The sequence below is a fragment of the Sorex fumeus genome, unplaced genomic scaffold (genome assembly GCF_029834395.1).
Source record: "Sorex fumeus unplaced genomic scaffold, SorFum_2.1 ptg000123l, whole genome shotgun sequence".
NCBI classification, from domain to species: Eukaryota; Metazoa; Chordata; class Mammalia; order Eulipotyphla; family Soricidae; genus Sorex; species Sorex fumeus.
In genome coordinates this window covers 1,075,893-1,147,981 of record NW_026606180.1, presented here as the reverse complement: position 1 = coordinate 1,147,981, position 72,089 = coordinate 1,075,893, and positions in this window count along the sequence as shown.

Sequence of the window (72,089 nt, the reverse complement as noted above, 5' to 3'; positions counted from 1 at the left end):
AAGAAATGAGTAGGCTTCAGAAGGAAGAATGACTAATTCCAACCAAGCACTCTCTTTTTCTAAGTCTAGGTAGCAACAGAGAGAGAGGAGCCCATTTATTCATCAGATTGGTCAGTTGCAATAACCAAACTTTAATAACTGAATAAAACATAATTTTTTCCAGAATATGGATCGTGAGCCAAGTTTGCACAAAAAGGCAGTACTGAGATGTGTTCCAGAGGAACTTTTAAAGGCTACAACAGAAAAAAAAATAATAAAAAATAAAGGCTCCAGCAGAGGGATGGTTTAAGTTTTGGACAATTGTTTTGTAACTCTTGAATTGTTCGACTGCAATGAGAGATGGTCTCCAAATTCTTTCCTAATTGCTGGTAAGAAGAGAGCAGGGAATTGCTATTTCTTTATAATCATTGATAAGAAGACATCAGCAGGTTTGGTGATCTTTCAAAGTCACTGATAAGGAGTCAGAGGAGGCAGTCTGCATTAGTAATACATCTAAAGACTTCCCCTGGAAATAAAAGATCTAGCCCAAAAAACAAACAGCACCTCAGGGACTCCTGCAAGCTACGCACTCCCTCTCAATGTCACCAACTGCTTTTGGGTGGTTCCATCACCCTATATGGTTTTGGCAAGTTGGTTTGAAAGCCTGCGTTTCTTCCCTATTAAAACCTGACTTGACCCCGTGCCAGGCTGTCTTCACTAGAGCAACTTGGAGGGGGGAATATTAAGTTTCCTTCCCCTCCCCAGAAGAATTCCAGCAGCCAAAAAACTCCAGAACCCAACTGCAGCCATAGTCTAGGCTGCCCTCCACATGCTTGAATGAGCCTTACCCAAGAGAGCCTACAGAAAAACCCAGGTATGTGGGACCCATAACTGATATCTCTCCAAGCTCACTCAAAGCCATACTGGGCCTCCCGCTGCCCTGCCATCTCCCTAGTTGTCCAGTAGCTGTCAGTCACGCCCACAAACTGCCCTCAGTGCCATAAAATCTCGTCAACAGCCAAGAAGAGAGTGACATAGGCCTTACTCATGAGTGAATCTGCTCTATAATCATGTTCCAAATTTCAGAATTCCTGGAGCATGCGACCACATGCACAGCCACACAACTCATACTCTAGCCCACTGATGTACCAAAAATAGCACACATTGGTTTGGATTTAACATTCATGCTTGTAATCTCTTATACAAGGGCTTAAATGGATCCAGGATGAAATATAACGATCTTCACGCTCTTTCCTCTTATGGTAGTGAAATGGGAAGGTGCATGTTGGCAGGATTGGTATTTGAGTATTAAATGTAATGAATTATTGTGAATAACTTTATAAAAACAAAATAAAATTTTTAAAATAAATAGATGGTATCTTCAAAGATGATGTGACATCTTTAAAGATACCATTAGCTTCAATGTCATGGAGGGTTTTGCCAACTTTGTCTTCAGTGTACCTTATGGTTTCCGGTCTGATGTTGAGGTCTTTAATCCATTTTGATCTTACTTTTGTACATGGTGTTAGGTAGAGATCTGAGCCCATTTTTTGCATGTAGCCATCCAGTTTTGCCAGCACAATTTGTTAAAGAGGCTTTCCTTACTCCACTTCACATTTCTTGCACCTTTATCAAAGATTAGATGATCATATGATTAAGGGGAGATGCCAGTTTATGCAACCTTGTTCCATTGGTCTGCAACTCTGCCTTTGTTCCAGTACCATGCTGTTTTAATTATTACTTCTTTGTAGTAGAGTTTGAAGTTAGGGAGGTTGATTCTTCCCATTTTCTTTTTCCCAAGAATTGCTTTAGCTATTCGTGGGGGCTTATTGTTCCATATGAATTTCAGGAGTGTTTGCTCCATTTCTTTGAAGAATGTCATGGATATCCTTATATGGATTGCATTGAATTTGTACAATGCTTTGGGAAGTATTGCCATTTTGACAGATGCTGGCGCAGATGTGGCGAGAAAGGGACATTCCTTCACTGTTGGTGGGAATGCTGACTGGTTCAGCACTTTTGGAACAGTATGGATGATTTTCAAAAAATTAGAAATTGAGCTCCCATTTGACCCAGCAATACCACTCCTGGGAATATATCCCAGAGAGGCAAAAATTTATAGTTGAAGTGACATCTGCACTTGTTTTTTCATTGCAGCACTCTTTACAATAGCCAGAATCTGGAAAAAACCTAAGTGCCCGAGAACAGATAACTGGTTAAAGAAACTTTGGTACATCTACACAATGGAGTACTATGTAGCTATTAGAAAAGATGAAGTCATGAAATTTACATACAAGTGGTACAACATGGAAAGTATCACGCTAAGTGAAATGAGTCAGAGAGGGATAGACATAAAAAGATCGCATTCATCTGCAGAACATAAAGTAACATAATAGGAGATTAATACCCAAGAATAGCCGAGATCAGTACAGGAGGATTACTCCATGGCTTAGAGGCCAGCCGGGCATTCTAGGGGAAAGGGCAGCTCAGATAGAGAAGGAAGCACCAAATAAAGGGTGTTTGGATGATCCTGCCAGGAGGGGAGATGCATGTTGAAAGTAGACTATGAACTGAACATGATTGCCACTCAATGCCTCTTTTTCAGATCACAACACCCAAAAGGAGAGAGAGAACAAAATGGAATACCCTGCCACAGAGGCAGGGTGGGATGGGGGGATGGGTGTGGGAGGGATACTGGGATCCATGGTGGTGGAAAATGGGCACTGGTGGAGGAATGGTTATTTGATCATTGTATAATCGAAACCCAAGCACAAAAATTTGTAAATCTACAACTGTACCTCATGGTGTTTCACTAATAAAAATTAAAAAAATAAAATAAATAAAATAAAACCTGGATAATTTCAAAAGCACCTTTGTGGTCACTCTGTGGATGAAAGGTGAGGTCGTTGCCCACTTCTGAAATCAGTGGTGGTTCTGTTTTCATTGTATTATATCACTCTATGGGATATATAGAATACATATTCTATCATCATTTCACATCCCACACAGGGATGCATCTGACTTCCTCTGATAGAAAATCTCTCCTTCATTTCTGGATTTACCTGGCCCACTCTATTCTTAGTATAATAGCTTTGCATCTCCATCTCCACAAAGAGATTACTTACCTCAAGTTCCACACTAGTCTCTCTCCAACTGAAAGATTTTCAGTTATAAATTCTTGAAATTTTAGTATTCATCTTTTTAATAGATTTATGAAATATATAGTTGTTCCTGGTGGGAAGAGCTGTCTCTGACACAGGAACTTCTCTCACTTACTAGGAAAGTTCCTATTTTCATAATATTTCCCTCAAAGGGAAATACACATACCAGGGACCATAGTAGAGTAGAGAAAAGTATCCTGAATTAATGAGGCTGGACTTAGGGAAAGCAGTGGGTCTTTGGAGGAAAAAGCAGGTGGGAGCAGGAACCTGCCCATGAGGAATTAAGTTTTTTTTTCTCTTTAGCTAAGAAAAACTGCATTTTTAACACTCCACTTCCTTTCTCCTTTCCAGTGTCCAGCCTCATGCCTGCACATTCATTGCTGCAGGCTGGATCTGCTGCCTGTGCTGTGATCAATGTCACACTCACATTACCACCCCTACCCCCCAGACAATCCACACCTGCAGGGGGCTCTGGTGCCACAGTGCATGCTGTAAGCTGACTACCTTCGTGGGGAAGAGGGGAATGATGATGATGGCAATTACAGTACCCACACATGCTAGACTTTGAAGCAGGCAGGCAAGTATATAGAAAAGGTCCTTCCATGGCAAATAATTACTGGGAAGTAAAGCCAACTAGCCCTAAGACTGCTAAAAACTCACCTTGTGGACACAGGAACTAAGGCCTGACAAGACCTTTACCTTGTGCCATCACAGATCCAGAAAAGAACGACCACCCCATAGAAAAGTTAAAGCAGAAAAAAAGGCTAGAAAAAGCATTTCAATGACATCTGTACCTATGTGTTCATTGCATCACTGTTCACAATAGCCAAAATCTGGAAACAACCCAACTGCCCTAGAACAGGTGACTGGTCAAAGAAGCGTTTGTACATCTACACAGTGGAATACTATGCAGATGTCAGGAGAGATGAAGTCATGAAATTTGCTTATAAGTGGATGAACATAAAGAATGTCATGCTAAGTGAAATGAGTCAGAAAGAGAGGGACAGACATAGAAGGACTGTACTCATTTGTGGAGTATAAAACAACATAACATAAAGCTGAGTCCTAAGGACAGTAGATACATGGGACAGATAGATTGCTCCATAGCTGGAAGCCTGCCTCATGAGCAAAGGGGACAAGGCAGCTGGAACAGAGAAGGGATCACTAAGAAAAAGATGACTGGAGAAATCGGTCAGGATGGGAAATGTGTGCAGAAAGTAGATAAAGGACCAAACATGATAATCTCTCAGGGTCTGTATTGCAAACCATAATGCCCAAAAGTTGAGAGAGATTATGGGGAATCATATCTGCCATGGAGGCAGGGGAAGGGTGGAAAAAGGGGTTATACCAGGAATATTGGTGGTGGGGAATGTGCACTGATGGAGGGATGGGTGTTTGATCATTGTGTGATTGTAACCAAAACATGAAAGCTTGTAACTATCTTCTATTCGATATGCCAGACACAGTAACAACAAAGTCTCCAATGGAGACGTTACTGGGCCCGCTCGAGCAAATGGTGATTCAATAAAATTTAAAAAAAAGATAAAGCTTTTCAAAGAAGATCATCCACTTTTTCCAATTCTACACCCTTGGCAACCACTCTAGCAAGAGACTGTTAACTAGGTAGAAAGCCCCACTTGGAGTAGGTTGGAAAATCCCTACAAAAGCTAACTTTGAACAAAGGAAATGCAGGCTTGCACTGTCCAAGCCCGTGTGCTGCCTGTGCCTATGTATTGCTGCTGAGTCCATGTAGCATCCAAGCATATGTCTAGCATATGTGTTACCCGCATCTCCCCTCTTGAGATGTGGACTTTCTTATTTTCATCTAATGCTGGATGTGTACTGGAGCTTCCTCTCAACTCTGGAGAAGTTCCTCTCTCTTGAGTCTTATTCTCTCTCTCTTTCTCTCTCTGTCTCTCTGCTCCTTCCTCAAAACTTACAAATAAAATATATTATACATACTTCTATGCTCATATCCTCCTGAAATTCTTTTCTTGAGGGAAAGGCAAGAACTCGAAAGGCCTGGGTAAGGTCTAGGGTTGCCCTCCTTTCCTGCAAAGAGTAAGGCTCACAACAGATTCTTATCAGTTCTAGATTTCCTGGGTGACTGAGGTTGATAGAAAGTGGGAGATTCCCTTATCGAGGCTGCCACCTCTCCCTTCCCCACTTCACATTAGTCATCTGGGGACTCCAAGAGCATCAACTTCCACTTCAAGATAGCACACTTTTCTGAAAGCTCCAGTGTCACAGTAGCAGATATGCAACAATTCTGTTCTAAACAGAGATGGGTGATACATTGGGGGTATGTTAGTAGACACATGTCCTTAACCTTAGTTATATTCCCTGGGTGAATATAGAGAATCATCTCCTTCAGACTGGGTAAAAGATAATGCACCCCTTTTATAGCTAATACCTCTGAGACCCAAGGAGATTAAATTCCAAAGCATCTACACTATGGTAGTGAGAATATGCTGGAACATTTCCTCCTGTAACCCACATATGTATGTGTGTGTGTGTGTGTGTGTGTGTGTGTGTGTGGTGTCTCTGTGTCAGGGATTTCATAATCCCTTTTAGGGAGTTTTATGAGCACAGTACCTACTTCCCTAAAATATTTTGTGTTTTGAACTTTTTAAAATGCCCTCCAATATTTTCTTTATCAGAAATCATCATTGTTTTCAGACAATTTCTCCCACATAATGTTTAACTCGTCAATTTTACTCTAACAATCATCAAAAATCAATAACAGCACTTATCATTTATTATAAATAAGTGGGTAAATTGGAAATATTTATTTGTATAGCTCTTAACATTTTTATTAAGATATTTCCGATGTGAAAAAAAATTTTAAATGCAAGAAATATGATTAAAACTATTAGCCCAACTGAAGAAATAAGAACTAAAGTTCTCTTTGTTAACCTGCTTATTACCTTTCCCTCCCTCCGTACCTCCTAGAGATGTTACTTGTGATTTTATTCTTTACAATAAATAAATAAATTATTTTATTCTTTACAATAAATAAATAAAAAATTCAAAGTACTTCTGGGTCAGATAAATGAACACCCAAGGATAGCAAGAAATAATATAATGATGAAGAGGCATGACTTACATGTGGCTGACCTTGATTCAATCCCTAGCATCTGTGGTCCCCCAAGCCATAGCCAGTGGTGACCCTCCAGGCCCCTAGCCTGGTTACTTTCAGGGTAGCCAGGTTAGTCCCTAACACTACAGGTAACACTACAGGACATAAACAGCACTGCATTCCCAGTTGCATTGAACTGTTGATTCAGTTGTATGAGAAATCTGGGTAGAGCCCATGGGTCTCCTGTGACCCCTGTGGGAGCCCCCCACAATAAATAAATTTCAACAACCATTCCTGTAAGCTATAAATTAATTTTAATAGTTGGAAAATGTTTAAAATGTTAATTTATCTAAGTTGTTTAATTTATAGATTTAGAAATATTGATAATAAGTTTTATTTTAAAAAATAAAATCACCTCAGGAGTAGTTAGAACAAAGTGCATGTCTTTGCATATAAACTTACCTTGAGTGATCATCTTCCAACTACATTTTAGTCTCTTTCAATAAAGAGAAGATATCTTTTCTTTTTAAGTTTGAATCAACTTCCAACATTTTATACTTTGAACTTTAAAGTTGTAAAATATATCCAAAAGTTCCTTTAATGTGAGGCATTTTACTGGGTTCAATTCTTCTAGGACAGCTTCATTCTTTTCCACACAACCAATTTCCTTATTAAAATGCCAATAAGTTGTCCTTCATTCAGTTCCTCTGGCTGTGTTGTTCACATTCCCAGAGTCAGCTATTTTTCTATAACTCTGTTGATATTCCCTTTGAATTTCACTTCCAACTTTATCAATTTTTTGCTTCTTTTCTCTACTTTTGTCTTTTGTAGCCCAGTTTCTGTAGGTGAGATAAGCCAGTCTGGCAAAATACCAAGTGAGTTTCTCACCAGGAAACATGAAAGCATCACAGCAACATGCTTTGCTTTCTGTGCATGAACTGAATAGTAGGTGTGACCAGTTGCTGACAGACTATGAAAGACTGATGCTTTAATAGTACTGCTAACTGACCAGGAAGCACTTTGGGTTTTTTTTTCCTTGGGGGGGGGGGCTTTTTGGGTCACACTTGGCGATGCTCAGGGGTTATTCCTGGCTCTACACTCAGGAATTACTCCTGGAAGTGCTCAGGGGACATATGGGATGCTGGGAATCGAACCCATTTGGCTATCGCCCTCCCCCTGTGAAAGCACTTTTATACTTAGGGTGATTTGTGGAATTAAAAAAATATCATCAAAGTTTCTCATTACTTACAATCAATGCTTCTAACTTAAATTATATTGCAGGGTGGCCTCACCATATGGTGCTCAAGGGTTACTACTGGCTGTGTGATTCGGTATCACTCCTGACAAAATTTGGGGGAACGTATGTGGTGGTGCAAGGCAACTACCTTACCCACTGTACGATCTCTCTAGTCCCTTCAATTTTAACTTTGTTGCTTTTCAAGTGTTTGACTAAACCATAATAATAGAAATATTGCTATATGAGAGGGTGTGTAAGGGAAGGAATATAGTATTTGAGACTACATGCATGCATATATGTTTCCCAAAGCAATACATCGGCTTTATATAATGCTTTTAAAATCAATGTAAAGAAGAGTTCCATGATGTTGACTTGGATATGATCCAGCAATTCCATTTCTAGGGATCTACCTGAAGAATATCAATATAATAATTAGAAAGCAGAGAGACACTCCTATGTTTTTGCAGCACTGTTTTCAATAGCTAAGATCCCAAAGCAACACAAGTGCCCAATGAATGAAGATGTGGAATAGAACACTACCCAATTATAAGAATACTCCTCAGCTGTGAGAAACAATTATGTCTTGCCATTTGTAACAACATGGGTTAAAATAATGGAGATCATATTAAATTAACTAAAAGTAAAATAGAAATATCTATAATAATATATATCTAGGAAATATATCTAGGTGATATATCACCTAGATGTGGTATATAACAAGATAAAGCAAGGGAACAAGTCAACTCAAACTAACTTGAATTTGAGATGTCAAAGGAAGAGACATAATAGGGTACAATTTGTGGAGAGGTTCAATAGATGGTGGTGGTGGTGGTGGTGGTGGTGGTGGTGGTGGTGGTGGTGGTGGTGGTGGTGGTGAAAGAATAGGAATTCGTTGGTAGCAGGTGTGATATGACCAGTTACTTAAGAAGAGGTATCCTCAAAAGCATTTACTAATACACACCAATGTTATCTTAATTTAAAACTATTTAAAACAAAGTTCCTATAAATTCTAATTTTAGTGCACAAATATTTATTCTTCTAACTCTATTTTTGTCACTCTTGTTAGCACATTTGTGTGGATTTCCCATAGATAAGGTCAGGCGCTTCCTGAAGCCAAGAGCTCAGCCTCTTTTATTTCCTCATCCTCACTGCCTATTCTCCCACTTACGAGAACTCTCTAGTGAACACTAAGATGGACTTCCCATGCCTCCACTATGAGAAAGATGGATGTGTAAGCCTTTCAAAGTTTGACTAGGATCACACTTGACTGATAGATTCTGGTGTGTGTGGATGCTATCTCACACAGCAAGCCAACAACAAGCGCTTGAGCTACCTCTGCAGGCTTCACCGTCTACAACATTCCTGCCCTTTACAGAAAAATCAAGTTTAATGACATGCAATTTTTTCAAGTGCTAGAAAGAGAGACAAGTTACAAAGATACTATTATTACTTTTTCTTCTGAATTCCAAGATGGACATTAAAAAGTCATTTTATTTGACATTTGGCCTCTGGCTCCTGAAGAGGTAACCACAGAAATGGTACTGGGCCCAGAGTTGGCATGAAAACCATAACCTTCCCATTTTACCATTATTATGAAGTATGGGACAGAAAGCTCAGTGCCTGCTTTTGTATGTATGTGTGTATGAATGTTTTTATGATATAAATGTGTCTATATTTCAGCATTCCTGTGTGTATGATTTGTCCCTAAAAATTTATGATTAAGGAGCATGTGCTGTGATATGTATGTATGTATCCTCAGTGTTTGGCTCACTGCGGGTGTGTGAGAATATTTGTTGAACAACTATACAATCAGCCCCCAGTAGGTTGTGTTGTCTCTATTCCTGCTCTTTTATCCACAATGCACCGGTATTGTGCATTGTGCTATTCCTGCTCTGCTGTTCCTGCTCTTCTATTCCACAATGCACCAGTATATGAGCAAGGTTTATTTGAATCTGAAACAGACCTGCCTCTGATGTGTGTGTGATAGTGTTGGGGTGGTAAAGAGTAAATATGGGTAAAATCAGGACAATGTAAGAAAAGATATGGAGACACAGTGACAGTCCCGAGAGTTTAACCCAAATGCCTTGTAGTGACAAGCCAAATGTATAGTGAGAAGAATATTCCACCCTGTATTTGGTTCCCCTCTAAGGTCTCTTCCTTTGTTTCAAGCAGGGGGAGCAAGCCTAGGTCGATTGTAGGAGAGCACTGAGAAAATCATAACTCATTATATAATCAGTGTAAAACTTCAGTATATCAAAGATCACACCCACCCTGTGGGGAATACTTACGATTAAATTTAGTTAAGAAAATTAAGTCAGATAGAGGGGAGGGGCTGGATTAATGGTTTGTTTACTTTACCTCCCAGAAATCTGGCATTGTAGAGAGAAAACTGCCTCCATCGGGGTCCTGTAATTGCTTTTATTTCTGCTTCCCCTCCCACAGAAGATTCCTTAGAGATAAATTCACTTTAGAGGCCTCCAACCTCTCAGTCACATAGCTCCTTTGCCCTGCCAGACACATTGTTACTTTTGAGTTGTTTACAAACCTTAGCCTGGCTAAATTAGCACAAAACATCAAATTTCATAAATTATTGCCCTTTATCTTTCTATTATTGTAGGTTTAAGACAATAAATCATTTGTATCACTTGTCATCCCGTTGCTCATCAATTTGCTCGAGCAGGTGCCAATAATGTCTCCATTTGTCCCTGTTGCATGCTAGTGTAGCCCAGTGGCATCTGCTCACTCCAGGAACACAAAGAGCATCAAATGGTTCGTCCAGGGTCTTGGCGAAGAAGTCCAACCATCTCATAGGTGGGCTGCCAGGCGTTCTTTTGACGTCCCATGGAATCAGTCAGTAACAGCTCTAGTCCAGCAGTTGTCTCCAAATCGCATTACATGTCCGGCCTGATTTTCGACACCTTGGCAAATGAGGCAGTGTGCCTGATCCTAGATCATCGATGGAGGTCAGAACTCTGATGTCCTTGTCTCACCTGAGTGAAGTGTGATACTCCAAGCACAGCTCTTTTGATTCCTCTTTGGGAGACCCGACAATAAATATGGAATATAATGGAGAATTGGGGCTCTCAGTCCATGATTTTCTCTCTTATGTCTGTCTTGTTTTTTTTTTTAAGTTGATTTTTCATTGGCTGGAGCGATAGCACAGCGGTAGGGCGTATGCCTTACAAGCGGCCAACATGGCCGACCGGAGTTCGATTCCTCCGCCCCTCTCGGAGAGCCCGGCAAGCTACCGAGAGTATTTCGCCTGCGCGGCAGAGTATGGCAAGCTACCCGTGAAGTATTCGATATGCCAAACTCAGTAACAACAAATCTCATGATGAAGACGTTACTGGGCCCGCTCGAGCAAATCGATGAACAATGGGAGGATCGTGACCGTGACCGTGATTTTTCATTGAATCACAAAAATTACCAAGTGTCAAAGTTGCATGATTCTGTTTTAGGCATACAATATTCCAACATCAATCCCTTTACCAGTGTCCACTATCTTCCACCAATCAATCCTCATGGAGCCCCTGATTTAGACTCATTCACCAAGGGCTGGTGTCTGAACCACTTGTGCCATTATAGTTTATCATTACCATAGAAACCCATGAAAGTGGCGAAATAAAGTCAATATCTCCGACCTTAGATATATGGGAGGAGAATGGAAGGGAACTGGAAGGGTCAGAAGTCTGAAACCACGGAAAGAGGAGAAACAAAGATAGTGTTAGTGTCCTCTTCTGAACCCCACTCTTGGGCTTGTGGGAATGAATGACTTTGCTACTTTCTCTTTTCTCTATCTTTTGAAAGTTTTTTAATTGAATCACAGTGAGATATAGTTACAAAGTTGTTCATGATTGCGTTTCAGTCATATAATGTCTCAGCATTTCTTTCTTCTCTAAATACTTTATCCCATCTGGGAGTTAGCTTCCTTTTGACTCGTCTACCTTTTATAAACAAACCTTTTATTTAATTATTTTTGCTATCCCAAAAATCTTTTATGTAGAGATACAGAAACAGGTATCAGAAACAGGTTCACAGTGGTCCCCTAGCCCCCATCACATTTTACCAATAATTAACAGCCTGGAAGCTGTATGTGAATAAATTTTCATTGAACAGATTTTTATTTCAGTTATCTACTGCCAGATATCAACCAACAATCAACATACTAGAGAAATAACTTTATGCTGGGCTTTCCATGCACCCCTTCTCATCCTTGAACTTCATGGGTTTAGCAGTATCTCCTCTTGGTCTTGGGCCTCACAACTTTGTCATTTCCACATTTCCTATCTGTAGCCTCATCCAATTGGGAATGGTAGCCGTGCTGTTTTCAACAACCTATTGGAACATTCAAGAATCACCATCCCCTCAAAACAACATGAACCTTCTTCCAGTTTGGACCTGGGTCACTCTCAATTGGGATTCAGCTCAGTAGAAATTTTATCACGATCACAATCATTCTGTTGATCATCCTGTTGTTCGTCGATTGTTTTGAGCAGGCACCAGTAACAGCTCCTTCTTCCTACCCCTGAGATTTTAGAAGAGCCATATTCAATGCTCTTTCAGGGCTAGGAGAATGAGACTATCATTGTCACTGGTATTTGGCATATTGAGTACGACACGGGAAGTTTGTCAGACTCTGCCATACGGGCAGGATACTTTCAGTAGCCTGCCAGATTCTCCAAAGTAAAAATGAGATAATAAGATGCAGCCACACGCTGCCTGGAGTTGGGTCTTATAGTCTCTGGGTCTTGGCTGTTGATGGGAAGCTGGTGGGTATAACTCCTACCTACTGGAAGATGGGGGATCTGGGTGGAGAAGGCCCAGTTCTATTCTGAGCAGGCTTGTAGATCTCAGCCCCAGGACTCGCACACCTGGGTTCCTCTGCAGGTTCCCTCATGCACAAGGCTTGTCTGGACATGTGGAGGGTGATCTCGGCATGGCTGTGGCTGGTTCTGGAGGTCCTCAGCTGCCGGGGCTCTGCTCGGGCAGGGAACGAAACTCAACTCGCCCCCCTCCAAGGGGCCTCAGTGAGAGCACCCAGGCGCATAGGGCAGGAGACTCTGCCAGGTGTGGGAACCAGAAATTTTATATGAAAGCAAAAACTATCCCTTTACATAAGTGTTCCACAGAGTGCAAGTCTGCCTGCATGGCCAATGCCTAAGCAATAGCCTGAGTTCCAAATAAACATTTTATGATTGACCCACAATGCAATTAATCCTGTTTTCTTCCACCAATTTTGCAGTCACTGGCCATTTATTTGCCATCTTTGGGTACATTTTCTGAAACAAAACAAAAAAGAGATAAGAAACAACTTTAGAAATCACGCAGGTGATGCTGTCCCTAGGTGATGCTGTTCCAAACCTGGGGAAGTAACTGAAGTCCACCAGAACTTGGTGTTCCCAGACATAGCACAAGCAAGAAAAGCTCCTCAAAGGATGTGGAGAGGATGGGTGATCTGTACTTTAGAAGATGTGCAAAATGATGAGCAACTGAAGACAGGAGCAGCTGGCATAATAAAACCAGCATCTAGAACCCACATGAAACTTCACTGAGTGCTTTCATTCATCCAATAGTGCCAATTATCATGGGTACTTGCAGCAGTGGGAGGAAAGAGACATTTGATTAAGGCAGAGATAGGGCAAAAATCTTTCATAGATGGGAAGATGAGGAACTGGAAGGAGGCCCTTTGTGAATTCAAGACTGGATCCCACATATCCTAACCCAAAGCTAGGTCCTGTGCTGAGAAATTTATGTTGGAGAGTTTGGGAGGGTGAGCCCAAGAGCAGGGTGTTGTGCTAATCTGGGGAGTCATGCAGATGAGGTTGAAGGGGTTCCATGGGTATGAGTTGAGAGAATACAGAAAATGATAACCAGGCTTTGAATGTATCTCAGATTTTCCAAAGAACTCTGACATGACTGTGAGACTTTAATATCAACATACACCTTCAGGAGGGCTTAAACCTGAAGTGAGCAAGCAGCTGGGGGAGGTATCTATCTGTGCAAGCATGCTGAGGAGAAGGGAGAGGAGGCCTCTATTTCCCAGCCCTACCACCACCCCCATTGTTTCTATAATTATTCTGTGAAGACTGCTCTGGGCAAGAATCTGTGATTATAGGTCATCTCTGTTCTCTAAACACCCCTTATAAAACATGTCTCATCATAGCAAACAGCACTTCCAAAATCTAAAATCTCCTTTGATTTTATAAACAAATCCTTAAACATATTTCTTGATGAGAAAGTTATTTATGCTAACATTTCAAACAGAAGACAAAGGAGGCCAGCAAGCACTCCTGAAGGTCGCCTTGCGGGGCACAGTCAGCTCCAGTACCTGCTTTTCCTTTCACTTCAGTAGCAGGAAAATGGACTTTCACGGCTTTTTCTCCATTTACTGGGAGGATTTCGATCTTCTTCCCACCAAGCACCAATAAAATCATGGCTAAGACAAATTTCATGGACCCACAGGCTACTCAGCATCTAAGTCATCTCTGGCTGTGTGCATGTGCATGATTTTTTTCCCCTTGCTGATATTGCTTCCAAATTTTCTTATCTACCCTGCATCACTCTCCAAGTCTGCCTTACTCTGGACTGATGCTGAATTTGATTGCCCCTCGAGAGTGGCAGTTAATTAAGTCCCTCCAATCCCCAATGCTTCTTCGGTTTTCATTCCACCAATGGCATCAAATTCACTCAAAACACATTTATTGAGCAACCTCCTCACGAAGGCTGAGGTGGGGAGTTGGGCAGAATGAAAGACTGTGACCCCAGTGGAGCCTAATATCTCTGTCCTTCCACATAAGTCTGAGAAGTCAAGGGTTGAACTGAATGGTCCTTTCCCTCTATCAACCTGTTAGATTATCAAGTTCATTGTACGCTACATCCATGGCTTCCAAATATGCCACTCCTTTTCCCCACCTCTTGCAGGCTCAACTTTGTTTGTCACCCCTAAAGTGCATTATGGAGCCCTTAGAGGTTGTTCTGCCTCTAGTCTGACTTCTTGCAGATATGCGGGAAGGAAGCAAGAGTTGTTCTAAAAGAAGTTGTCCTTCCTGAAGGGTGGTCATTCAATTCAGAATAAATACCATCCTACTGCCCTGGCTTTATAGACACAACAGTGCCCACCTTGACTATTGGAGAAATCTGTTCTCACAGTCCAGCTCGCAAACAGAGGCTGTATAGCAAGGTGGCCATGGTTTAGTGAGTCTCTCTGCCAATGCGATTTTCTCCCGGAGAAAGCCTTCTCTCCATTTGCTCCCCACTTCCACACTCACACCTATCTTTTCTCAGCTGGGGAAATCTCCTCAGCCTTCCAATTTCTTCTGGATACTACAAACACCTTCCAAATCCCTCAGAAGAAATAGTCCATTTCTCTGTCTTCTCTTCCCTTTGTTCCAGGACATGTGACACTGCAACCTGAATCACACACTGTTCTGCACACATCATTTCCCCAACACTCACAATAATAGTCATAATAATAATTAGCAGTGATTGATTGCTTGTGCAAATCACTTGACATTAATCTCATTTAATTCTCAAAAGAGTTTGTGAAATATGTAAGTGCGTTTTCCAGATTTTACAGGGAAAAAGCCTGACTCATACACCCCAGTTCATTCATCCCATAGGAGGATGCACAGGACTTCCTGTTAAGGGCTCTCCCCCTAAAGGCCACATCCTTTAAGTCTCTGACAGACCTTTCTGGAGTCTAAAAATGGATGTGGAGAAAGAGTTCAGTGCCAAGGTGAACCCCTGTGCCCCCTCAGCTTCCAGCACAAGGCCAGGTGCTGGACCAGGTAATTAGGGTTGAGAAATCCCAACAAGGGGTTGAAAAGATACAGAAAAAGTAAGAGAAAGGAAATATCTTGGATAGAGAAGGAGACAAAATTCCCGGGTTCCTATAAATAACAGCACTCTCCTTTTCAAATTCCCAAGCTGTCCTAATTTCATTATAATTTCCCCTTCTGTATGAACTTCCTAGAACTGCTGTAACAAACTACCACAGAGAGCTAAAGAAGAGAAATATACACTGGTGGAGAAATGAGTGTTGGTATACTGTATTGTAAAAAAATATTTGAAGGTGGCCAAGGGGAGGCCCCAACGGCTCTTCCCCTCGTTGCCTGCATTCAGGGTGCCTAGTGCCACTCACCCAGCCCGGGCTGCCCTGGGCCATGGGGCAGACAGTGGATGAAACGAGGGCCAAGCCCTCGATTGATCAGTTGCCATTTATTCCACTTGTTTGATCAGTTGCCATTTATTCCATTCTTGCCACGCGCCTGCCCCAGTCTCTCTGAGCCTCTCATTCTGGTCTCACATTGCCCTTCCTGAGGGCCCACCTAAAGCCCTTCCTGACTGCCCAGTTGGAAGCTGGCCATCTAACTGACCAAGGGCCTACAAGACCCGCGGCAGGCCAAGTCCCAATTTGCACAAATCCTGCGCTATGCATGGAATCCTGTGCTATGCATGATTATCTTGAGGAAACATCCATCACAGAAACATCTGTCATGGCTGTTCGCAAAAATAAGAAGTAACTGACAATGATTAACCATGTATGTGAAGCGTATAGACTTTGTAACTCTCCTAACCATATATGGACATGACCTTTTTGTGTAACTGCCTTATGCTTTGTATGCATAGTTTCCTGTACTGATAAGTATATAAGCCCCTGCTGCCCTGAATAAAGTCCTTTCCTGTCCTGTCTGTCCTTTTATGTCTTGTCCTGTCTGTCCTGTCCTGTCCTGTCTGTCCTGTCCTGTCCTGTCCTTCCTGTCCTATCCTCTCTCTTAGCTTCTTGTATCTTCTTGTGTCTGTGAGTCCATTCGGTCGATTCCTCCTTGCACGTATGGAACCCATAACCCTCCCTGCGGGACAGGGAGGCAACTCCGAGGGTCCCACCACACTGCCCCAGGCAAAATACCTCCTAAGGTGTTTTTCTCCTTTTCTCACTCCAATAACTATCAACATCTAAATACTAGTTATTTTTGTATGGACACAGTAAGAGATATCATTGAGGCTTGTAGGGCAGGTCTCCTGGGAACATCTTGCCACAGACTCAGACTATAGCACTCAGGCCAGATTAATCATTCCTAACCCTAACAGGGTCCAAATCTAGTTACTACTTTTTGGATTATGACCGCATTTGTCCATGATCAAGCTCTTTACTTATAGTTAAGCATTATAGCACTTTGGCCAGGCCTATCTCAACGCCAGGGTAGCACATAGCTTACTGCTTGCCCTGGTTCCATCCAGTTCCTCGTTGGGATCCTGCATTTGGGGACACTAGGAAGTAAGGGCTGCAGAGGCTTAGGTGAGAGAAAAGATGCCCAGGAGGAAAATATCACTGAGAGTCACATTACAAAAGTATAGCATATACTGTCTTCTTGTGTCCATACAAAAGGACATTGCTCTGAATAAACTATGCAAAGGACTTAGGGAGAAGAGAAAAACAATATTTACAAGTCAACAGAGCACAAAGAAAGAAGTTACAAATAAACACAGAGGAATGGGAGCACTGTGATGGAAGCAACCCAATAAACCTAAACTACCTGAGGCTATGCAGGAAGAACAAAACAGTGTTATCCTACACTTTATGACTAAAATATAATCATGAACAGCTTTGTGGGGGTTTATCTCGCAATGATTCAGTAAAAAAGTAAAAATAAATAAATAATAAATTAAAAAGAAGAACAAGAAAGCACAGAGGTCAAGAGCTCATTCTTTGCATGTGCAGTTCTCCAGTTCTATCTTTAGCTCCACATTGACCCCCATAACAACAGAGGATACAGTCCTGAGACCTCCAAGGATCACTGAGATCTCCCCAGTGGCCCAAGCTCACCAACCTCTCAGGCCCTAGCATCAAACTACCTGAACTGGTTCGCTGAATACTGCTGAGAGTGACACCAGGCACTGCTTTGGATTTACCCTTACTTCCCCCAATCCCATTAAGAATAGTAAAAATAAATATCGTCTCCCAAAATTTTGAAAATCTAAGTCTAAAGTCTAAAATCACAGGGTCGGCCAGCCCTAGGAGATGCTTCTAGGGAAGACCCTTCTGGTTTCCTCCAGCTTCTACTAGATACAGACACTCCTGCTTGTGGCAGTTTCCACTGTTTCCATTCACCTTCTAATTGAGCTTTGAAATTGGCTCTCTGATTCTACCCTGTGAAGGTGAATGGTATGGTCTTAAACCCACTGTGACAAGCCAGATCAGAGATACAAGTTACTAACCAACAGCCCTGCAAAGGACAGTTGTGTAGAAAGATTTTATCAATATGCTAGAATTTCATTTGCAAACTACAAACTATAAACTACAAACACTAATCATCTTCAGCAGTGGATTAAATAAACTGCAGATTATCCATCCGATGAAAAAACTACTTAAAACTCCAATTACTGGTCAGAAACCCAGTGAGAGTGGCTTCCAGAGCCTTGACTGGGGCTGCATTTAGAATCTGCGGGACCCCTGGGACCCAGAAGAGATAGCCCAAACTCTAGTTTCCAGCTTCAAGGACCCCAAAAATTTCAATTACAGGTCAGAAGTCCGGTGGGAGTTGCTTCCAGAACTTTGGCCACTAACATTGTGGTAAATTAATCCCCCACTCTGTGCCCCAAAGGAACCATAAATTAGCTTCTTATGTGGACCTTTCCACATAAGGCATAAAAACCTTTTCACTAGGGCAGTCTGATTACCAAAACACATGAGGCCAATACTTGATTAACCACTACCTTAATTACTGCTACACCAAAAACACAATAGTAATGGTGAGTGTGAAAGTCCAATCCACACAGATCACACTGGCAAAGAAACACAGAAACCTACCAGGCTTAGCGAGTGAAGATGCTAGCCCAGATGACCTACCCAGTAATAGTGAGCTAGACAACTTCTCTGATAAAGAATATAGAAAGAAGTTGTTAATAATGCATAGGAAGCTAAAAGAAACAATGGAAAGCACTGCCAATAAAATACAAGAGGATTTGGGAGAAGAAATGAGGAAAATGAAAACAGAATTACAAAAAGAAAAGACAGATCTGAAAAACCTGGTAGAAGAATTGAAAAACTCAGTGGAAGTCCTCAACAACAGAGTAAAAGTTGCTGAGGACAGAATCAGTGAGTTCCAAGATGAGGTGCAGAGAATCTCCAGACAACAGCAGAAAAAGGAAAAGAGCCTCAAAATAAACTAACAGATGTCAAGAGAAAATCGGGATGAAGCCAAGAGGAATAACATAAGGATCATTGGAGTCCCAGAGGCACAGGAAGAAAACCCTGATGAAAAAGAAACTGTCAAACACATCATTGCTAAGACATTCCCAGAGCTGAAGAGCACATGCAATCAGATTCAGGAGGCCAAAGGGTTCCAGCTCAAAGAAATCCAAATATAAATACTCCAAGACACATTCTGATCAGAATGTTTAAAACCATAGACAGAGCTAAAATTCTGAAAACAGCAAGATTAAAGAAAGAAATTGCTTCTAAAGGAGCATCCTTAAGATTTACAGCAGACCTAGTCGAAGAAACCCTAAGAGTCCCAACACAGTGGTGGGATACAGTGAACAAACTCAATGAAATAAATGACTCACCCAGAGTACTTTACCCACCTAGATTCTCATTCATATCAGAAGCTCTACATACAGCTGCACAGACAAACAACTCAGAAACTTCATAGCCTCAGAACCATGGCTACAAGCTACTAAATAGACTACTTTAAGACAAGACAAGCCCCCCAAATATACCAAACTTTGACAGAAAGATGGAACAACCCCATAACACTCTCTCAACATCAATGGGCTAAACACACCCAAGCACAGAGTGGCAGGATGGATCAGAAACCACCACTGGTGGAGGGATGGGTACTTGATCATTGTATAACTGAAACCCAAGCACAAAAATTTGTAAGTCTACAACTGTACCTCATGGTGTTTCACTAATAAAAATTAAAAAAAGAATAATTGTATGCAATATCAAAATGGAATACTTTGTAACTGGAGCAAACCCTCCGAAAATTCATATATTAATTTGTATGAGAAGGTGTAATGGTGGTGGGATTGGTATCTGAATATTAAATGTAATCAAATATTGTGAACTACTTTATAAAATAAAAATATAAGCTGCAAAAAAAAGAAAAGAAAACTGAACCCAACATTCTGCTGCCTGTAAAAAATCAAATCTCAACAGTGAAAGCAAACACAGACTCAAAGTCAAATGCTGGAAAACAATTCTACAGGCAACTCCCTCAAAAAAGCTGGGGTGCCCATTTTGGTATCAGACTACATTGATTTTAGCCTGAAGAAAGTCACAAGAGACAGTGAAGGTCATTTCATAATGATCAAGGAATAACTTACACTCCTAAATGTGTATGTACCTAATGAGAGACCAGCAAAATACTTAAAACAACTACTCATAGACTTGAAGAAAGACATTGATAGTAACACATACTAGAGGAAGATTTCAACACTGCTTTATCACTTCTCAATAGATCAACCAGACTCAAGCTTAGCAAGAACATACTTTATCTTAGGGAAGAAATGGAAGAAAGGGGCTTAGTAGATATATATACACAGGACACTTCATCCTCAAAAAGCTGAACACACATTGTGCACTCAATGGCACATGGAACATTCTCCAAGACAGACCACACTCTGGGCCACAAAACATACCTCCATAAAATTAAGAAGATAGAGATTGTATCAACAATCTTCTCAAACCTTGATGCACTGAACATCGAAGTGAATCACACACACAAACAGATAAATGAGTTAAGCACCTGGAAATCAAACAGCTCACTACTGAACAACGAATAGCTTAGAAAGGAAATAAAAGAGGAAATAAAAAGATCCCTGGAAATTAACAAGAATTAAGATACAAATTACCAGAACTTATGCAACACAGCAAGAGCAGTGTTAAGAGAAAAGCTTGTAGTTCTACAAGCATTCCTCAGGAAGAAAGAGCAAACCCACATAAGTAACCTAACCTCACAATTTAAGATCTTGGAGAATGACCACAAAAGGAGCCCAGCCCAGGCAGGAGGAAGGGAATAGTAAAACTCAGAGCAAAAATTAACAAGATGGAAGCAAAAAAAACAATTCAAAAGACCTATAAAACAAAGAGCTGGTTCTCTAAGAAAGTAAACAAGATTGATAAACCTCTAGCAAGACTCACAATGAAGGGGAGAAAGAAAACCTTAATGAACAGAATCAGGGGCTGGAGCGATAACACAGTGGGTAGAGCATTTTTCTTGCACGTGGCCGACCCAGGTTCAATTCTCAGCATCCCATATAGTCCCCCGAGCACTGCCAGGAGTGATTGCTGAGTGAAGCGCCAGGAGTAACCCCTGTGCATCGCCGAGTGTGACCCCCAAAAAGTTAAATTAAATTTAAAAAATACACAGAATCAGAAATAAAAAAGAACATCAAAACAGATTCAAAGGATCATCAGAGATTACTTACTTTGAGAACCTTTATTTCACAAAACAAAAGGAAATGGATAAATTCTTAGATTCTTATAGCCCCCAAGACTGAACCAAGAAGACATGGAGTACCTGAACAGACCTATCACCATCAAGGAAATCGAAACAGTAATAAAAAGTATTCCCCAAAACAAAAGTACTGGCCCAGATGGATTCACTAGGAATTTTTCCAAATGTGTAAACTGTATTTATTCCCAGACTGGAACGACAGCACAGTGGATAATGTGTTTGCTTAGCACGCGGCTGACCAGGGCCAACCCCCATTTGATTCCTCTGCCCCTCTCCCATGCGAGCTACCAAGAATATCACGCCCACACAGCAAAGCATGGCAAGCTACACATGACGTATTAAATATGTTAAAAAGAGTAACAAGTCTCACAAAAGAGACATTACTGGTGCCCACTCGAGCAAATCGATGAACAATGGGAGGACAGTGCTACAGTGCTACAGTGCTACTTACTCCCAATCCTTTTCAAGATTTTCCTGGAAAATGAAGAATTAGAAACAATTCCAAACTGTTTCTATGAAGCAAATATCATCCTGATACCAAAAGCAGACAGAGATACCACAAAGAAAGAGAATTACAGGCTGATATCTCTGACGAACACAGATGCAAATTTCAACAAAATCCTAGCAAACGGAATGAAATAACTCATAAAAAAGATCATACACTATGGCTAAATAAGATTCATCCTGGGAATGCAAGGGTGGTGTGACATTGCAAGTCAATCAACATAGTCCATCATATTAATAAAAAAAGAAGATTAAAACCATATGATCATATCAATAGACACAAGAAAGCATTTGACAAGACCCAGCACATGTTTATGATGAAAACTCTAAGCAAAATGGGCATTGAAGGAACTTTCCTCAATATAGCCAAAGCCATCTACCACAAGCCCATAGGATCCATCATTCTCATTAGGGAGAAACTGAAAGCCTTTCCTCTAAGGTTGGGGATAAGACAAGGTTGCCCACTCTCGCCACTCCTATTCAATATAGTACTGGAAATATTTGCCATAGCAGTTAAGCAAGAAAAAGATATTAAGGGCACGCAGATAGGAAAGGAAGAAAGAGGTCAAGCTATCACTATTTATGGACAACGATACTATACATAGAAAATCCTTAAAACTCTACAAAAAAAGCTCCTAGAAACAATAGGTTTGTATAGAAAAGTGGCAGCCTACAAAATCAACACCCCAAAATTCCATGGCTTTCCTATATACAAATAATGAACTAGAAGAAAGAGATATTGCAAAAACAATCCCGTTCACAAAGAAAGTCAAGTCCCTCAGAATCAGCTTAACTAAAGAGGTGAAGGACCTATACAAAGAAAATTACAAAACACTACTTCAAAAAAAAAAAGAGCGGACATTAGGAAATGAAGATATATCCCCTTCTCATGAATAGGGAGGATTAACATTATCAAAATGGCAACAGTCTCCAAAGCACTATACAGAATTAATGTGATCCCCTTAAGTATATCCATGACATTCTTCAAAGAAATAGACAAAACACTCCTGAAATTCATATGGAACAATAAATCTGCATGAATTGCTAAAGCAATACTTGGGAAAGAGAGGAAGAGTGGCATCACCTTCCCCAACATAAAACTGTACTGCAAAGCAGTAGTAATTAAAACAGCATGGTATTGGGCTAGAAACATACCCTCGGACCAATGGAAAAGAGTTGAATATTCTGTCACAGACTCTCAAATATATAATCACTTAATCTTTGATAAAGGAGCAAGAAATGTGAAGTGAAACAAGGAAAGACTCTTCAACAAGTAGTGCTGGGAAAACTGGACAACTACCTGCAAAAAAAAAAAAAAATTAACTCTGGCCTCTGCCTAACGCCAGACACAAAAGTCAGATCAAAGTGGATTAAAGACTTCAATATCAGACCTGAATCCACAAGGTACATGGAGGAAAATGTAAGCAGAACCTTTTATGACATTGAGGCTAAAAGCATCCTTAAGTATGAAATACCACTGACAAAGCAAGTGGAAACAAACAAAAACAAATGGGACTACATTAAACTAAGAAGCTTCTGCACCTCAAAGGAAACAGTGAACAAAATACAGAAAGAGTCCACAGAGTGGGAAAGAATACTTACCCAATACCCATCTGACAAGGGATTAGTATCCAGGATATATGACACTAATAGAATTGTACAAGAAAAATAAAACCTCCAACCCCATCAAAAAATGGGGAGAAGAAATGAACAGAAGCTTCCTCAAAAAAGAAATACCAATGACCAATAGGCATATGAAAAAATGCTCTAAACGCTAATCATCAGGATGATGCAAATCAAAACAACAATGAGATATCATCTCACACCACAGAGACTGACATGCATCAAAAAGAACAAGAACAACCAGTGCTGGCGTGGAAGAAGACTCTTTTCATTGTTAGTGGGAATGCTGATTGGTCCAGCCTTTTTGGAAAACAGTATGGGAATTCCTTCAAAAAATCAAAGATTGAGCTTCTATACCATTTGAGTGGCATTGAGCTCAATACCACTTCTGGGACTATATTCCAAGGATGCAAAAAAAGTACAGTAGAAATGAAATCTTCACCTGTATGTTCATTGCAGCACTGTTCACAGTAGCCAGAATCTGGAAACAACCCGAGTGCCCGAGAACAGACGACTGGTTAAAGAGACTTTGGTACATCTACACAACTGAGTACTATGCAGTTGTTAGGAAAGTTTAAGTAGTGAAATTGCTTGTAAGTGGATTGTAATGGAGAAGAGTATCACATTAAGTGAAATGAGTCAGAAAGAGAGGAATAGATATAGAATGACTGCACTCATTTGTGGAATATAAAATATCATAATATGGGACTAACACCCATAGAGATATGGCCAAGAAGATTTCTCACAGTTGAAAAATATGCCTTACTAGCTGGGATGGGGGTAAAGGGAGCTGAAATAGAGAAGGGATCACTTAGTCAGTTATGGTTGGAGAGATCGCTCGCGATGGGAGATGTGTGATAAAAGTAGATAAAGGACCAAACATGAAGATCTCTAAGTATCTGTATTTCAAACCATAATGCCAAAAGGTAGAGAGTGAATATGGGAGAAATTGTCTGCCATGGAGGCAGGGGGATGGGTGGGCATGCGGGGGCTGGGATACTAGGGACATTGGTGGTGGAAAATGTACACTGATGGAGGGAGGGATGTGTGTTCAATCATTGTATGACTGAAACTCAAACTTGAAAGTTTTGTATCTCATGATAATTCATAAAAGATGAAAGAAAGAAAGAAAGAAAGAAAGAAAGAAAGAAAGAAAGAAAGAAAAAGACTACATAGTGAGAAGAACAAGGAAATTATCATGTATGAATTTCACATGCATTATATTGAGTAAAAAAAATCTGACATAAAAAGTGCGTCATTACATTTCTATAGAGAAAATAGGTCATGGCTAGTCAACTGTCACTATCTCACAGATAATTTTGCTAGATCTGTACACTCACTCCCAACTCTGCAGACAAGCACACAGGCTGAGCTATTCTGAGGTCAATTCTACACATCCTATCATTTCATCCATGACCATTAATTCTGCATAGATAAATATATTTTTCAAGCCTAGGTCAATAAGCTAGTCTATAACAATAGATGTCGGACTAGTAATAACCAGGTTTAGCTTGAGGGACATAAGGGGGTTCTTTGAGATGCCAGGAAGATTCTATATTTTTATTTGGATCCTATAACATTGGATAACTTTATCTACATCAAAATTCAATAAAAATTGAATAGTCACTCTCCAAAGAGGCAAGAAAATTAGAGCAAAAAAGAACCAAGAAAATAAGAATGTTAAATGATACTTAACACCTTTAGTCATTAGGGAGAGACAAATTGAATACACACTAGGATCCTACTTACCTCCTACAAGGAGGATTATAATTAAAAACATGGACGATAAATGTTGGCTAAGATATGGAGGAATTGGAACCACATATATCTCTGCTGCAAATAAAATAAAATGCAACCACTTTAGAAAAATTGTCTGAAAAATTCTCAAAATGTTAAAAATAGAATGCACTGTCCAGGATTAAGTCCAAAAGAATAAAAAGCATATGTTCACACAAAAATTTTTACACCTGTGTTCATAGTATCTAAATTCATAGTACTTAGAATGTGTCCACAAACTGATGAATGGAAGTGTAAAATGTTGAATATCCACACACAATGAACAGCATTCAACACAGAAAAGACTGCTGCTCATTATAAATGACTGAACCTTGAAAATATTCTAAGTATAAGAAGCTAGATACAAAATGTCATATATTCTATGATTCTATAGAAAGTCCACATTAGGCAATATATAGAAACAGAGAAAAAAATCTTTGATCATCAGGGGCAGAGAGTAAGGAATAACAAACTCGGAGTGGGTTCCGAGCTTCTTGAGAGAAACCAAAATTTTTCTCAAATGAGGAATACAGTTGCAAAACTGTGATGTACTAAGAACTACTGACACTTTAAAAGCTATAAATTCTGTGGAATATATATCCTTTTCAATAAGCTTGTTATAAAAAAGAAACCACTGAACATACACTTGAAATTGTGTACGCTACTCTCAATGTCCTATATAAGTCAATAATTAAATAGCAACCTTAAAACAAAAGTTTAAAATTTAGGGGAAAGAAAAATGAAGTAAAATACAGAACAAGATCATGATAGTCTAGTGGTAAACTGAAATAGTATGTGGACAAAATCACATTATCCTGCTAATGCAAGGGTCCATGCTAGGAGGTCCATCAGGAATTCTCATTAGTGCCTTTGAGTACTCAAATAAGCCCTACTAGACTATTGGTCTCAGTTTCCACCCAGATTCCACCTTAACTCATTTCCCTGCAAGAATTCCACATCCTTCTGCCTCAATACCACTGTCTAGAAAGAGGATCCCCTGGGGTGAATGCTGCCCCACTTGTCTTCCAAATTCTTAGAATGTCTTTTCTAAATTGAAATACTCCATTTCCTATGATCCTCCTGACTACCTGAGAGACTTACACACTCTCTGAACATGCTGAGCAAAATTGCTTGGCCTTCATCAAGGCAATTGTGTGTGCCATATCCCTTCCCCAAGCCTCTCTCCAGACTGAGAAATCTCTAACTTCCTGAATGGTTAAATGGTGCCCAGACCCAATGTGATGAATGCTCTAGTCTCGGAAGGAAGGAAGGAAGGAAGGAAGGAAGGAAGGAAGGAAGGAAGGAAGGAAGGAAGGAAGGGTGGGTACTGGGGGTGAGTTAAAGTGTAATGCAAAGGAGAGAGGTAAGGTCACTAAGTGACTGGACAGGTGCCTGCTTTATTTAGGGTGATCAGGAAAGAAATTTTGGGGGAAGTACAGCTGAGCTATAATTTCAGGGGTGGAAGGGATATCTGAGGTAGAGAGAGCTTGCCAAGCCTATCACATTCTCAGAACAGAAAGGAGATCAAAGCTGTAGTAATAGAGTGAATGAGGGTAGAGAGATTTTTAAAAAAAAATTTATTGAATCACTGTGAGATAGTTACAAGCTTTCATGTTTAGGTTACAATCACACAATGATCAAACACTCATCCCTCCACCAGTGCACATTCCCCACCACCAGTATCCCTGGTATACCTCCCACCCCCCCTTTCCCAGCCTCCTCCTGCCTCCATGACAGACAATATTCCCCATACTCTCTCTGAGGGTAGAGAAATTTAAAATGAGATTTCATCAGGTTAGACTATGGTAAAGAGTGTGGGTTGTTTTTTTTTTTTCAATCAACGGGAATTTAGTGAAGGTTTTAAAAATGGGAGTAGCATAATTCAATGTACATTTGATATCCAAGGCCACAAAGCTAATGAATGAGAATTGAAATTTGAAGCCGTATATCTGTCACTACAAAGTTCTGTTCTCAACTACCATGAAAGCTGATATCTTCCAGGAGTAAAGGCCCTTCTCAGTTTCATTCAAAGATGTTAATCCTGTGGGTTTATTCAAATGCTTGCTAATGTCTCTCCAATCATGGTTCTGAATTGGCGTTTATTGTGCCCAGGGAGGATAATCAAAAAGGTTGTGGAGGAATTTTACAATGTGAAGGGGGAGGTCCTGCTGACACTAGAAGGTAGATACCAAGGTTGCTACTAAACAATCTGTAGTGATTAGGACAAGGAATTATTGATCTCTAAATGTTTGAACTGCTCTACAATGACTCACACAGTGATTTCCTATAATGGGTCAACAAAAATGTAGGCTTCAAGACTCCTTCTCACTCTCAGCATATCTGTTCTCTGCTTGGGGACTAGTTCTTCAAGCAGGTTGAAGGCCCTCAGCATATACTGCAGGAGGAGTTCATACCACTACAAAATCAGGCATCCCCCAGGCCCTTAGGAATAAAGTAGGTAGGCTTATGAGTGTGGAAAAGGCTACATTGCTGGTTGGCATGGGTTTCTTGTTGAGAACATTGGGTTTTTCAACAGAACCTGTTGTTTTTCCCAGTTACCAAGCAGTGAACAACGCAACAAGCAACTCTATTGGCAAGCAAGTTGATGGAGAAGACCCTGATTTTAATCTTATCACAAGAACTTTCTGCAGATTTCCTGAAACTTAGGCCCTGGCCTGGAGACTGAACATTGGTAGTTGACCAGCTGCCCTTGTCCATGTAGACTGTGCTCCTATAGCCTTCACTCTCTGGTGATGTCATTTGTGTGGGACATCTCCCAGGCCCTGTCTTTTCATTTCTTAACTCTTTCAGAGGGTCCAGGGCAGATTCTTAGACCCCAGATTGTATGTGGCCATGGAGACTCCCACAGTGGCCCACCAAGTTTTTGTAGATCTGGGTCTTGCATATGCGCCTGCCACTTACCAAGGCCTAGAACAAATGTGGCACCTTATTTCTGCTGAGAAATATATCTCTGAGAAGACACTAAAAGGAACCGAGTGCCACCCTTAATATGAATCACATTTATACCCAATCTGTTCTAGTTCCTTTCAAAGCAATCTTCAATGTGGAACCCTCAATAATTCATGGGGGAGGTTATCTGAGAATTGTGAGGAGGAAATGGTAAGTGTTCCAAAGAGAGTTACCATTCCAGACAGCTTGAGGAGAGTATAAATCTGATCAAAGTTGCCCCAGGAACAGAGCAGAGGAAGCTAGGGTATTTAGTATCCAACTATTGTACCTCACTGAAGGGTTCTCACTGAACTTGGCATTTTCTGCTTCCTGTGGCTCAGATACTTAAAGACTCTCAAGAATAGACCAGAAAGGAGAACCAGAGGTATGTAACATCTAGATAGGCAGAGAGGATGGAAGAGAAACTGCTAAGTGATCTAGCATATCTGTCACCTCTTGCACAAAGTGTCAGGATGCTTTTTTGCATATGGGACTGGAAGAGATTGCCTGAACTTGCACATAGCCACATGATTAATAGAGGGAGGGACCAGTATTAAGATACATATCAATCTGAGGTTAAGAGCGATAACACAACTGGTAGGACATTTGCCGTGCACGTGGCTGACCCAGGTTCGATTCCTCCATCTCTCTTGGAGAGCCCGGCAAGGTACTGAGAGTATCCCGCCTGCACGGCAGAGCCTGGCAAGCTCCCCATGGAGTATTCAATATGCCAAAAACAGTAACAAGTCTCACAATAGAGACATTATTGGAGCCCACTCAAGCAAATCAATGAACAACGGGAGGACAGTGCTATAGTGCTATCAATCTGAGGAGGGAGCCACAATGTCTTCTCTGCTCCCTGGGGCTGCTGTAACACAGAAGCACAGGTGGACAACTTAGGCAGTGCCTTTCCCAGGAATCTCAGGTCCAGCAGATACAGGTATGAGATCAAGGTCTTGGTGTTGGCAGAGTGGGTTCCTTCTGGAAGACTTCTTAGCAATCTATTCCAAATCTTTCTGTTGGTTTCTTAGCATTTCCTTTTCTCTTTTTCCAGGACTAAAACCCAGGTCTCATTGTTAGGACATGACTAACAATGACAGGATATCCGACCGCAAGCAAGGACCACACAGGAATGCAATCAGCAAGCAGGTAGTTTATTGAGCTGGCTAGCCAGGGTCAAGCCATGAGGCAAGGCCCCGTGCTTCTTCAAAGGAGATCTTATATAGGCCTTCATTGGCCATTACAGCAGAGCCTGTGCATTTCATGGCTGATAGATTCCTAACAACATATACTTTTTTAACCAATTCATTTAAAAGCACATCACTCCTTAGCCTATAGATTCAAAGATCAGCATTTACATACATGGGCATTGTGGCTAGAGGGTATCTCATAACTCAGGCATCTGGTTACCGGGTGATTTACAGCTCAGGACACCTGCATTCCGGTGGAGGGGGGATGAGGGGAGAGTTACTAGCAGAGGGGCAGATAAGGAAGAGTCAACAGTAGAGGCAGGATTTACATCCCAATTAGGAAGAGTCAACAGTGGAGACAGGATTTACATCTCAAGGCTTTACCAGTCAGGGGGCAGGTAAGGAAGAATTACTAATAAGCAGAGTTTAGCTCTGGAATTTCCCTTGGAGTCCCATGGGACCTTACATCATGTCTGCCAGACATGCACTTCACTGCTGAACCAACTTCCCATCTCCTATGCTGGTTTTTGTATTTTACTGAAATCTGTGGCACTACTTGGCCAGTTGAGTACATCACCCCAGCTCTGCTTTCATCTTCCCAAGGCAGTCTTCCTTTGTGAGTGCCTCCAAATCCTCCCTTGCTATAAAAACATCAATCAAATTGTGATAGGGTCTGCCCAACTCACCCTAGCTCTTGATGTTATTGACAAACTATATTTTAAGATAAGGACACATTCACAGGTCCTGAGGGTTAGGGCTTTGAAATGTAAAGTGAGAGGAGACACAATTCAACTACCAGCTTGTTGCTACTGCTGCTACTCCAGGGACTTTTGTTCTTCACACATTTAGAGTCTATTAAGCTTGTCCACTAGTCACTAAGCTATGGTGTCCCAAAGTGTCCTTTTTCTTATGTCCCTAGTTTCTGTGTATGGCTTTCTTCAATGAGTGAAGACAAGTGTTATTGAGTCAAAGCCAAAGTGAAGGTGGGGAGAAAAATTGAAAGAGCACCTCTCAATGGAGGTTACACAGAAGGGTCCAACTCACTGTCATCTTAATCACCAACATTCCATTGTTAAATTCCATAGAAAAAATATTATGGAAACAAAATGCTCTCAAATCTGTATAAAACTGCAAGCATGTGCAACGAGCAGTCTGGATTTAAGAAGTACAAATTATATCAGACACACTTGATTGTGCCTTTGAGGGAACTGAGAAATTAAGAAATGGGAAGGATAGAGAGATGCAATATATCTTGATTTTAATTCAGCAATTGATACATTGTCTCATGGAATAGTCCCTCCAAAATTAATTCAAATAGGCTTGGTGAAAATAACTGTCCCTGGGGTTGAAATGCAGTGGAGAGACAGATGAACAATGATTAAAGGAGAAAACTAAAGCTTCGTGCCCTGAGGTGGAGAGAGGACGGAGGCTGATGTGGGAAAGAGGAAAAAGGCCTGTTCTTTCTATCAAACTTAGACACATCAGAGGTACAGTAAGGCATGTGGTGCTTGGTCATGAGCTGGGGGAAGGGGTCAACAAGGAGCCTGAGGAAAGCTCTAGTCCCTCAAAGACTAAGAGTGCTTCTCTAAGGACTCTGAAGGGGATTAGGAAGATCACATGACCTACCCTCAGACAATGAAAACTGGCCTGTGTTCTTTCAAATGCAGAGTTTGTGAAGAGAAGCCCGGTTTCTTCAGCATCACAGAAGACTGACCTGGGCTCAGAAGCTCATTGAGAGGGAGTTGTCAGGGGCCTTAGGGAAAGTGACTTATTAGCACAAATGGAAAGACTTAAAAAAGGAAGAACACAGATTGTTAGAAATGCAAACCTCCTCTGGGAGCTGAAGCGATATTATAGCAGGTAAGGCTCTTGTCCTGAACCAGCTTCAATCTCTAGCACCCCATATGGTCCCCTGAGCCTGCCAGGAATGATTCCTGAATTCAGAGCAGGAAGTCATCCCTGAGGACCAATGGGTGTGGATCAAAAACTTAAACTAAAGGCAAATTCCTGGGTCCAGGACTTAACAAGGATTTTCATATGGGGTGGAATAAGACCCAGGAACAATCATTCTTTTTCTTTTTCTGGGGCAGGGGCGCATAAGTAGTAAGCTTCAGGGCTTACTCCTGACTCTGAGCTCAGGGACAATTCTTCACAGTGCTTGGGGAACCATATGTAGTTCCAGGGATCAAACTGCCATCAGCTACATGCAAAACAGGTGCATTTAATTGTTTGTTCATTGCAGCACTCTTTACAATAGCCAGAATCTGGAAAAAACCTGAGTGCCCGAGAACAGATGACTGGTTAAAGAAACTTTGGTACATCTACACAATGGAGTACTATGTAGCTGTTAGAAAAGATGAAGTCACGAAATTTACATACAAGTGGTACTACATGGAAAGTATCATGTTAAGCGAAATGACTCAGAAAGAAAGGGATAGACATAGAAAGATTGCATTCATCTGGGGAACATAAAGTAACAAAATAGGAGACTAACACCCAAGAATGGCCGAGATTAGTACCAGGAACTTTACTCCATGTCTTGGAGGCCAACCACACATACTAGGGGAAAAGGGAGATCAGATAGAGAAGGGAACACCAAATAAAGGTGTTGGGAGTATCCCCCCAGGATGGGAGGAGCATGCTGAAAGTAGACTATAGACTAAACATGATTGTCACCCATTGCTTCTTTTGCAAACCACAACACCCAATAAGAGAGAGAGAACAAACGGGAATGTCCTGCCACAGAGGCAGGGTGGGATTGGGGGATGGGGGGATGGGGGGTCGGAGGGATACTGGGATCCATGGTGGTGGGAAATGGGCACTGGTGGAGGGATGGGTATTTGATCATTGTATAATTGAAACCCAAGCACAAAAATGTGTAAGTCTGCAACTGTACCTCATGATGTCTCACTATTAAAAATATTTTTTTAAAAAGGTGCATTTATTTCTGTGTTTTCTCTTCAACCCTGGAATCATAATTCTTAACAGTCTTACTGAAAATGAGCCATGATTCCTCAAATGCTGGGGAGAAGGCAATTGGGATAGATAAGGGAACACTATGACAATGGTAGTTGGAAATGATCACTCTGGATAAGAACTGCATGCTGAAAGTAGATAAAGGACCAAACGTGATAACCTCTCAGTGGCTGTATTACAAACCATAATGCATGAAAGGAGGGAGAGAGAAAGAGAGAGAGAAAAGAGAGAGAAAAAGAGAGAGAGAGAAGTGCCTGCAATAGAGGCAGGCAGGATGCAGGAGGTGGGTGGCTGGCAGAAGGGATACTGAGGACATTGGTGGTGGGAAGTGTACACTGGTAGAGGAGTGTGTGATGGAACATTATATGACTGAAATATGACCATGAACAGCTCTGTAACTGTATATTTCATGGTCAGTCAATCAATTTTTTTAAAAAAAAATTTAAAAATTAAAATGAACCATGGAATATACATGGGGAACACTGATCCACGGTAACACAAACCTATCATCCTCCTTTTCAGAAGGAATAAGTAAAGATGGAAAAAGAGGGGGAAAGGAATGGATGGAAGAAGGGAAGGAATATGGGAAGGAAAGAATGGAGGGGGAAATAAAAGAGAAGAGATGGGGAGATGGAGAGTGTAGGCAGAAAGACTGATAGTAGTGACAGCGGTGGAAGAAATCAGATAGACTGACAAGGTGGCAGTGGTGAACGAAATCACAGACTGGTGACCTGGCAGGACAAGGCTGGTTGGAAACAGCTGATTTCTCCTATTTCCCTGATTTATCATTCCTGCCAGCTGATTCTTGTAGGTGTCTGTGACTCTTGTGGAAGCTGCCAGAAGCTCCCATCACCGAAGACTTTTGCCTTGTGGTCAGCTTTACCATATTCTCCTGCGTATTATTTATTTGCTTCTTCCCTATAAACCCTAGATTTATCCAGGCCCGGGATGATGCCCAGGCTCCATGTGTAAACTCCAAGTATTTGTGTAAACTTGAGGAAATTATTTTATCCCTATAAGTCCATTTCTGCACCTCTTGATAATAATATTCCTGCACGGATAACACCTAGATGCCTGCCTTACAATAGGCCTATTGTGTTGTTATGACTCTTCACTTTCCTCACAGCCTGTGGAACAAACGGGCAATCCTACTTATGCCCTTGTAGCATCTACACACAGTACCAGTTTCTGTTTTTCTGGGCACTGAGCACCTGGCTGTCCCTTCCCTTTGATGTTCTTGATTCTCTACTTGCTTTCTCCTGACCGTGAATCCACACACTGCTGAGACCATAGCCCAGAAGGATCTAGAAAGTGTCCAGTGATCCTGAGGCATGATATATACTTTCCAAAAATAAGATGAACATGAATCTTTGTGATCCTGATTTTTCCAAACTTTATCTCTTCACAATGATGGAAAAATCAAGAAAGTATTTGTCTCTCCACCACCACCTGAGCAAAGCAGGGATTCTAATTGGGGATGGGGGAGACCCCAGGGGCACAGCAAGTACTGGAAGCACAAAGATACCCTCCATTTCTTTTTTAAAATTTTTTATTTTATTGAATCTCTGTGAGATATAGTTACAAGCTTTCATGTTTGAGTTACAATCACACAATGATCAAACGCTCATCCCTCCACCAGCGCACATTCCCCACCACCAATATCCCCAGTATATCCCCCTTTCCCACCCGCCCACTGCCTTCATGGCAGACAATATTCCCAATACTCTCTCTCTACATTTAGGCATTATGGTTTGCAATATAGACACTGAGAGGTCATCATGCTTGCTCCTTTATCTACTTTCAGCAGACATCTCCCATCCCGTTCAATTCCTTCAGTCATCATTTTCTTAGTAATCCCTTCTCTATTCCAGCTGTCTCCTCCCCCCACTGCCACCCACCCGCTCTTGAGGCAGGCTTCCAACTATGGAACAATCTTCCTGGCCCTTGACATACCCTCCATTTCTGTCCTTCTCTCTGATCTCCCAAGACAATGTGGAGTCAGCCACCTTCCACTGTGTTTACTCAGCTGTCTTTCATTTTCAGGGAACACATGCAGAAGCTGGCACTAAATGCTGAAATTGAATTTATTTTATGTATCGAATATCATGAAGGACTGGGCAATCTTGTCAGTGAAGCCTCCAGGTAGAATTTCTATACCTTTACAGAATAAAAATATGTCTCCTTTGGTGTGCTGCTATTTCTTGTTGCTGTTGCTTCTTGGGAGGGAAATGTTGAGATCCTGGCCTCGTGGGACTTTGGCCAAGCAGGGAGCTGCTTTCTGCTGGTGATTTGCCTGAAGGCATGTGTTGCCTTTTTTGCTGTAACTTTCTATTTTATATTTTATATTCTATAGTTTTTATTAAATTATTAAAATATTAAAATATATTAAATATTTTAATATTTAATATTAAAATATAAAAAATATTAAAATATATTTTCTATTTTATAGTTGAAGAATCTGATTTCTTCCTAGTATTTATTCTCCCCTCATCCTTTGAAGATGAAATCCTTAGGATTTCTAATGTAACCTCCATTCATTTGACAAACCAGCACTTATTTCTTGTCTCCTTTGCCTCCAGCTATTGCTATGCTTGGATATGGGATTGTAGCAGATGACTTCAGTGAAGACCTACTTAGTCACCCAGGGAAGTACCTTGGTGGGTCAAGGCTGAGAAAGTCTACCATGATCACCTGTGTATTGAGAACACTTGTGTCTCACCAGCTCTCGCAGATTGTACCTGGGTTAATCTCCATCACCCAACTTTGTGGTGATATGTAGAACTGAGGAAGGAGAGAAATAGTTTCTCTTTGCAGGAAGAAGATCAATCTTAAGTCTTTCCCAGGTTCTTTACAGGTCCATCACTTGCACTCACTGAAACTATTTTCAAGAGGAGACAACAGTGAAATAGAACAGCTTTATTTAGAGATTAAGAGGAAGGAAAAATAGAAATTAAATCATCAAGGAAAATGAGGTTCCTCAGAAGGGAGAGAGTCAAGGATACTCTATAAACTAAAAGAAATGAGTGGGACATCTGAGTCTGAGATGCAGGTGACCACCAGAAAGGCCATCATGTTTCTTGCCTTAGCATAATATTTTAGATTTCTCCCCAAACTTCCCCTAAGTGGGGCTTCTATGTAGATAAAAACTCACTAAAAGGGTACTGTTTACCACGTTATCACAACCAACATTTTGTTCCTGCGGGAGCTTCTCTCTGAAGGGGGTTTAGCCTTCTCTAGATAAATTGGCTCTATTTAGAGTCTTACTAGCCTCTGTTCTTGTGTTCACAAAGTAGGACCAATAGTCATGATTTCGGTTACTTTAAGAATAATGACAAAGTAACTTCTTTGACTCACACCTTGGTTTTATAGCTTCTTGAGCATTCGTTGGCAGTCTTTCCTCCCCGTCTATCTGCCTCTCCTCCTTAACTATCTCCCCGCCCCCACTGTCTCTCTGTCTGATTCAAAGCAAAATTCTTCTCAAGTGTATTTAAAGAGATAGGAACCTCCAACTTCCAGGTTTTTTTCCTAGAATTTGGATATTCATATTTCTTTATTACGTGAATATTTTGCCCATATGTTATCAGTGACCCATTTGGACAAGTTGGATGTTCTATTAAGGATTCTAGAACCCTTGATGCTCTTGGAAATCGGCACACTGCCTAAGTTTTTCTCAAAGTTTAACCTTTTTTCTTTCAAAATTTAGTACTCTCTGGGTATAGAAAAGCTAGAACAGATTGCAATTTGCCTAGAACTTTAAGAAAACAATCTTCACTCATCAGCTTGTCACCCTAGGTTGGAGGTACACAAGACCATTCATTTAGAGTCTGTGCTGGCTCATTTGTCCCAGAGCTCTCTCTGTGGGGATCCAGCAGAGAACATTCTGTAATTGTGATATATATATATATATATATATATATATATATATATCACAATTGTATATGCTCACAATTCTCCCTCATAAATCTTGGATTATAGATCTAAGCATTTTAGGTTTAATATTGGTTTGTTGTTTCTCCTCCCACAGGGAATTTAGGTTTATTAAGTTACACCCACTACAGTGCTCCTGAGGCACACCCAAGTCCATCGGGGCATTCCAAATCCTCTGTATTTATCTTTAACTTCTCCTTTGTACACTTTCCCCCCTAATTGTTAATCACAAATATTCCCAAATCAGATACTGTAACTTGTAAAATCAAATCTTCTGATGGCTCTGAATTTTGTGTATGTCAGTGAAATGTTGCTTTTCTCCTGTCTTTATGTCCTTTGCATAGTTTTATTTTAGAGCAACGTCCTTTTTTGTAAAAAAAAAAAAACTATGCACACTGAAGGTTGTGTGTTCGCAGGCTCTCTGGATGGCTCTATCTCACTGCCCAAGTTCGCTCTGGCCAGGTCCATCTAGATGCCATCTCTAGAGCCGCTGTGTGTGGCCTGGATCCATATGGCTGTTGGCCAAGGGCAGACGAAGAAAGGAGAGCCAGGCTGGTTGGTCTTAGTTGCAGTTTATTCCAATCCTCTTCTCCTTCCTGTCTCTCCTCTGACTCTCTCTCCCACTCCCTTCTCTCTCCAGGCTGGAGCCAAATCAACATAAGGAAGCCCTTCCTGAGGGCCCACCAACTTCAAAGGGAACACCACCTAAAAGGCATCCCAAAGCCCTAACTGACTGCCCAAGGGCAAAATACCTCCTAAGGTGTTTTTCTCTTTTCCTCAGTCCAATAACTATCAACATATAAATACTAGCTATTTTTGTATGGACACAGTAAGAGATAACATTGAGACTTGTAGAGCAGCTTTCCTGGGAATATCTTGCCACAGACTCAGAGACTATAGCACTCAGGCCAGATTAATCATTCCTAACCCTAGCAGGGTTCAAATCTAGTTATTACTTTTTGGATCATGACAGCATTTGTCCATGACCAAGCTCTTAACTTATAGTTAAGCATTATGGGGCTTTGGCCCATCTCTATGCCAGGGTAGCACATAGCTTACTGCTTGCCCTGGTTCCATCCAGTCCTTAGTCGAGACCCTGCTTTTGGGGGCGCTAGGAAGAAAAAGCAGCTGAGGCTTAGGTGAGAGAACAGATGCCCAGGAGGGAAAAGTCACTGAGGATCAAAATAAAATGTATGTCTTCTTGTGTCCATACCAAAAGGACATTGCTCTGAATAAACTATGCAAAGAACTTAGGGAGAAGAGAAAAACAATATTTACAAGTCAACAGAGCACAAAGAAAGAAGTTACAAATAACACAGAAGAATGGGAGCACTGTGATGGGAGCAACCCAATAAATCTAAAATACCTTGAGGCTATGAGGAAGTACAAAACAGTGTTATCCCACACTTTTTTATATAGACAAGGAGGACAGTTAACACTGTGCTTTTGTATAGGAGAGTTAATTGAATCTGAATAATATTTACTCCCAGGCATCTGTCATATTTACTTGACTTAAGCCTCAATGGCCTTTAATTCCTGATACCCTAAAACGGGGAGGGTCTCACAGAGGGACTTAGACAGGCCTGGGGCAGGCTGCAAACTATCCTGAGTTTCAGAAGGTGCAGACTACGTGCCATAAGAAGTGCAAGTTAAGAGTACGCAGTCCCACAAATATATATAGAGAGAGAGTACGCAGTCCCACAAATATATATATGTGTGTGAGTATATGTGTGTGTATATATATACATATATATATAGAGAGAGAGAAAGACACCAATGGCCAAAAGGCACATGAAAAACTGCTCCACATCACTAATCATCATGGAGATACGAATCAAAACAACACTGAGATTATCATTTCACACTACAGAGACTGGCACACATCAAAAAGAAAAAGAAAACAACCAGCTCTGGTGCAGATGTAAAGAGAAATGGACTCTCTTTCATTCTTGGTGGGAATGTTGACTGGTCCAGTCTTTTTTGAAAACAATATGGACATTCCTCAGAAATCTAGAAATTGAGTTTCCATGTGACCCAGCAATACCATTACTGGAATTTATTCCAGGGGTGGAAAAAAACACAGTAGAAATGACATCTGCACTTGTATGTTCATTGCACTGTTCACACCAGCCAGAATCTGGAAACAACCCAAGTGCCCAAGAACAGATTACTGGGAGAACCCTAATAAACCGAATCATAAATAAAAAGGGGTACATCACAACAGAAACAAAGAAATTCAAAAGATCATCAGAGATTACTCTGAGAAGATGTATGCCACCAAACAAGAGAACCTAGAAGAAATGGGTAAATTATTGGATTCCTATAATCTCCCAAATCTTAATCAAGAAGATTTGGAATATATGAATACACTTCTCACTACCAATAAATTAAAATGGTAATCAAAAGTCTTCCCAGAAACAAAAGCCCCAGTCCAGATGGATTTACTAGTGAATTCTTCAAAATCTTTAAAGAGGACTTATTGCCAATCCTTTTCAAGCTTTTCGGGGAAATTGAAAAAACAGAAACACTCCTAAACAGTTTATATGAGGCACATATCACCCTAATACCAAAAGCAGACAAAGACATCACAAAATAATAAAAAGAAAGAAAATTACAGGCCGATATCCCTGATGAACACAGATACAAAGATCCTCAACAAAATATTAGCAAATAGAATCCAATGTTTCATCAAAAGGACCATACACCATGACCAAGTGGATTCATCCTGGAGATTCAAGAATGGCTTAACATTTATAAGTCACTCAACATAATTCATCATCAATAAAAGAAAAGATAAAAACCACACGATCGTATCAGTAGATGCAGAGAAAGTATTTAACAAGATCCAGCTCTGGTTTAGGATGAAAACTCTCAACAAAATGGGAATTGAAGGAACTTTCCTTAATATAGTCAAAACCATCTACCACAAACCCATGACAAGTATTATACTCAATAGGGAAAAACAAAAATTCTTTCCTCTAATTCAAGGACAAGACAAAGATTCCCACTCTTGCCACTTCTATTCAATACTGGAAGTACTTGTCATAGCAGTTAGGGAAGAGAAAGACATTATGGGCATTCAGATAGAAACAAAAGAAGTCAAACTCTCACTGGTTGCAGATGACATGATACTATGCTTAGGAAATCCTAAAATGACTAACAAAACACTCCTAGAAAGACTGTATTTGTATAGCAGAGTGGCAGGTTACAAAATCAATACACAGAAGTTCATGACTTTCCAATATACAAAGAATGAAAGAGTAGAAAGTGATAATTAAAAATACAATCCTCTTCACAAACAAACCTCAGAAAATCAAGTACCTTGGAATCAGCTTGACTAAAGAGGTAAAGGACCTGTACAAAGAAAACTACAAAACACTGTTTCATGAAACAAAAGACATAAGAAAATGGAGAAGCATCTCTTGCTCATTGATTGGAAGAATTAACATGGTCAAAATGATAGTACTCTCAAAGCATTATATACATTCAATGCAGTCCCTATAAGGATACTCATGACGTTTTTCAGAGAAGCAGAGAAAACACTCCTGAAATTCATATGGAACAATAAATCCTCACGAATAGAACTAAAGCAATTTTTGGCAAGAAGATGACAGCATCACCTTCCCCAACTTCAAATTGTACTACAAAGTGGTGGTAATTAAAACAAAATAGATTGGAATAAAAATAGACCATCATACCAATGAAATAAGGTTGAATATGCTCACATGCACCCTCAAATATGATTATTTAATCTTTGATAAGGAAGCAAGAAATGTGAAATTGAGCAAGGAATGCCTCTTTAACAAAGTGCTGGCAAAACTGGATAGCTATGTGAAAAAAAAAATGAACTCAGACCTCTATCTAACAGAAAAGTTAGAATAAAATGGATTAAAGACATCAACATCAGACTATAATCCATAAGGTACATGGAAGAAAGGTAGGCAAAACTCTCTGTGATATCAAAGATGAAACACCACTGACCAAGCAAGTGGAAGCAAAGGAAAACAAATTAGACCACATTAAACTAAAAGGTGTCTGCATCTCAAAAGAAACAGTGATCAAGAGACAAAGACAGCATTCAGAACCCTTCTGATAATGGCCTTATATCAAAGTATACAAGGCACTGGTTGAACTTTACAAGAAAAAAAAACATCCAGCCCCATCAAAAAATGGGGATAAGAAATGAACAGAATTTTTCTTAAAGAAGAGATTTGAATGGCGAAAAGGCACATTAAAAATGCTCTTCATTGCCTATCACGAGGAAGATTCAAATAAAAATGACAATGATGAATATTCTTTCCCATTCTGTAGGCTGTCTTTGTATTTTGGTCACTGTTTCTTTTGAGGTGCAGAAGCTTCTTAGTTTAAGATAGTCCCATTTGTCTATCTCTGTTTTCACTTGCTCGGCCAGTGGCGTGACATCTTTGAAGATACCACTAACTTCAATATCGTGGAGAGTTTTGCCAACTTTGTCTTCAATAAACATTATGGATTCCGGTCTGATGTTGAGGTCATAAATCCATTTCGATCTTACTTTTGTGCATGGCATTAGGCAGAGATCTGAGCTCACTTTTTTGCATGTAGCCGTCCAGTTTTGCCAGCACAATTTATTAAAGAGGGTTTCCCTGCTCCATTTCACTTTTCTTGCCCCCTTATCGAAGATTAGATGATTATATGTTTGGGAGGAGATGTCAGTATATTCAACTCTATTCCATTGGTCTGCAACTCTGCCTTTGTTCCAGTACTATGCTGTTTTGATTATTACTGCTTTGTAGTAGAGCTTGAAGTTAGGTTGGTTGATTCCTCCCATTTTCTTTTTCCCAAGAATTGCTTTAGCTATTCGTGGGGGCTTATTGTTCCATATAAATTTCAGGAGTGTTTGCTCCATTTCTTTGAAGAATGTCGTGGGTATCCTTATAGGGATTGCATTGAATTTGTACAGTGCCTTGGGAAGTATTGCCATTTTGACAATGTTGATTCTCCCCATTCATGAACAGGGGATATTTTTCCATTTCCTCGTGTCCTCTTCTATTTCCCGAAGTAGCGTTTTGTAGTTTTCTATTCACCAAATACATATTCACCAAATACACATCCGACAAGGGGTTGATATCAAGGATATACAAGGTACTGGTTAAACTACACAAGAAGAAATCACCCAACCCCATCAAAAAACGGGGCAAGGAAATGAACAGAAACTTTCGCAAAGAAGAAATCCGAATGGCAAAAAGGCACATGAGAAAATGCTCTACATCACTAATCATCAGAGAGATGCAGATCAAAACAATGAGATATCATTTCACACCACAGAGACTGGCCCACATCCACAAGAACAAAAGCAACAGGTGCTGGCGCGGATGTGGTGAGAAAGGGACCCTCCTTCACTGCTGATGGGAATGCAGGCTGGTCCAACCATTTTGGAAAACAGTATGGACGATTCTCAAAAAATTAGAATTCGATCTCCCATTTGACCCAGCTATAGCACTCCTGGGAATATATCCCAGAGAGGCAAAAAGGTATAGTCGAAGTGACATCTGTAATTGTTTGTTCATTGCAGCACTGTTTACAATAGCCAGAATCTGGAAAAAACCTGAGTGCCCGAGAACAGATGACTGGTTAAAGAAACTTTGGTACATTTACACAATGGAGTACTATGTAGCTGTTAGAAAAGATGAAGTTATGAAATTTACATACAAGTGGTACTACATGGAAAGTATCATGTTAAGCGAAATGAGTCAGAAAGAGCGGGATAGACACAGAAAGATTGCATTCATCTGGGGAACATAAAGCAACAAAACGGGAGACTAACACCCAGGAAGGGCTCAGATTAGTACCAGGAATTTTGCTCCATGACTTGAAGGCCAGCCACATGTGCTAGGTGAGAAGGAAGCTCAGATAGAGAAGAGAGCACCAAATAAAGGGTCTTGTGAAGACCCTCCCAGGTTGGCAGAGACATGCTAAAAGTAGTCTATAGACCAAACATGATTGCCACTCAATGCCTCTCTGGTAAAACACAGTACCCAAAAGAAGAGAGAGAGAACAGGGGGGAATGCCCTGCCACAGCGGCAGGGTGGGATGGGGGGGGTTGAGGGGGGAGGGATGCTAGGACCCGTGGTGGGGGAGGATGGGCACTGGTGGAGGGATGGGTACTTGATCATTGTATAACTGAAACCCAAGCACAAAAATTTATAAGTCTATAAGTGTACTTCATTGTGTTTCACTAATAAAAAAAATGATAAAAAAAAATAAATAAATGCCACCAGCTTGGAAAGGACTTGGAAGAGGGCTGGGTGGGAAGCGCCTTAACTTTAGAACAGACCCTTTCACAGAAGGGGCATTGCAAAGCCAGGAGAAATGTGAAAAAAAAAATTAATTTTCTCATATGTTACAGTTGTAGTGTAGATTTGGTCTAGGTGTACTTGACTTAAAATTGGACTTTGCCTTCCATTTCTTTATTATTATTATTAATTATTATCTTACTATCATCATCAACATCATCATCATCATTCTGGTTTGGGGGCCATACCTCATTGTGCTCAGGGCTTACACCTGGCTCTGCACTCAGAGATGACTTCTGGGGGTGCTCAGGGGACCATGTGTGCTGCCAGGTCATGTAAGCAAGTACCTTACCCACTGTACTATTCCTCCAGTCTCATATTATTTTTTGAGTCAAAGCAAGTCTTCTTCAATCAAGCAAAACTTCTGTGCTACTTCAGTTTCCTAATTATTTGATGAAATTTATAACGTTGATCTCACAATGTTGCCATAAAGTTAAATGATGTAAATTTGTAGTAAAAAAAATGACAATGAGATATCATCTCACACTACAGAGACTGACACACAACCAAAAAAATAAGAGCAACCAATTCTGGTGTAGATGTGGGGAGAAAGGAACTCTTGAGACTTCATTGTTAGGAATTCTGACTGGTTCAGTCTTTTTGGAAAACAACATGGACATTTCTCCAAAAAATTAGATATTGAGCCCCCATTTGACCAGCAATACCACTTCTGGGATTATACCCTGGGGGCCCCAAAACACACAGTGAAAACACCATCTGCACTCCTATGTTCACTGCAGCACTATTCACAATAGCCAGAATATTGAAACAACCTGAGTGCCTGAGAACAGACAAATGGATAAAGAAACTATGTCACATCTACACAATGGAATACTACTCAACTGTTAGGAAAAATGGGGTCATGAAATGTGTCTACAAATGAATTGGCATGGAGTGTATGATGCTGAGTGAAATGAGTCAGAAAGAGAGGGACAGATACAGAATGATTGCATTCATTGTGGTGTATAAGAAAAAAAGTATGAGACTAATATCCAAGATGAGGGAAAACAGGGGCTATGAACACTAATCAATGGTTGGAAATTACCACAAGTATCTGTGTGGTTGGGGAGTGGGAAGCAACGAAGGGTAGTTAAGATAGAGTAGGGTCTAGTATGACAACAATAGTTGAAAATGATCACCTTGGACAAGAGATGAGTGTTGAAAGTAGGTAAATGGATGCGTATGATAAACGTTCAGCATCTGTATTGCAACCATAATGTCTAAAGAGAGGAAGGGAGAGAGAGAGAGAGAGAGAGAGAGAGAGAGAGAGAGAGAGAGAGAGAGAGAAGAGAGGTGCCTGCCATAGAACACAGTCATAGAAAAAACTCTGACATGGTCTCCCAAGAGAAATAACTGAATAAGGACCCTGCTGGGGTTAGTAAAAAACCAACCTGGTCTGTAGTCTGGTATATATACAGAGAGATCCCTAGGAAGAATCATCCTTAATATATCTCTTATTGTGTTTATACAAAGTGACTAGAAATATTATTAAGATGTAAATTTAATATAATTGTTTAAATGCACTACAATCAAGGGAAAAGAGAAAGCAATATGCCCTTAGATGGAATTCTACCCTTGGGCAGATCTCCTAGTAGGAATCTAAAGTGCTAGAGCCCCTTGATGAGATTCTATCCTTGAGTATCTCCTAGAATAATTTCTCTGAAGGAATGGCTTTATATCTGTTTATTGTTTATGATAATGTCCAACCACACCTACGTGTGATTGCTACCCCCTTCATGATTCCTCTATAATTAACGCTGTGAGACTTGAATAAATGTCTATTAATAACCAGCCAGTCTGAAGTCCCTGTTCCTTCATTCATTGTCGGTTGGCTGGGGGGATGATGACTGGCCCTAAATGCACGAGGGGAACCCCCAGTGACCATGGGATGGTTACTCAAAACAATGACACATAAACATGTGTGAATTCCGTATAAAACTGTTAGAACATGTATAAATGCTTATGTTATTGTGACTTAGCTTGCACAAAACCAGATCCTCTAATTCCTCTTTGTGAGATGTTCTTTCTTTTGTGCTCATGTACATCCTGCCCAACTTTCAAGCCACTAAAGTTCCTTCTTTCTATTTATGTATTTCTATCTTTTTTTTCAGATGACAGAATCTATACCTATCTCCAGAGGAGGGTTAGATAAGAAGAAAGGAAACAAGCATTTAGCTTAATATCTCTGTTGTCATAGCTTAAACAGTATCATAGCCAATGCATTCCTCGAACAGCAAAGTCATTAAAATTCTCAGTTCTTTGGCTATCTTCCTTATGATGGATCACAGACTGCTGCTCCCTCTCCCAAACTCACAAGTTCAAACTTGCAACATTCTCTGAGCATCAGATAGGAATATTATCATAGCTTCTTGCTTCATTTTTGCTCTTTTTCATTCTAATTTACGTTCAAAACCCTAAAACGTATGCTATAAACAGCTTATTTTTGAAAACAATTTTCAAAGTTCAAGTTTCCTTTCTGAAAACCTTTAAGAAGGCTTTCTTGCGCCAAACTCTCTAGAGTGGAAGTGTATTTGTGTTATAGGAATGTTAATGTGCATTAGAGCATTTTCTGTGGGAATGTTTTTCTAGAGTGACTTTTTAAACTGATAGGCTAGAGAATTGAAATGGGGAAACCACTCTGACGTTCCGAGACTTGTCCTCCAGCTGTTCTGCTTCATTCATGGGAAAACATGAGAAGATTGTCACCAAGGTGGGGTGGGAGGATTACATAGAGTCAAGGCATTGTTTTTTTTTTTTCCTAATAGAAGAGAGAGGAGTAAAAGAGAAGGAGAAATCACAGCACTATACTTTCTTTTTTTATTTTTTATAATTTTATTTATTGAATCACCATGAAAGCAGTTACAAAGCTTTCTGGTTTAAGTCTCAGTCATACAATGAAACACCCGTACCCATTCTCCACCCCCCAAAACCCCAGTATACCCCCATCCCACACTCTCCTCCTACCTGTTTCCACAGTACTGTCTCTCTGATCACATTCAATATTTTGACACCAGACCCACCATTATTATTTGGGATTTTACCTCAACTCTCCGATCTGCTGAAAAGGCAACAGTAAACAATTTGTTTTCTATTGCTGGTTAATAATAACATATGATGTCACATGGCTGCAGTAGTGGCCACGCGATTTTGAAATTCTGAAATTTTAACACTTAAATTGGGAAGGATTTCTGCCAAAATCTGCTGGGTTCCGATATTTGTTCCTAAGTCTTTTGGATCATGGCCGTTAAGCAGCTTGATCAGGAGCCAGAAAGGCCGTTCATGGGCGATGACTCGGGTTTTTTTTAAATCTTTGTAAAGTAACCCTTTTCAAGAGGAGAAGTGTTAAGACATACAGAAAGCAATAACAACATGCCAGGACTCCCAAAAGTCTGGGATGACTTGTGCACAAAGCCTGAAAAAAGACACATTCAAATGAAAATGAAATTTTAAAAAACTGAATCAGAAGTGAGAAGAAATAAAAATCCACCTTTGATTCCCCATCTCTGTTATGCTAAGGAGCTCACTCACAAAAGGCACAAACTCTAGATTGGAATAAAGATCAGGGTTCTGAAAACTCCTGCTACCTTTATGATCCCTACTCAAAGGGGAAAAAGACCTTCAGGGTGGAGTCGAGCTCACCTAGGCTCTTTGTCAGATAGACCTTAGCAGTTGGTTTAACATCAGACTTCTAGGCCAGCCAGTCAGTGATGTCTGGATTCAATTTTACAGCCATGATCCCTAAGGCAGCTGAAGTGTATCTCAAATACAAACATTTTCCATGCATTGCAGACCTCCCTCAAGCCCTCACCAACCTAAGAGGTGAGAGGCACTCAATGTGACTGCCAAACAGATCCTGGGTTCAAATCACAGCTCTGCAATGCTGTAGTTGGAAAAATTACTTTGTTGTTCTCTCTGTTTCTCATCTGTGCATTCCTGGGACACATAAAGATTAAAGGAATTATGGACCATGGAGTTAGAGCACAGAAGCTTAGAGAATATTCCTTGCAATCATATGGTCATGAACTCAAATCCATGTTGTTACAACATGTGCTGAACTTGATCTTGGTAACTCTGTTGTATGAGCCTAGCACTTGCTACCTGTAATCCCCAGCACTGAGGCTGATTTTAGATAGCACTGTAGTCATGTACGAGTGAACAAGACAAAAAAGGGTGTGACCTTCTGTGAACAGCACAACTAAAAATATATATGAGTACCACAATAAGGAACAATCATCCTTGCCGAACATGTGTGAGAAACTGAACTAAAGCAGTGCAAACCTCAGTAAGCACAATGGTCAGTGTGCAGACACCATAACCTGGTGTGTTATACCCTGGTGAACACCACAGCACCCATCACCTAGCATGTGTGTGGCTCCTGCTCTACACAACACATCAACTTATGGAAGGTGATCAGGGAACGATATGCAGTGCCAGAGATCCAGCTAAGGTGAACTACATTCTAGGTAAGTGCTTTAGCCCTTGTAATATCTCTTTATTCTTGTATAAGATTTTTATATGATGTATGTGAATCTTTTCAATAATATTTAACCTGACCTTTCTAGTTATAACCCCCAACTTGGGCTATGGTGGCACTTCACCACCACTCAGTCAGTTTCCTCTAGAACCTTGTCAATTGCATCATGGTCAGGACCAGGAGAGGCACATTAGAGACCTGGTGTCAGGAGGGAAAAAATGCTTCAACCACTAGAACAAGACCAGGACTTAGAGCCATGTGTATGAGTTGTTGCCTACACTCAATGCTGCCTTTCCAGTAGCTGGGGAAGGGGGCCTGTGGGGAGGCTGACACTTAAAGGTACCCAGGAAAATTCTTCTTCCAGGAGGATAAAATTTCAGTCTGAGGTCTTCTGCCTGCTCAGCTAAGTAGTAGTGCTGAGTGCATAAGCACTGTTTCCTGGTGCATTGTTTTGGAGGAGATGCCCGATCATCCAGCCTCCATCTTCTCACGGCACCCTCTAGAGATCTGTCTGTGGACACTGAACCTCTCAGGAGACTATACTTTGAAGTTCTATTTTTTTTTTGGCTTTTTGGGTCACACACAGTGATGCTCAGGGGTTACTCTTGGCTCTGTACTCAGGAATTACTCCTGGAGGTGCTCGGGGGACCATATGGGATACTGGGAAATTGAACCCGGGTCAGCTGCATGCAGGGAAAATGCCCTACCCGTTGTGCTATTGCTCCAGTCCCACTTTGGAATCCTTAAGGAAATCAAGACACTCAGTGTCCAAATTGGAAGAGATTTGGATGACCATCAGTTCTGGAGTTTCTCAGATGTTTTTGAAGAGAAATACTAGTTGTTACTCACTGCAGAACATGAAAGATACAGAGAAGGTTGGTCTAAGAAAATGGGTGGAGTGGGAGAGGGTTGTTTGCTGAGCCTTCTCTGCCCTTTCTCTGGCTCAACATCCCCACAGGAGCCAGACACCTGGGTAAGGGCCTCTCAGCCAGTGGTTGTCATGGCTTTGTTCTGCTATCTGATTCCACCATGAATCCAAATACTGGTATTTGTATTGCCCAGAGTAATCCAAAGCAGTCTCAAAAATGACTTCATTTGTCTTTGGCAGAATATGGAGGAGAAATTAAAAGTTGAGAGGTGAAACAATGCCCTACAACCTCAGCCTGGTTCCACCCACAACCTGGGCTGGAGCGATAGCACAGCGGGTAGGGCGTTCGCCTTACAAGCGGCCAACATGGCCGACCCGAGTTCGATTCCTCCGCCCCTCTCGGAGAGCCCGGCAAGCTACCGAGAGTATTCGATATGCCAGACACAGTAACAACAAAGTCTCCAATGGAGACATTACTGGGCCCGCTCGAGCAAATCGACGATCAACGGGAGGGCCTTTACCTTTACCTTCTCCAAGACATGCCATAATAAAGCACTAAAAGTCACCTTGGAGCTCTGCCTGGGCCCTGTGGCCTTTGAGCTCTTTCCTGCCTGTGCCAATTGAGAGAAGCAGAAACCAAGGCCACAATCAAGGACACAGTGCTGAGACTAAGAGATGTCAGAACTTTGACCCTGAGAACAAATCAACTGGGACATTGAAGGTGCCATGTCAGGCTTATGATGACAGGCATGTCATTGGTCATTAGTTCTGCCATGGGACAGGATGGAAGGGGATGGGGAAATGTCAAGAGAATAAAGGGGAAATTGGGTAAATGAGAAGGAACTCAGTGAAAGGATTCTGAAGACCCAGGAGTGCTGCTTTCACTGATCTGAACGTGCTATTCCCTAGTTCTTATTCCTACCTCCCCAGGGGGCTCCCAAGAGCCTGGGGTGGTCAAGCAAGTGCCCAGCGACTGCAGATCTGAGCATTTTGGCAGTCCTGTGCTCCTGGTCCCAGAAGAGAGTCTTCCACTCCCCTCCACCAGCCATAGTTCATTCTAGCACATGTTCATTTCTGCAACAGAAACAGCTTTTAGATAAGTTCAGGGGAGATGTTGGACATAAAGGCAGGAGGAAAGCTGGAGAAAGTGAGAACATAACCTTAGAGCAGGGACTTGAGAGAGCAGAACTTCAGGTACAAAAGGCTTGGGTTAGTGTGCTTAGGGGGATAGTTCCAGGGCAAAGTGAGGAAGGGGCAAGGATGGGGAGGTCACATTCCTTCACAGGGACATGTGGTGAGGTGCAGTGCGTTCCTGGGAATAGGGGGGCTGGGGGACCAACAGTCTTATTGTGGTAGTAAGATGTGGATAGTAACGCTTCTGCAAATATTGTCCATATTCTGACTCTGGGTTCATCATCTCCTGTGGTGTTTGCCCCCCATCAAGGCTCTGGCTCCCTGAGATGCAGAAGGGGTCTCAGTGGCTCTCAGTGCTGTCACCATGCAAGAAAGAGGACAACTTTCAGGTACTAGGGAGAGAGGAAGTGAGTGACACCCCAGATTCCAGTTTGTGCTTCTAGGAACAAGGAGCAAAGAGTACATGGGCGGACAAGGAATATAGTGAGTGTCTAAGGCCAGGTGTCGGCAAGATGTGGTCTCCTGAGCGAAAGAGAATGCTCAGGACTCAGAAGGCTGCAGTTCGGGGAAACAGATGAGTGGGATGGGATGGGGTTTCAGACCATCTCCATACCCACTGTGATGGCTACTGGTGCTCATGTAATTGAACCCTAGGAATGTTCTAAATATCATGTGCTCATACTTCACTGTCGGCAGCTCTCTCTCAGGCCAAACCCTGCCTCACACGCAAGTTCGGGGCCACTTCCCTGTTCAAATATTTAGTCCAAATGAAACTTACTCAAATGCAACCATGAACACTCATCCTCCTCTGTCTAACTTATCTCACTTTACATCATATGCTTGCAGTCCATCACACTGTACTATCAGCAAGATGACCCTAAAAAAAATGGATTTGCCACAACCATACCTCCAGATGCTGTGCTAGGCTGTTTCATTTGGGAAAACCCAGGGAGGAGGCGGATGAGGTCCCTCTGCTGAAACCCGAAAATCCCAACCCCTGCAGTCAAAAACCTCCAGAACTCAACCACTGCCTTGCTCATGGCTGGGCTCCACATGCTCAGATGAGCCTCACCCCTGAATGAATCTGCAGAAAAACCCAGGATGTGGGACTTGTGACTAAAAACTCCAGGCACAACAGAACCAGGAATGGGAGACCTCCCCACAACTCCCTCTTTTTTCCTGTAGCTTGGCAGTCACCCGAGAAGCTGCCACTGGCACCATATAATCTCATTAATGGCCATGATCCAGAGATGCAATATAAATCTCTCGGAAGACAGCATAAAATGATATGCCATAGTCATGCCTTCAGGCCCCACACCAGGCTTTTTCATTTGGGGCAACCCAGAGGAGCCAGTCCCAGGAGCCGAAACCTGCCAGCAGCCGAAAACTTCCAGAGCTCAACTTTCCCCAGGCTCATGGCAGCTCTCAACAAGCCCAGAAGAGCCTCACCCATGAGTGAATCTATTCCTAAACATCTCATACTTTAATACTTTACACCACCAATATACAAGAGTGGCACACTGCATTTGATTGGCTTTAAAGTAGAAGGCAACCAATCTTAGGGGGAAAATATATAAGCACGCAAGGCTCAACCTTTAACAACATGTTACTAATCTCTTATAGTTAAGTATTATGGCGCTTGGTCTGCCTCATTTTGATGCCAGGGTGGCTCACAGCTAAAGCTTCCTGAGTGAAATTCAATAATCTTCACACACTTCCCTCTAAGAAACCTTTTTTTGTCTAATTTTTAGTGGATTTTATTCATAACAAGCAATACAAAATAAATTGTTTTGGTTCTGCTTTGGGTTCAGGGTTTCGGGTTCAGGATGGAAATATGATGGTGGGAAGGTGTAATGGTGGTGGGACTGGTGTTCAAATATTAAATGCAATCAAATATTGTGAACAACTTTACAAAAATAAAATTTAAATTAAAAAAATTTAAAAACCAAAAATTAGTTAAAATAAATCAAATAGATAATAAAGGAATTAAGGTACTTACCTTGCACATGATGACCCCTGTTTGATCTTCAGCACCATATATGGTTCCCTGATCATTGCTAGGACCGAACACAAAGTCAGAGGTAAGCACTGAGCACCATCGGTTGTGACCTCAGAAATATAAAAATTTTAAAAATATAGCAAAAGGCTAGAGTGATAGTGAGTATGGTAGTTGCCTTGCAAGCAGATTGAACCCCCATGAGATTCCCCAATATACCACTATGGTCTCCTGAGTCCTCCAGGAAGCCGTAAGTAAGCCCAGAGCACCACCAGGTATGGCCCAAAAAACAAAAACAAAATAGAGTGAAATGGTGATTTCCAGGAAAAACAGAGAGGGAAAGATAGATATTTCTTTTTTTTTTCTTTTCTTTTTTTTTTTAATTTATTTTAACTATTGATTTCTCTTTAAGGGCACAAATGTATAACAAGAGGTAAATAACCACAGAGACCTAATCCACCATGTGATGAATATAGATAATCATGTTCAGCTCTAATATATAATGTGGCATAAAAGAACCATGATAGTAATTGCATCATGGTATATATCAAAGTAACATATATCAAATATATCAAAGGAACACACCTTAAATTTAGGCAATATTACTTTTAAAATTTATTCAATAGAAAAATAAACCACTAATAGAATGGAAGATGATTCTCAGAGACCTTGTCAGCTTATGGGCTACCATGAGGGAAGAGAGACAGCACAGCGTTCCCATGGAGGAGTTGTCAGTAAGTTTTGACCTAGAGAGCTGTATTAAACACATCACATTATTTTAGTCATTTGGAGAGCACGGCAAGCTACCAAGAGTATTCCGAGCTACCAAGAGAGTGACCACAGCAGAGCCTGGCAAGCTACCCGTGGTATATTTGATATGCCAAAAACAGTTAACAATAACGGGCATCATTCCCCTGACCTTGAAAGAGCCCCCAATATGCCATTGGGCTATGCTAACACGCAACAGGAATGAATGGAATTGTCACTGGTGCCCGCTTGAGCAAATCAATGATCAACTGGATGACAAGTGACAAGTGATATATACATGTATATATATGCATATATATACACACATATATATGTATGTATACATATGTGTGTGCATGGTGCTAGGAATCAATTCCAGGGTCTCAGACAAACCAGGCATATACTCTACCACATCCTTGGTCACAGTTACATACAGAAATGTTTTTTAAGGGGGTGGTCTTACAAGCAGTGCTCAGGAAGCTGAGGAGCCCCACAGGTAACTCTAATCACCAGGTCAGTGATTCACACAAGGGTCCAAGGGTGCTATGGGAGATACCAAGGCCATCCCAGTGATACTGGGGTGCTCTGAGTCATATTCAGTGATGGCCCAGGGGTGCTGGGACACGAATCTGAGAGCCAAACCTAATCACTGTACTATAATCTAACCCCAAATATTTTTAAAGGAGTAATCAGGAGCAGGGTAGAGTCAAGCTGCTGAGTTATCCATAGGTGAAGAGGTGCTTTTGAGTTCAATTTGAGGAATCAGAATGTGTTTGTGTGGTCCTTCAACTAGAGAGTGACCACGCTGTCACCATACTGTTCCCTTCTCTGTCCACAGCTCCTGTCATTGCTGAAAATTTGGTAACAGTGAAAGAAGAAAATAGTCAAGGGGTAAGATGGCTGCACTGAACCCCCAATACACTGCAATGCCTGAAACTATGAGGTCAGAGTCTGCCTAGTTTTACACCCCATTGTTCCAGGCCTATCCTCTGCTTATACAGGTAGATTAACAGCCCATCAGCTGGGAGAGGAAGATACTGGGACCTGAGAAGTGACATCCTAGGCCTTTGTAGACAACACACAAGAGCATACTTTTATGATTTAATGCCAACTATTCTGGGTTATTTTATTTTTTTTCTCCTTTTCTTAATTGTCATTGCAACAACTTGATATAACACACAAGCCTGGCTGTGGGGCTCACACATTAACTTGTGATGCTCACAGGAGCCATGTTATTCAGCTGTGTTGCTCAGCTCACACCAGATTTCACTTCCTGGCTGTGACATTTGTATATTTTTTAAGTCTCAGTTCTTCCTTGTGGTTGCATCATCTGCACAAGGTAGGACTAGGGACTGAACTTTGTCTTCTCTTTGCAAATCAGATATTCTCAATCATTGAACTACCCCTGGACTCAGCACCTTCTAGAAGTGAGCTCTACTGGTTAGGACAGTTTGAGTACTCTTTCCAATATGAAGTAGAACTGCCCACTTAGCTGAGTCCAGGTCTAGCTTTTCCTCAAGAGAAAGGTTCTTCTCAGGCATCATGGCTTTAGTCCTAACACAAGTCCCCTCTACTACCCCGCTACGTTAAACAAGCAGACACATAGTTCTCCCCTCTGGGAGCAATGACCACAGTCACAGCAGCTCCTAGCTACTGCAAGGCCTGCCAGTGCCCCCCACACTGTCCCACATTTTCCCAGCAACCTGGGAGGGTGGGGACCGGCCATGGTACCCTGGAAATAAACAGCTGAGTAAGGCCCACCATGCTGCAGGAAAGAAGAGCTGAAATGCATGGAAGCTCCACGATCCTTATTTCAAATGTTCAGCCCTTCTCCCCTTTTCTACAATGCAAAGGTTGCCTGAAGGCTCATATATTCTGAGCCAATCACTGTTCACTTAAGGCCCAGGAAGGAAGGTAACTCAGGGTCCCTAGACACCACCCCCCAGGTATGGCTCTTGGTAAACCCTGTTCCCTGAAGGTTTGGGGTCTCTTGACATCTTGTTTCCCCTTCCATGTTTTACTCTCCAGAGTTTAATTCCTTTACATTACCAAGACAGCTGCTGCGCTTTACAACTGTTTACCAGCAGTCAGTTAGAGAAGAGTCTTAAGTGGAATATTGACTTGTATTAAATTCTCCTCTTTAACAGCTCCACCTGAAATTTCAAGCAATGCTGGTACTGGAATGTGACAGATACTGGATCTTGCTGCTATAAGAACTGGGCTAGGAGGTGGTAGATTCAGAGAGAGGAGGATTCAAGGGATGTTTGCATTCTGGGGCTCCAGGGAACATCATTAAGCAGTTATCGTTTCCCTTTTTTCCATATGAAAAACACATCAATATACCATATCTTCTTAATCCATTCATCTGTTGTTGGACACCTAGGTTGATTCCATTCATCTGTTGTTGGACACCTAGGTTGATTCCATATCTTAACTATTGTACTGAGTGCAGCAATAGATAATGGGATGTGTATGTTCTTTTGAGAGAGCGTTTTTATGTCTTGGATCAGAGAAATGCCCCAAAGTAGAATTTCTGGTCATTTGGCAATTCGATTCTAAGTTTACTGAAAACTCTCTATATTGTTTTCCAATACTGCCATATATCCAAAACACAGATTTAACAGAACTAAAAACATGAGATGTAAGTGGCAATCACTGGAGCTTTGTAATGTGTCTGTCACGTTGACAGGGATAGAGGGAGGGTTGGAATAGGGAGGAAATCAGGGAACACTGTTGGAGGGAAGTTGACACTGCTGGAGGGATTGGTGCTGAATTATTTTATGCCTAAAACTCAACTATCAGTAACTCTGTAAATTGTGGGAAAGAGAGAAAGAAAGAAAGAAAGAAAGAAAGAAAGAAAGAAAGAAAGAAAGAAAGAAAGAGAGAAACTAAAAGAAAAACACAAGTCAAGTTTGGGGTTTTTTGTTTCAATTCTTTTTTCTTTGGACCGATAGCACAGCGGGTAGGGCGTCTGCCTTGCACGCAGTCAACATGGCCGACCCGAGTTCGATTCCTCCGCCCCTCTCGGAGAGCCCGGCAAGCTACCGAGAGTATTCGATATGCCAGACACAGTAACAGGGCCTTTACTTTTTTTGGACCATGGCCAGAGGTACTCAGAGCTTACTCCTGACTTTGAGCTCAGGAATCCCTTCTAGAGAGCTCAGGGAACCACGCGGGGTGCTGGAAATCAAAACTTGGTCAGCTGCAGGCAAGTCAAATGTCTTACCCACTGTACTATCCCTGGCTCCTGAAAAAACACAAGTTCTATTGAGGTGATATATGGGAGTATGTCCTAGAAATGACAACCTGAGTGAAAAAGAAGTCAGGGTATTGAGGTGTAAGAGGTTATTGGTGATCCACAGACAAGGCTTTAGGCTTAATCACCATAAATAGTTATAAATTTAATGAAGAAAACATGATATCTCAGGGAAAAGTGTTCAGAAAAGGTAATAGGAGTTGTAAAATTAAAAAAGATTTAAATCCTTTGGTCACCTGAAAGGAAGAATGAAAATCAGGAATTGCAAATAGGATAAGCCAAAACACGTAGAATCCATCCCTTATGAAGAAAAACTTCTTAGGGGACTGGGATTTGAATAATTATGTAAGGTATCTTTAAAAATAAGACAAAGAGGACAGGAGAGATAGTACAGGGGTCAAGGTGCTTATCTTGCACATAGCCAAGCCTGTCACAGCCTTCTCCAAGGAGAGGAGCAAGCCCAGTTTGATCCCTGGAATTAAATGGTTTCTAAGAAATACTAGGAACAGCCCCGGAGACTCTTGAGCACTGTGAGGTGTTCCTGGATAACCTCAGCACTGCACCACCTGAACGACGGTGCATCCTCAGAGTCTTGCATTGAACCCACTAACCTATTTGACCTGGTTGATTGAGAATCACAGGTGCGATCTCCAGGCCTCCTGAGAACTGCTCGAGACCACCTCTAAAAGAGTAAGTCAAATTGATGAGATACAGACCTTGAGATATTCTAGGAAAGAGTGACCCTGTGCTTGGAGTTCCTGGGTCCGAGTACCCCTTCTACCATTCCTGAGCCTCATTACCATTCTTAGTCATTTCTCTGTAGCTCCAGGGGAGCAAAATTGTTTCCCTGAGTATATCAGGGGATGCAAATCTTTTTATTGAAAACTGTTTAGTTTTTGCCTAATTAACAGCTACAGATAATTGAGGAAAAGGAGAATATGAAAATGGAAAGGCCAGGGTAGGAAAAAAAGAGGCAAGGGTCAGGGGCCTTGATTACTCTTGTGGTGGAGAGATGATGTGTTCGTGATTGTCCAAACAACCAGAGACAACATAACTGTTAGTATGGAACCCGAACTATTCTCATTAAAGATATGCGCATTAAGGAGATGAGACGTGGCTCTGGAGTGAAGGAAAGTAATCTGGGAACATTGGCGAAAGGATACTGACACCAGTGGTGAGATAGGAGGTGGAATATTGCCTATCTCAAGCTATTGTTGACATTGTAAATTGCATTAAGTTTTTTTTTAAGGCAGAAGAAAATAAATAGGGGAAGAAAAATTCCTCTCAGATTTTCCTACAGTTCCTACATTTTGCAAAGTCCAGACGCATTTCTGCCAAAAGCCACTGGGTTCCAAGATTCACTTTCGTGTCAGTGGGATCATGGCCATTAAGCAGCTTAATAAGTAGCCGGAGGGGCCATTCATGGGCAGTGACTCGGGGTCTCATTGGGGTAGGGGAGGAGAAGAAACTGAAGATAGAGAAGCAGAATGGGAGAGCCGAATGCTGGCTGCTCTTTCTAACTAGTGATGGAAGTTGCAAGGTGCTGATAACTGGAAATTCACAGGTACACGGGAATTCCTCCCCTCAAAGAGCACATTTCTTCACCTCTTCATAACTCACCATAAATATACAAAGACACCCTAACTGTAAGGTTCGTAACTACACAAAAACACACAAGAAACAACTCCAAACTGCAAAGGTCACAATGGTAAAGCAACACAGAAACCTACCGGGCTTTACCCCAAACTTGATTTATGTATTCTTTTTTCTTTTTAACTAGCTAATTTTCTTTTTCTTTTCCTTTCTTACTAGTGAAAATGCCAGTCCAGACGACCCAACTAGTAATAGTAAGCTATATAACCTCTATATAAGAAATTTAGAATGAAATTGTTAAGGATGCATAAGGAGCTCAAATAAACAATGGAATGTACCACCAATAAAATACAAGAGTCTATGAGAGCAGAATGAGGAAAATACAAGAAGCTGAAACTAGAGCTACCACAAGATGCAACAAGCTTACTTCTCATGATCTCTCTGAAGAATGTTAGAACATTAATACAAATAATCATATCAAGCTCCAATTTTATTGAAGCATTAAATACAATATGCATCCAATTAATGCCTATAAACAAATTATTGAATCAGACCAGAAAGATAGTATGAGGGATTGGGTACTTTCATACAGCCAACCCCATTTCCATCCCTGCTGTAATCTGTGAATATAAAGCCTGGAGTAATCCCTAAGCACCATCAGGTGTGGCCCCAAACCCAAGAAAATAAAATGAGTGATTTGATAAAAAGCGATAGCACAGCGGGTAGGGCGTTCGCCTTACAAGCGGCCAACATGGCCGACCCGAGTTCGATTCCTCCGCCCCTCTCGGAGAGCCCGGCAAGCTACCGAGAGTATTCGATATGCCAGACACAGTAACAACAAAGTCTCCAATGGAGACGTTACTGGGCCCGCTCGAGCAAATCGACGATCAACGGGAGGGCCTTTACTTTACTTTACTTACTTACTAAAAAGTAGTACATTTAAATTGTGGACTGCTACTTAGCTATCAAAAAGACAAAATTTTGTTGTTTACAACAAAACAGAAGCTCTGGGGAATTTTGCAAAGTAAAATAAGTTAGAAGGGAAAAAGTAAACAGTATTTGGATGTTACTACATAGTATGAAAAGTAAATGAACAAAGTTCATCAACAAAGTTGATGAACAGACAAAACATAAAACAAAACGCCAATGGACACTGATAGTAAAACTAAGGTTACTTGAGAATGAGATGGAAAAGGGAGATAATTTGGGGTTACATGGGAAGAAGTAAATTAAAAGTTATTAAACTAAGTGGAGATGCCTATTAAAAACAAATAAGAAGGAAAATTACTTGGGGCAAGGAAAACTCTCCTGAGATTTTCCTACAGACTCCACAGACTTTAGGATGGGCCCCAGGTCCAGGAGGCGAGAGAGACCCAGAGAGAGAGACCGTTTGTATGAAGTAGGTTGTGAGGGAGAACGTGCCAACCCATTAGAGCCCTCTGGGGGCAGCAGAGTAGTTGTCAAGTAACCTTGACATGTACAAGTCCAGGATAGAATGGGGGCAGAGAAACCAGGAGCTGTCGGCTATGTGATACCTCCTTTTCAGAGACAGGGAGGTGAGGTGAGGTGCAGGGGCCACGGGTTGCTGGTGAAGACCTATTGCCCACCTCAATAGGTCTTGGGACTCCTTTTAGTTCTGCAATTGAAAACAAGAGTCTTAACAACGGGAACTGTAATACAGTTGCACTTGCCTTGCACACACTCCGTATGGTCCCTGGAGCCTACAAGAAGTGCAGAACCAGAACCAGAAGTAAGCCCTGAGTACCATCAGGTGTGGTACAAAAACAAACCAATAAAAAAAAAAACAAGAAAGGGGTATGGTGCCGCCAGGAGGTCAATCTGTACCTGTGAGGTGAGTGCATCAGCAGCCCGATGGCAACGTCAGACTTTCAGATACCCGAAAATTGCTGCTGTGCCTTTGGCCAGACCCCAAAAACTTGGGGCAAAGTTTACCAAGAAAGTAAACAGCCAAAAGTTAGGTATGTGGGAGACACACCCACAAACCACCTCTGGCTCAGCTATATAATTGGAGGCATGGCCTCTCTGGTTCCTGATCGAACTGTTTAACAGCCATGATCCCAGAGTCTCAGAAACAAATTTCGGAACCCAAAGGCTTTTGGCAGAAATGCGTCCGGTTCCTGCAGTAGGTTACTGGTGCTGAGCCACTCCAGGTGGGAATAGGTTCTGTGCCTTGGCCTGTTCCCCTTGGCGACCTGGTGACCACCATCCTCCAGAGGCCACTTGGACAGTCAGGTTTGGGCCTGCAGTGATGAGACACACAGGGCCTCACCACATGGGGGTGGAGCCAACTCTTTCTCCCCATCCCAACGAGACCCCAAGTTGCCACCTACAAACGGCCTCTCTGGCTCCAGATCAAGCTGATTAACAGCCATGATACTGGAGACTCAGAAACAAATCTTGAAACCCAGTGGCTTTTGGCAGAAATGCATCTGAACTGCATACAAGGTGGCAGCCACCTCAGAGCTTATTGGAAAGCCAGGTATGAGCCGGCGGTGACGGGGCAACTGCAGTCTCATGGGAAAGGGGTGTGGTACCGGCTCGTTCTTCACTTCTTACCGAGGTCACGAGTTGCCCCCCACAAGCGGCTCTCTGGCATGGCCATGGCTCCAGAGGCAAAATGACTTAGTCCAGAGCCCAGCAGCTTGCAGAAGAAAAGTGAGTGGACCATGTGTTAAACTAAGGTGCCATGCCTCCCCAGGAGGGATAGGGTGTTGCTCCCTTCCGCCTTCCCCCCCCCCTGGCAGCAGGGTGGCCGCTGCCTCAGAGCTTATAGGAAAGCCAGGTATGAGCCGGTGGTGACAGGGCAACTGCAGTCTCATGGGAAGGGGGGCGGTACTGGCATGTCCTTCATGCCCTACCAAGGTCACGAGTTACCCCCCATGAGTGACTCTCTGGCACGGCCATAACACCAGACACACAGAAACCAATCTCATAATTATCTAGCTCTTTGCAGAAATCCAAAATCGTGGCCGCGTGACACATGATTCTTGTAACCAGCTATAGAAAACAAAGTATTTCGCAATGCCTTTTCAGCAATTCTGATTGTTTGGGGGGAAATTCTAAACAATAATGGTGCATCTTTTGTAGAAATAATGAATGTAATCAATGTAGAGAAGAGTTAAGTAGAAATCATCTGCCTCACAGGCATTTGGAGGGGTGGGAGGGAGGGTATACTGGGGTTCTTGGTGGTAAAAAATGAGTACTGGTGAAGGGAAAGGTGTTTGATCATTGTATGACCGAGACTTAAACCTGAAAGCTTAGTAACTTTTCCCACAGAGATTCAATAAATAAATATAAAAAGAAAAATAAATAAATAAATAAATTAAGGTGGAGTTCATGCCCAATTCAATCAGCTAATCAGTGGCTGAATAAATAGCAGTACTCCTACCAAAAAAAAAAAACAGAAAACAAAAAACAAGGTAAGACTCCTCACGTGGCACCCATCTCATCCCAAACCCAGGTCAGCTCAGCTGCTGGATCGAGACCCTGGGACCTCCATCTCTCCCTGCAAGACCCCAGGTGTCTCCCGAGATGCCTGGAGAAAAGCAGTTTTGAGCGTCTGCCCTCCCCTCTTCACTCCTCACGCGGCCCCCATCTCATCCCAAACCTAGGTCAGCTCAGCCGCCGGTTCGCGACCCTGGGACCTCCATCTCTCCCTGCAAGACCCCAGGTGTCTCCCGAGATGCCTGGAGAAAAGCAGTTTTGAGTGTCTGCCCTCCCCCTCTTCACTCCTCACGCGGCCCCCATCTCATCCCAAACCCAGGTTTCCGTAGAGGCGTGGCCTCTTCACAAGTGGGCGTAGCTTCAGAAGTGGGCGTGGCCTAATTTCCTGGGCAGCCTCTCACATGGCCCAGGTTGTTTACCCATACTAAGAAACCTAGTCCCCAAGGAATCTAGTCCCCAACCTACTCAGCAATATGAAGAAACAAACAAAATCCCCACCACAAGGGGAGGACAATGAAAACAATTGAGAAGATTCTGTCCATACCGCTCACCTAAGGGACCTCTCTGACATAGAATTCAGATGGAAAGTCATGAAGATGTTCAATCAACTCAATGAAACAGTCAGACAGACAGCCAGTAACACCACAGAAAAAATTGACAAATTACGCGAAGAAATGAGAACAGAAATGTCACGATTAAAAGATTCCGTGGATGAAATCAGAAACGCAGTCTCTTCTCTTAACAATGGAATGACCGCAGCTGAAGAGAGAATCAGTGAGCTGGAAGATCAGCTGCACCAATCCAACACGCAAAAACAAACAGTGTCAAGGGACCTCAAAATAGGTCTACAGAAATCAGAGTCCTAGCAGATGATTCCAAGAGGAACAACATTAGAATCATGGGACTACCTGAAGCTCACGGAAACAATCCCAATGAAAAAAACACCGTCAAACAAATCATTGCTGAAAAATTCCCAGAGCTCCACAATGCAGCCATTCAGGTTCAAGGAGCCCGAAGGGTGCCAGCTAAAAGAGACCCGAACAAAAACTCTCCAAGACATATCATAGGTAGAATGATCGATGCTGCCGACAGACACAATACTGCAAGCAGCAAGGGCAAAGAAGGAAATCACATACAAAGGACCACCCCTTAGATTCACAGCAGACCTATCAGAGGAAACCCTCCAAGTCCGAAGGCAGTGGTGAGATATAGTCAAAAAACTCACAGAAATGAATGCTTCACCAAGAATACTCTATCCGGCTAAACTCTCACTCAAAATCGAAGGAACGGTACACTATTTTCTAGATAAACAGCAGCTTAGGAACTTCATAGACTCAAAACCAAACCCAAAACAAGGCCTAAAGGGGCTTCTATAAGACAAGACAAACCCTACAACCACAACACACCTGCACAGAAAAATGACACAAAACCCCATAACCATACCCCATAACCATCTCTCTCAATGTCAACGGTCTAAATTCACCATTTAAGAGACAGAGTGGCAAAATGGATACAGAGACAGAACCCAACATTCTGCTGCCTACAAGAAACTCATCTCAACACTCAGAGCAAACACAGACTCAAAGTCGAAGGATGGAAAACAATCCTGCAAGCACACAGCTCCTTCAAAAAAGCTGGGGTGGCCATACTAATATCTGACAACATTAATTTTATGTTGAAAAAAATTAGAAGGGACAGTGAAGGCTATTTTCTCTTCATCAAGGGATATGTACAACAGGAAGAAATCACACTCTTAAATGTATAACGCACCTAATGAGGGAACAGCTAAATATTTAAAACAACTGCTAACAGATTTTAAGGAGGACATCACTACCAACACAATAGTACTTGGAGACTTCAACATCGCCTTATCACCTCTGGATAGATCAACAAGAACAAAACCCAGCAAAGAATTATTGACTTTGAAAGAAGAAATAGAAGAGAAAGTGCTTATGGACCTATACAGGGCTTTACACCCCAAAAAGAAAGAATACACATTCTTCTCCAGTGCACAAGGAACATTTTCCAAAATAGACCATGTACTAGGACACAGAATCAGTAAGATAGAAATAGTATCAGCCATCTTTTCAGACCATGATGCACTGAGGATAGAAGTGAATCACACACAGACACGGAAAACCAAATCAAACACCTGGAAATTAAACAACTGGATGCTGAACAACGAGTGGGTCAGGAACGAAGTCAAGGACGAAATCAAAAGATACCTGGAAACAAATGAGAATGAAGACACAAACTACCAGAACTTATGGGATGCAGCGAAAGCTGTATTAAGGGGAAAATTTATAGCTCTGCAAGCATATCTTAGGTCGGTAGAAACAATGCACATAAACAACTTGACCTCACAGCTCAAGACCTTAGAAAAGGATCAACAGAAAGAGCCTAAATCAGGCAGAAGGAAAGAGATCATAAAACTTAGAGCAGAAATCAACGACATAGAAACAAAGAAACAATACGAAAGATCAATGAAACAAAGAGGTGGTTCTTTGAGAAAATAAATAAGATAGATAAACCACTAGCAACACTCACAAAGAAACAGAGAGAGAGCCCTAATAAATTGAATCAGAAATAAGAATGGGGATATCACAACAGAAACTAAAGAAATTCAAGAGATCATCAGAGACTACTTTGAAAGTCTGTATGCCACGAAACACGGGAACCTAGAAGAAATGGATAAATTCCTGGATTCCTATCATCTCCCAAAGCTGAATTAAGAAGATATACAGTACCTGAATAGACCTTTTCACATCAAGGAAATTGAAACTGTAATCAAAAGTCTTCCCAAAAACAAAAGCCCAGGCCCAGATGGATTTACGAGCGATTTTTTCGAAACATTTAAAGAGGACCTATTGCCAGTTCTTCTCAAGCTTTTCCAGGAAATTGAAAAAACAGAAACTCTCCCAAACAGTTTCTATGAAGCCCATATCTCTCTAATACCAAAAGAAAACAAAGACACCACAAGAAAAGAAAACTACAGGCCGATATCCCTGATGAACATGGCTGCAAAGATTCTCAACAAAATACTAGCCAATAGAATTCAACAATTCATCAAAAAGATCATACATCATGACCAAGTGGGATTCATCCCAGGGATGCAAGGATGGTTCAACATTCAGAAATCAATCAACATAATCCATCATATCAACAAAAGAAAAAATAAAAATCATATGATCATATCAACAGATGCAGAGAAAGCATTTGACAAGATCCAGCACCCATTCATGATGAAAACCCTTGCCAAAATGGGGATAGAGGGGACTTTCCTCAATATAGTTAAAGCCATCTACCACAAACCTACAGCAAACATCATCCTCAATGGGGAAAAACTGAGAGTCTTCCCCCTAAGATCAGGGACGAGACAAGGATGCCCACTCTCTCCACTACTGTTCAATATAGTACTGGAAGAACTTGCAATAGCCGTTAGGCAAGAAAAAGATATTAAGGGCATCCAGATAGGGAAAGAAGAAATTAAGCTCTCACTATTCGCAGATGATATGATACTATACTTAGAGAACCCTAAAACCTCTACCAAGAAACTCCTAGAAGCAATAGGCTTGTATAGTAGAGTGGCAGGCTATAAAATCAATACCCAAAAATCCATGGCATTCCTATATGCAAATACTGAAAGAGAAGAAAGTGACATGAAGAAAACAATCCCATTCACAATTGTGCCCCAGAAAATCAAGTACCTGGGAATCAGCTTAACTAAGGAAGTAAAGGACCTGTACAAAGAAAACTACAAAACGCTACTTCAGGAAATAAAAGAGGACACGAGGAAATGGAAAAATATCCCCTGCTCATGGATGGGGAGAATCAACATCATCAAAATGGCAATACTTCCCAAAGCTCTGTACAAATTCAATGCAATTCCTATAAGGATACCCATGACATTCTTCAAAGAAATGGAGCAAACACTCCTGAAATTTATATGGAACAATAAGCCCCCACGAATAGCTAAAGCAATTCTTGGGAAAAAGAAAATGGGAGGAATCAACCTTCTTTACTTCAAACTCTACTACAAGGCAGTAATAATTAAAACAGCATGGTACTGGGACAAAGGCAGAGCTGCAGACCAATGGAACAGAGTTGAATATACTGACATTTCCTCCCAAACATATAATCATCTAATCTTTGATAAGGGAGCACGAAAAGTGAAATGGAGCAGGGAAAGCCTCTTTAATAAACTGTGCTGGCAAAACTGGACGGCTACATGCAAAAAAGTGGGCTCAGATCTCTGCCTAACGCCATGCACAAAAGTAAGATCAAAATGGATTTATGACCTCAACATCAGACCAGAAACCATAAGGTACATTGAAGACAAAGTTGGCAAAACTCTCCATGATATTGAAGCTAATGGTATCTTCAAGGATGTCACGCCACTGGCCGAGCAAGTGAAAACAGAGATAGACAAATGGGACTATCTTAAACTAAGAAGCTTCTGCACCTCAAAAGAAACTGTGACCAAAATACAAAGACAGCCGACAGAATGGGAAAGGATATTCACCAAATACACATCTGACAAGGGGTTGATATCAAGGATATACAAGGTACTGGTTAAACTACACAAGAAGAAATCACCCAACCCCATCAAAAAATGGGGCGAGGAAATGAACAGAAACTTTCGCAAAGAAGAAATCCGAATGGCAAAAAGGCACATGAGAAAATGCTCTACATCACTAATCATCAGAGAGACGCAGATCAAAACAACAATGAGATATCATTTCACACCACAGAGACTGGCCCACATCCACAAGAACAAAAGCAACCTGTGTTGGCGCAGATGTGGCGAGAAAGGGACCCTCCTTCACTGCTGGTGGGAATGCCGGCTGGTCCAACCCTTTTGGTAAACAGTATGGACGATTCTCAAAAAATTAGAATTTGATCTCCCATTTGACCCAGCTATAGCACTCCTGGGAATATATCCCAGAGAGGCAAAAAGGTATAGTCGAAGTGACATCTGCAATTGTTTGTTCATTGCAGCACTCTTTATAATAGCCAGAATCTGGACAAACCTGAGTGCCCGAGAACAGATGACTGGTTAAAGAAACTTTGGTACATTTACACAATGGAGTACTATGTAGCTGTTAGGAAAGATGAAGTTATGAAATTTACATACAAGTGATACTACATGGAAAGTATCATGTTAAGCGAAATGAGTCAGAAAAAGCGGGATAGACCACAGAAAGATTGCATTCATCTGGGGAACATAAAGCAACAAAAAGGGAGACTAACACCCAGGAATGGCTGAGATTAGTACCGGGAATTTTGCTCCATGACTTGAAGGCCAGCCACACATGCTAGGTGAAAAGGAAGCTCAGATAGAGAAGAGAGCACCAAATAAAGGGTGTTGTGAGGACCCTCCCAGGGAGGGAGAAGCATGTTAAAGGTAGTCTATAGACCAAACATGATTTCCACTCAATTCCTCTCTTGCAAAACACAGTACCCAAAAGAAGAGAGAGAGAAAAAGGGGGAATGCCCTGCCACAGAGGCAGGGTGGGACAGGGGGATGGAGGGTGGGGGGGATGCTGGGACCCATGGTGGTGAAGGATGGGCACTGGTGGAGGGATGGGTACTTGATCATTGTATAACTGAAACCCAAGCACAAAAATTTATAAGTCTATAACTGTACCTCATGGTGTTTCACTAATAAAAAAATAAAAATTAAAAAATAATAATAATAAAAAGAATATTCAGAGCATAGTTAAGGTTATATAAAAAACTCTACTGTTCACATCATACTCAAAAAAATTAAATTAAATTAAATTAAAAAAAACAAGGTAAGAAGAAAGGAAGGGAGGAAGGGAAGAGGGGAGAAAGAAGTAAACACGTGTCTTCAACCTTCCTTTCTTCCTCTGGATTTTCCTCAGGCTAGCCAAGATACACTTGTGAGTCCCTAAATAAAGTGAAACAAATAATCAGGATCTCCCATGTACCAGACGCTGTTTACATTCCCCACCTTATTTACTCCAAGGAATAGCCAATTCAAATGGGTTAGTAGCATTGTAGCAAAGCTGAGGAACATAGATGTTAAATGTCCAGTATCTGTGTGCTGAAAGCATGAGGTGATAAGACTCCAGACATACTGTGTTAGGGCACAAAGGGATTCTCCCTCCACTCTGCTGACCCCTTAGTGAAGTATCATCACTAGAGAAGTATCGTTTTAACTGTGGAGAGAAGAATTAGGAAGTTTATGAATAAAAGTCCACCTCCAGGCCCCATGGAAGAGACCTAGCAGGAGTCACTCATTCACTTACAAGAGCCTTCTTGAGCTCAGCAAGGGGGCCTGCTAGGCAAATTCCTTGGTAGGGCAAAGCAACTAGGGAAGTCAGAGTGAAGTTATATCCTTCCCATTAAAACTAGGAGACGAAGTCTTCCCGGCACAGAGTGCTTACACACAAGATTCCAGAAAGCACCTTCCAGAAAAGGACACCTCTACCCTACCTTGGGGTTCCTCCCATGAAATAAATCTTTTAAAGCAATGCTGCCTGACTTTTGCTTGCCTATAAGTGGAAACTGCAACTATATGGAATCTAAACATGGTGAACCATCTTATTGATTTTTCTTTTTCATTCTGGATGAATATAATTTAGCTTCATAATAATGAGTTACCTGAAGCCATTCTGCCCTTTCACATGAGTCTGTGTTTGCTTTCCATTGTGCCTCTTGATGTATCTCATATCCTAGTCCAAGTTCATTCTTTAGCGCTTAGTAAATTTGTGTTCCTTTTCATTTTCCCCCATGAGCAAAATTATTTTCCTTTATTTATTCATTTAATACAAAGTCCATTTCAGTTATTGTATGTACTAGCTGTTGAATGAACTATGATCCATTGTGGTCATGCTTATTAAGTATCTATCTCTCCCTTTCACTCTCTGTCCCTCTCCCTTTGCCATTATCTCTGCTTTTGTTTCCATTTGTACTCCGAACTCTACCTCTACCTCTTTATATCTCTACCTCTTACTCTACCTTTAGTTCTAGGTCTACCTGTATTTCTATATCTCTATTTTTCAACCTAGATTATCATCTTGGGGGTCTTCCTGTGTTGTATTCTCTCACTCTTCATTCAATAACCACATTCTGCTCTCTAAGCACCCTCCAATTTTCTCCAGCCCACCAATCAATTGCCCTAGTTCAATTAATCACCCTTTTGCTGAAACCCAGATCCTATAGGAAAAGACTGGAGTTCCTTAGGTCATCCTGCAGACCCTGCCCCAGTCTGGAAGCACACCGCTCTGAATCTACCTTGGAATCCCACTTCATTCACTGACTATTATGTCTTTTTAATTAAATGACAGTGAGAGACAGTTACAAAGTTGTTCATGATTGGGTTTTGGTCATACAACGTTCCAACACCCACCCTTCACCAGTGTACATTTCTCACCACCACTCTCTCCAGTTTACCTCCTCCCATCCTCTATCCCCCCATCTGCCTAGAGGGAAGCACTCTCTCTCTCTCTCTGTATCTATATGTGTCTCTGTGTGTGTCTCTGTCACTGTCTCTGTCTCTCTCCCTTTATCTTTCTCTGTTTCTGTCCCTCTCTCTATCTCTTTCCTTTTGGGCATTATAATTTTCATTTAATTTTTCATTATAATTTTCAGCACATTTCAGGTGCTGAAAGGTAATCATGTATATCCCTACCTACTTTCAGTATCAATTCTTGCCCAGAGTGATCATTTCCAACTATCATTGTCATGGTGGTCCCTTCTATCCTAACTTCCCTCTCCCCTCCACGTGTGGCAAGCTTCTAACCATGGGTCAGTTTTCCTGGCCCTTTTACCTACTGCTCCTAGTAATACTTTTCATAGTTTCATTAGTAATAGTCTCATACTTGTTTTTCATATCCCAAAAACGAGTGCTACCACTCTATGTCTGTCCCTTTCTTCCCATTTATTTCACTCAGCATGATACTCTTCATGTCCATCCATTTATAAGCAAAATTTTATGACTTCAGTTTCCTTGTGGCTGTAAATTATTCCATCATGTATATACCATAGTTTTGTCATCTGTTCTTGGGCATTTCGGTTGTTTCCAGATTCTGACTATTGTGAATAGTGCTGCAATTAACATAAAAGTGCATATGGTATTTCTGCTGTGTGTTTGGAAGGTCCTAGGGTATATATCAGAAATGATATTGCCCGTCATATGAAAGCTCAATTTCTAGTTTTTTGAGGAATGCCCATATTGTTTTCCAAAACAACTGGACCAGTCAGCATTCCCACCAACAGTGAAGAATTCCTTTGATCCACTTTCACACCAGCATTGGTTGCTCTTGTTCTTTTGATGTGTGTCAGTCTCTGTGGTGTGAGATAATATCTCATTGTTGTTTTGATTTGCATCTCCCTGATGATTAGCATTGTAGAGCATTTTTTCATGTGCCTTTTGGCAATTTATATTTCTTCCACATAGAAGTTGATGTCCATTTTTGATGTGGCTGGATGTTTTTTTAAACTTATAAAGTTCTACCAAACTTATATATCCCTTATGAGATTATGGTTTGGTATTAACCCCTTATGAGAGAGGTATTGGGTCAATAATTATTTCCATTCAGTGGGCAGTCTGTATCTTGGTCACTGTTTCTTTGAAATGCAGAAGCTTCTTGGTTTAATATAGCCCCACTTGTTTATCTTTGCTTGCACTTTCCTGGTCAGTGATGTTTCATCTTTGAAGACACCTTTAGCTTCAATGTCATGGAGGGCTCTGCTTGCCTTTCTCCGTGTAACTTATGGCTTCAAGTCTGATATTGGGGTCTTTAATCCATTTGAATCTGACTTTTGTGCCTGGCATTCATTAGAAAGAGGTCTGAGTTCATTTTTTGGCAGTTATTTTGAGAGTTAACACTACCCAGAGCCAGAATGCTAAGCACTTCCTCACTTCAATGGCTAAGGTGTCACTATCATGGGTTGAAAAAGCAAAGGAAGGGGAATTAAGATCCTTAACCAAAGCTGTACAGCTAGAAATTGGTGCAATAATTGGTGAGTCCTCTGATTCCAGAGTTCTTTGTTACTATGGCTACAGTGTTGTGGGTCCAACTCTTGGTTGTACCAGGGATACCATCCCTTACTTGTAACATATCATCCAGGTAAGAATGAGCAGGACAGAGAATTCAAACACAAGCACTCTGCCACTAAGCCACATCCTTGAGAATAGGGACCCTGCCCCTTGTAGAGGTGTTATATTGCTTCTTCCATGACTGTACATCATCACTAATGGTAGCCACTCATCCTCTGTGTTTGTGCCTGGTCTAGATTTGCGTGTCCCCTGGATCAAGCCAAGGGATTCTAAAGTCTGCTGCGCACTGCCTGCTGCACAGAGAGCTAAAGTTTTCTGGCCTGTCCTCCTTGTCTTTGAACATTAGGGTGTCACAAGGGAACTGAGGGGAGATATTTCTGATACAACAGGAAAGTTAAATATATGTTCTTGGGGATATAGCCGAACTATTAAGCCAGCTTCTATAGGACACTCCAGTCCTGGGTGGCCTTTCTGTCCCATGAGATGAAGAGAATCTTTATTGTTTGAACCACCACTGGGTGAGCATTCTGTAACTTGTAGCCCAATCATCCATTCCGTGGCCCATAAAAGTGCCCTACACACTGTAGGACCTTTATCAAGGGCAGTTTAATGAGGGGAATTTAAATTTTAAGGTCTGGATATATGTGGGTAAGCAGGTTAAGCTCTAGAGTGGCATAGTAGGAAGATTCATTTCCAGGAGTTTCTGTTTTTCTCACGGAGGGGTTTCAGTTCTTCTGTGGACTTGGTTGGATCCCCACCTACTCCACTGCAGATCTGAAAAGACAAATTTGCAAGAGCTGGAGGTTGACAATAAACATGATGCTGGAAGAGACCCTGGAAACCTCTCACAGTCCTTCCACCTTATCCTTCTGAAACTGGCCCAATCTGTCCAAGGATGACACACTCTGTGGGAAGTTTTTACATAAATATACCCATATAAAGAGAGAATAGTAAGATGCTTGCCCAGGCCCAGTTTATTAAGCAAAGGTTACTTGAAAACCTATTCTTTTCAGGCTTTGACTTAAATTAATAAAATTTTGGTCTAGTGTGACATTCTGGAGCTAGGCAGGAGAGCTCTCTTTTCCTCCCTCACCTGCAACTGGCAGGAGCTCACAGATATGGGGTACAAGCTTGCTCTCCCTGCTGTATCAGTCACTCACTGACCTGACCCGCAATGGGACATGTGAATCTCAAGGTAGCCAGAACAGCATTTAATGCATGGTTGCTGCCCTTGACCAATATTGCTAAGTCTCCTTAGTTACTTGTCTACTACTCATCCTTGCTTGGCCATCCACCAGGGGACCCCTTCTAAAACTGTACCCCCTTGGGAGACCAGAGTAATAGTACAATGGAGAGGGTGTTTGACTTGCACTCAGCTCACCTGGGTTCGATCCTCAGGATCACCAAGAGTGATTCCTGAGTGCAGAGCCAGGAGTAACGCCTGAGCATTGCAGGATATAACCCCAAAAGCTATAAATAAATAAATACTGTACTCTCATTCAGTGCTCACTTCAAATGTACTAATCAAAAGTCAACATTTAAAAAAACCGAGTTACACACAGTGGGTAGGGCGTTTGCCTTGCACACAGCCAACATGGCCAACCAGATTTCGATTCCTCCGCCCCTCTCGGAGAGCCCAGGCAAGCTACCAAGAGTATCTCGCCCACATGGCAAAGTCTGGCAAGCTCCCCATGACGTATTTGATATGCCAAACACAGTAACAACAAGTCTCACGATGGAGACATTACTGGGCCTGCTCGAGCAAATCGATGAACAACGGGAGGACCGTGACATGACACATGTGTGTGCCTAAATCATTCTCAGGGTTACCTACTAATGAAATCTCAATATATCTCCCATGAATCTTTGATATGTCTATCTTGTCGTTTGTTCCAGTTCCAAACCATTGCTTTGCAGTGTTATTATTTATTATATAACCTTTCACCTTTCTAAACCCCAACTAGGCTGAAAAGATGCTCAAACACAGAACCCACACCTACCATAATCTTCATACTCAGGACTTAATTATTTGCTCATTCATTTATTCAGTAAATAGCTATTGAGTATCCTAGATATTCACATCTAAGTTTCCAAAAATGATTAAGGAATACTCACTACTTTAAAATTTTGCCATCAGTCTACGTAGGGGGACACAAATTGTAGAAACAGGAAAGATCCCTTTTCATGGATGTTCAAGAGTTCATTATTCTTACTGCTTAGACCAGTGTTTCTCAATCAGGGGGCATATGGTCCCACTTGTGGATCCCACTTGTGGAGCGATAGCACAGCGGTAGGGTGTTTGCCTTGCACGCAGCCAACATGGCCGACCCGAGTTCGATTCCTCTGCCCCTCTTGGAGAGCCCGGCAAGCTACCGAGAGTATCTCGCCCACACGGCAGAGCCTGGCAAGCTCTATTTGATGTATTTGATATGCCAAACACAGTAACAACAAGTCTCACGATAGAGACATTACGGGGCCCACTCGAGCAAATCGATGAACAACGGGAGAACCGTGACCATGACTGTGGATCCCAAATTATACCAAGAAAACCACAGGTGAAAATCACATAATGGGAAAACTCAGCATGAGAGGTATAAGATTAGACACCAACTGGTATGACAGGGTGGGGCACAGGAAGGAAGCCTAGTCAGAAAGAGGTTAAGAAACACTGGCTTAGCATTCAGCTGAAGAGAAGGACAACATGGAGGGCGGGATCCACAGATCCCGAAGGAAAAAAAAAAAACAGGTTCCAAAAAGAGCTGAGATCATCGGGAAGCCCCAGATGGGGTAGGTACCGCATCCCGCCTCACCCAGATGGAACCCCGGTGACCAGAAGCCTCTACAACCACAGCTCGAGTATGCGGGAACTTGGACTTTTCCTGAAAAACCGCGCGGCCGTGTGAGCGGCCGCGCGACATCTCTCTATATACAAAGTGATCCATGGGAAGTAAACCACCCAACGTTTCTCTCTGAAAATCATAGTTAAGTTTGGAGCACGGCCACAGCCCCAGAACACACAAGGACTTAATGCAGAACCCAGCAGCTTGGAGCAGAAAAGTGAATGGGCTATGCGTTAATCCAGGCCATCATGATTGTCCGGAGGGGAAAGGGTGTTGCCCCATTCACCCTCTCCTCTCTGGAAAGAAAGATGGCGGCCACATGGGAGCCTTGTGGACAGCAGGTATGAGCCGGGGGTGTGGGGGCGATCAAAACCTCATGGGAAAGGGGGCGTTCCAGTCCGTCCTTCACGCCCTAATGAGGTCACCAGTTGCCCCCTGCGAGCGGCTCTCCAGCACGGCCATGGCCCCAGAAGCACAAGGACTTAATGC